The 72089-nt window shown below is 40.9% G+C and overlaps 3 protein-coding genes across 6 annotated transcripts in view; 2 read left to right on the top strand and 1 right to left on the bottom strand.

Moving 5' to 3' along the window:
• LOC129834573 (transmembrane protein 266-like) overlaps window positions 1-23112 on the top strand; it is a 91166-nt gene extending 68054 nt beyond the window's left edge. The window contains exons 7-11 of the mRNA XM_055899683.1: window positions 657-795; window positions 6241-6356; window positions 15514-15700; window positions 20205-20270; window positions 20389-23112. Of these exons, the coding sequence (XP_055755658.1) occupies window positions 657-795; window positions 6241-6356; window positions 15514-15700; window positions 20205-20270; window positions 20389-21173 (1293 nt within the window). The 3' untranslated portion in view covers window positions 21174-23112. The remainder of the gene's footprint in view (window positions 1-656; window positions 796-6240; window positions 6357-15513; window positions 15701-20204; window positions 20271-20388) is intronic.
• Window positions 23113-34235: 11123 nt separating this feature from the next.
• LOC129834134 (electron transfer flavoprotein subunit alpha, mitochondrial-like) lies at window positions 34236-50739 on the bottom strand. The gene is made up of 12 exons (XM_055898876.1): window positions 50593-50739; window positions 48853-49002; window positions 48318-48399; window positions 48021-48103; window positions 47057-47156; window positions 46168-46278; window positions 45861-45962; window positions 45697-45760; window positions 45427-45514; window positions 39071-39136; window positions 37258-37338; window positions 34236-34490 (listed from the first exon to the last, which is right to left on the bottom strand). Exons 1-12 carry the CDS (start codon window positions 50737-50739, stop codon window positions 34455-34457), a joined length of 1110 nt encoding a protein of 369 aa, XP_055754851.1. The 3' UTR covers window positions 34236-34454.
• LOC129834571 (insulin gene enhancer protein ISL-3) lies at window positions 50625-55578 on the top strand. 4 transcript variants are annotated; one of them, XM_055899682.1, is made up of 6 exons: window positions 50625-50825; window positions 51260-51449; window positions 51943-52205; window positions 53355-53635; window positions 54300-54467; window positions 54821-55578. In XM_055899682.1, the coding sequence occupies exons 1-6, from the start codon at window positions 50768-50770 to the stop codon at window positions 54935-54937; spliced, it is 1077 nt and encodes a 358-aa protein (XP_055755657.1). In that variant the 5' UTR covers window positions 50625-50767; the 3' UTR covers window positions 54938-55578. The 4 variants fall into 4 exon arrangements, with proteins under 4 accessions (XP_055755657.1, XP_055755655.1, XP_055755656.1 ...); XM_055899680.1 differs by having other exon boundaries at window positions 50627-50825; window positions 53355-53647; XM_055899681.1 differs by having other exon boundaries at window positions 50628-50825; window positions 53352-53635.
• Window positions 55579-72089: the final 16511 nt, after the last annotated feature.

The raw sequence follows: 72089 nt of genomic DNA, 5'->3' as shown, positions 1-72089 counted from the left end.
TCGCAACGAGCCAGGCGGCACAAACTGTTGCATATACCCTGACTCTGTTGCACAGAACGCAAGAGAAGTGACACAATTTCCCTAGTTAAAAGAAATTCATGTTAGCAGGCAATATTAACTAAATATGCAGGTTTAAAAATATATACTTGTGTATTGATTTTAAGTAAGGCGTTGATGTTTATGGTTAGGAACACATTGGTGCAACGACAGTGCTTTTTTCATGAATGCTCTTGTTAAATCACCTGTTTGGCGAAGTAGGCTGTGATTCAATGATAAATTAACAGGCACCGCATCGATTATATGCAACGCAGGACAAGCTAGTTAAACTAGTAATATCATCAACCTCACCGTGGCTCCTTGCTGCACTCGCCTAACAGGTAGTCAGCCTGCCATGCAGTCTCCTCGTGGAGTGCAGTGTAATCGGCCATGATCGGTGTCCAAAAATGCTGATTACTGATTGCTATGAAAACTTGAAATCGGCCATAATTAATCGGCCATTCCGATTAATCGGTCGACCTCTTGTGTGTAATATCTCCTAATGACAGTGTGTAATATCTCCTAAGTCTGTAACAGTGTGGCATGTGATGTGTGTGTGTTTGTGTGTACACATTGTGTGTGTGCTTGCGTGTGTGTGTCTGTGTGTCTGCTCCCTGCAGGTGTTTGACGGGGCAGTCATCGTGTTGTCCCTGGCTCCTATGGTAGCCTCCACGGTAGCCAACGGCCCCAGCAGTCCCTGGGACGCCATCAGCCTCATCATCACCCTGCGCATCTGGAGGGTCAAGAGAATCATCGACGGTGAGACTGAGGGTGGAGCAGACCAGAAGCTCCCTTGTGTCCCTGCTTCCCCTGTCTGCCTGTCTGTCTGTCTGTCTGTCTGCCTGTCTGTCTGTCTGTCTGTCTGTCTGTCTGTCTGTCTGTCTGTCTGTCTGTCTGCCTGCCTGCCTGCCTGCCTGCCTGCCTGCCTGCCTGTCTGTCTGTCTGTCTGTCTGTCTGTCTGTCTGTCTGTCTGTCTGTCTGTCTGTCTGTCTGTCTGTCTGTCTGTCTGTCTGTCTGAGCCCTGCTGGTGGATGTCTTACTAGAGTGATCCTGACCTAGCTATAGTCATCGTCCCTCTCAGTCAACAGCTTTCCTTAGTGTTCTTGGTATTACTCTTAGATGGATGGTTAGTTAGTTTGGTAGGATTGGTTCTAGTGAGATATTATTGAAAAATTCAACAACCTTACGTTGTACCAACAGATGACTTTGAACTTTAACTATCAGTCCTTAATTATTACACCTGACTGATCTTCTACGAGAGGGACTACGACTGGGATACGTGGTTGTCTCACCTAGCCATCTTCAGATGAATAAACTTTGTAAGTTGCTCTGGATAAAAGTGTCTGCTAAATGACAAAAATGTAAAAAATGTATTATATTTTTGATTTACAATTTTAGCGCTAAATTCGAAAATATCATACTTCACCTAAGGATGATAAAGTCTATTGCTTATTCAATACATGATTGGCAGCACGACCCCATTCTCCCCATGATTATACACATTATTTACTATTCACAGCAATATAATTATTGATCGTCCCTCGGAGTAAATTGCCACCCGTTCTCCACTTAAACTGGTATTGATCCTAAGCCCTGTTTAAACAGATTTAGAAAAGCCATGATAATGACTATACTGACTGTTCTATGTTATGCTAATGTAATGCAGATGGATTTCTAACAGGAGGTCACCCTCAGTCTCAGTGAGAGCTGTGCATGATCAACCTACAGACCTCAGTCTCTCTAACTATAGACAGTATACTTACATCACCATCAGCTCTGCGTGTCTGTTCGACCAATCTCCAGACCAGAAACAGTGTACATACAGTACATCACCCATGTAGTCTACATAAGACCTACATAGACCTACATACAATGAGTGTACAAAACATTAAGGACACCTGCTATTTTTGTGACACAGGCGGACCAGGTGAAATCAGGTGAAAGCTATGATCCCTTATTGATGTCACTTGTTAAATCCACTTTAAGGGGAGGAGACAGGTTAAATAATGATTTTTAAGCCTTGAGACATCGAGACATGGATTGTGTATGCACCATTCAGAGGGTGAATGGGTGAGACAAAAGATTTAAGTGCCTTTGAATGGGGTATGGTAGTAGGTGCCAGGCGCACCAGTTTGTGTCAAGAACTGCAATGCTGCTGGGTTTTTCATGCTCAACAGTTTCCCATGTGTATCAAGAATGGTCCCCCACCCAAGGGACATCCAGCCAACTTGACACAACTGTGGGAAACATGGGCCAGTATCCCTGTGGAATTGCCCTGACCAATTGAGGCTGTTTTGAGGGCAAAGGGGGGGGCAAACTCAATTTTAGGAAGGTGTCCTTAATGTTTCCGCCTCAGTGTAAGAGCTACATAGAATCTGAAATACTGTACATATAGTTTGTACTAGTATTTTTGCCAATACAGGTGAAGTGAATTAATTTGTCAGCTCTGCATGCTAAATATGATAGTAGCATTTTGAGAAAGTAAGTTAAAATCCAACACTAGTCATATCAGAAAATGGTGCAGTGATCATGATGTGGTACATCTAAATCATGTTAACTTGTTTTTCTACTTCAACAGAAGAAACGCCCAACGGCACTGATTCATTCTGCAGCAATTCAATCACTATAGAGAACAACTTAGTCCTTCACATTCCTTCACAGTATCTGTCTCCAGGCGTGTTCGTTTACATGTGTTTGAGTGATTGAGTTGGGCAGTTAGGCAGCCAGCCACACTCAGCAAGAACATCAAACTCACACCTATACAGTAAGTGCAGGAGTGGAGAGCAACATCGATTACACACCAAGAAATATGTAATAAGATAGAATATATTCTTTCCTCTTTCACTGAAAAAGTATCAGATAGATGAATGGTGGGAGAGAGAAGACCCGAGAGAAAGAGATTGGGGAGGGAGAGAGAGAGAGACAGAGAGAGAGAAGGGCAGAGAGAGGGAGGGAGGGGGAGAGAGTGAGATGGTGAGAGAGAGAGAGGTGTGGAGGGGCAGAGAGTGAGATGGTGAGAGAAAGAGAGGGGGGGGGGAGAGAGAGAGCCAGAGAGAGAGAGGTGTGGAGGCCAGGGGCTTTGCACTTGGCCTGAGCTGAGAGGAGAGGTAAAAGTGGAAAAGGCTCTTGTGACAGAGGTGCTGTGGAATCAACCATGGTGCGAATTACACTGCTGCTTGGCATGTCCTGCCACGCCAGCAGCTGTCAGCAGTCACGCACGCACGCACGCACACACGCACATGCTTATTATAGCCATGCACAAATTGGGCAGCTAATAATCCCCACTTCAGATTCCCCTTGGTGAATGTGAATTTGGCTGTGCCTGCCTGCCCCCTCTGCTCTGCTCCCTTCCCCTTGTTAAGTGTGAGTTCGGCTGTGCCTGTCTCCCCCCTTTGCTCTCCCCGGCCCTGAGTTCCGCTGTTTCATCCTCTCCCCTCTGCTGTCTCCCTCCCTCTTCCTGCGTGTTCACATCAACAGCTCTATTAATAGGCTATGGGAGAGCAGAACAGAGCAGAGCTGCTGTAGAGAGATGGTTGCAGGCACTGCCTGCTGTCAGTAGTTCACTAGTAGGTCTCCTCTGCTGTAGAGGGCTTGGTTATTCACTCTGCTGCTTCCCAGTCTGTATGGCCTAGTAATGTGGCCCTACTCAGGAGAGTCAGCAGTAGCAGGAGAGCAGCTGTGCACTGAGGTCACTGTGTAGAACAGAAGAGGGGATATGACTCAGCTGAAGTCAATACCAGAGCATGTGGACTTCTATGTCTTGTGTGTTTAAATATCACATGTATTGGAGGTGCTCATGAATACGTATAATATGTTTTGTATGGCTCTGAGGCCAGGCTGTGTGTGCATGTGTTTGGTTTTGAGTGAAGATATGGTCTAATCCTGTCTCTCTCGCTCCCCTGTCTCTTCCCTCTCTCCCTGTCTCCTCTCTCTCTATCTCTTCCCTCTCTTCTCTCTCTCTCTCTCTATCTATCTCTTCCCTCTCTGCCTCTGCCTCTTCCCTCTCTCTCTGCCTCTTCCCTATCTCTGTCTCTCTCCATATCTGTCTTTTCTCTATCTCTATCTCTTCCCTCTCTGTCTCTTCCCTCTCTCTGTCTTTTCTCTATCTCTATCTCTTCCCTCTCTCTCTGCCTCTTCCCTCTCTCTGTCTCTTCCCTCTGTCTCTTCCCTATCTCTGTCTCTTCCCTCTCTCTGTCTCTTCCCTCTCTCTGTCTCTTCCCTATCTCTGTCTCTCTCTCTATCTGTCTTTTCTCTCTCTCTGTCTCTTCCCTCTCTCTGTCTCTCTCTCTATCTGTCTTTTCTCTATCTCTATCTCTTCCCTCTCTGTCTCTTCCCTCTCTCTGTCTTTTCTCTATCTCTATCTCTTCCCTCTCTCTCTGTCTCTTCCCTCTCTCTGTCTTTTCTCTATCTCTATCTCTTCCCTCTCTCTCTGCCTCTTCCCTCTCTCTGTCTCTTCCCTCTGTCTCTTCCCTATCTCTGTCTCTTCCCTCTCTCTGTCTCTTCCCTCTGTCTCTTCCCTATCTCTGTCTCTCTCTCTATCTGTCTTTTCTCTCTCTCTGTCTCTCCCCTCTCTCTCTGCCTCTTCCCTCTCTCTATCTACACTGATTATTGCACTTTTACATTTAATTTGAAAACATGGCTCAAATTTATACAAACCTGTACACATGAGTTATCTGTGGTTCCTCATATGTAAGATGACAGTTGATGATAGTGTTTTTATTACAAATAAGTTATTGTTGTTGGAATGATGATATCTCTACTTTTATCCAATGTAAAAAAAAACACTTTCAAATGTTGCTACATAAGACCGATTTGAGCTGGTCACATATATTATTGGATGTAATCTATTGGTATCTGGTATTGTTTTAGTGGGTATGTGTATTGTGACTGTGTAAAGGTCCTTACCTGTCCTGGGACTACTGGGTAAAAATGATATTTTGGCTAACCCCGGCACATTTACATGGATGTTGCATTATTGTAATATTGATGTTGATTAATGTGCATTGTCCCCTATAAATAAATACATATCAAATGTCTCTTCCCTCTCTCTCTGTTTCTTCCCTCTATCTGTCTCTTCCCTCTCTCTATATGTCTCTTCCCTCTCTCTATCTGTCTCTTCCCTCTCTCTATCTGTCTCTTCCCTCTCTCTGTTTCTTCCCTCTCTCTCTGTTTCTTCCCTCTCTCTATCTGTCTCTTCCCTCTCTCTATCTGTCTCTTCCCTCTCTCTATCTGTCTCTTCCCTCTCTCTATCTGTCTCTTCCCTCTCTCTATCTGTCTCTTCCCTCTCTCTATCTGTCTCTTCCCTCTCTCTATCTGTCTCTTCCCTCTCTCTATCTGTCTCTTCCCTCTCTCTATATGTCTCTTCCCTCTCTCTATATGTCTCTTCCCTCTCTCTATCTGTCTCTTCCCTCTCTCTATATGTCTCTTCCCTCTCTCTATATGTCTCTTCCCTCTCTCTATATGTCTCTTCCCTCTCTCTATCTGTCTCTTCCCTCTCTCTATATGTCTCTTCCCTCTCTCTATCTGTCTCTTCCCTCTCTCTATCTGTCTCTTCCCTCTCTCTATCTGTCTCTTCCCTCTCTCTATCTGTCTCTTCCCTCTCTCTACATGTCTCTTCCCTCTCTCTATCTGTCTCTTCCCTCTCTCTATCTGTCTCTTCCCTCTCTCTATCTGTCTCTTCCCTCTCTCTATATGTCTCTTCCCTCTCTCTATCTGTCTCTTCCCTCTATCTGTCTCTTCCCTCTCTCTATCTGTCTCTTCCCTCTCTCTATCTGTCTCTTCCCTCTCTCTATCTGTCTCTTCCCTCTCTCTACCTGTCTCTTCCCTCTATCTGTCTCTTCCCTCTCTCTACCTGTCTCTTCCCTCTCTCTATCTGTCTCTTCCCTCTCTCTACCTGTCTCTTCCCTCTCTCTATATGTCTCTTCCCTCTCTCTACCTGTCTCTTCCCTCTCTCTATATGTCTCTTCCCTCTCTCTATCTGTCTCTTCCCTCTCTCTATATGTCTCTTCCCTCTCTCTATATGTCTCTTCACTCTCTCTATATGTCTCTTAACTCTATCTCTGTCTCTTCCCTCTCTCTATCTGTTTTTTCTCTGTCTCTTCCCTCTCTATCTCTTTTCTCTCTGTCTGTCTCTTCACTCTCTATCGCTCTCTTCCCTCTCTCTATTTGTCTCTTCTCTCTCTAACGATCTCTTCCCTCTCTCAGCCTATGTGTTGCAGGTGAAGGTGGAGATGGAGTTGGAGATCCTGCAGTGTGAGAAGATCAAGGCTGTCAGGGAGGAGCAGCTGGAACGACTCACACAGATCTGCCAGGAACAGGCAGTAAGTCCCCGCACCATCACCTCGCAGATAGCGTTGAGACTAGGGATATGGTTTTGGTTGAAGCTAGGTTATGGTTGAGGCTAGGGCTAAGGTTGAACCAGTATTAAAAAATATATATAATAATTACATTTATTTCACCTTTATTTAACCAGGCAAGCTAGTTGAGAACACGTTCTCATTTATAACTGCGACCTGGCCAAGATAAAGCAAAGCAGTGCGACAGAAACAACAACACAGTTACACATGGAATAAACAAGCGTACCGTCAATAACACAATAGAAAAAAAGAAAGTCTATATACAGTGTGTGCAAATGAAGTAAGGAGGAAAGGCAATAAATAGGCCATAGTGGCGAAGTAATTACAATTTAGCAATTTACACTGGAGTGATATACAGTTGAAGTCAGAAGTTAACATACACCTTAGCCAAATACATTTAAACTCAGTTTTTCACAATTCCTGACATTTAATTATAGTAAAAATTCCCTGTCTTAGGTCAGTTAGGATCACCACTTTATTTTAAGAATGTGAAATGTCAGACTAATAGTAGAGAGAATGATTTATAATTTTTTACATTTCTTTCATCACATTCCCAGTGGGTCAGAAGTTTACATACACTCAATTAGTATTTGGTAGAATTTCCTTTAAATTGTTTAACTTGGGTCAAATGTTTCGGGTAGCCTTCCACAAACTTCCCACAATAAATTAGGTGAATTTTGGCCCATTCCTCCTGACAGAGCTGGTGTAACTGAGTCAGGATTGTAGCCCTCCTTGCTCACACACGCCTTTTCAGCTCTGCCCACAAATGATCTATAGGATTGAGGTCAGGGCTTTGTGATGGCCTCTCCAATACCTTGACTTTGTTGTCCTTTAGCCATTTTGCCACAACTTTGGAAGTATGCTTGGGGTCATTGTCCATTTGGAAGACCCATTTACGACCAAGCTTTAACTTCCTGACTGATGTCTTGAGATGTTGCTTCAATATATCCACATAATTTTCCTACCTCATGATGCCATCTATTTTGTGAAGTGCACCAGTCCCTCCTGCAGCAAAGCACCCCCGCAACATGATGCTGCCACCCCCGTGCTTCACGGTTGGGATGGTGTTCTTCAGCTTGCAAGCTTCCTCCTTTTTACTCCAAACATAGTGATGGTCATTATGGCCAAACAGTTCTAATTTTGTTTCATCAGACCAGAGGACATTTCTCCAAAAAGTAGGATCTTTGTCCCCATGTGCAGTTGCAAACCGTAGTCTGGGTTTTTTATGGCGGTTTTGGAGCAGTGGCTTCTTCCCTGCTGAGAGGTCTTTCGGGTTATGTCGATATAGGACTCATTTTACTGTGGATATAGATACTTTTGTACCTGTTTCCTCCAGCATCTTCACAAGGTCCTTTGCTGTTGTTCTGGGATTGATTTGCACTTTTCGCACCAAAGTATGTTCATCTCTAGACAGAACGCGTCTCCTTCCTGAGCGGTATGACTGCTGCATGGTCCCATGGTGTTTAACTTATCATTTTATCATCTTATCATTTTCCTTCCTCATGACGCCATCTATTTTGTGAAGTGCACCAGTCCCTCCTGCAGCAAAGCACCCCCACAACATGATGCTTCACGGTTGGGATGGTGTTCTTCTGCTTGCAAGCTTCCCCCTTTTTCCTCCAAACATAACGATGGTCATTATGGCCAAACGGTTATATTTTTGTTTAGACCAGAGGACATTTCTCCAAAAAGTACGATCTTTGTCCCCATGTGCAGTTGCAAACCGTTGTCTGGCTTTTTTATGGCGGACATTCAGGTTATGTCGATATAGGACTCGTTTTCCGGTCGATATAGATACTTTTGTACCTGTTTTCTCCAGCATCTTCACAAGGTCCTTTCGCACCAAAGTACGTTCATCTATAGGAGACAGAATGCGTCTCCTTCTTGAGCGGTATGACGGCTGCGTGGTCCCATGGTGTTTATACTTGCGTACTATTGTTTGTACAGATGAACGTGGTACCTTCAGGTGTTTGGAAATTGCTCCCAAGGATGAACCAGACTTGTGGAGGTCTACAGTGTTTTCTGAGGTCTTGGCTGATTTCTTTTGATTTTCCCATGATGTCAAGCAAAGAGGCACTGAGTTTGAAGGTAGGCCTTGAAATACATCCACAGGTACACCTCCAATTGACTCAAATGATGTAAATTAGCCTATCAGAAGCTTCTAAAGCCATGACATCTGTTTAAAGGCACAGTCAACTGAGTGTATGTAAACTTCTGACCCACTGGAATTGTGATACAGTGAATTATAAGTGAAATAATCTGTCTGTGAACAATTGTTGGGAAAATTACTTGTGTCATGCACAAAGTAGATGTCCTAACCGACTTGCCAAAATTACAGTTTGTTAACAAGAAATTTGTGGAGTGTATGTAAAGTGTATGTAATATGGGGATGAAGTAGGAAGTTGGTTGGTTGGGCTATTTGCAGATGGGCTGTGTACAGCTGCAGCGATCGGTAAGCTGCTCTGACAGCTGACGCTTGAAGTTAGTGAGGGTGATATAAGTCTCCAACTTCAGTGATTTTTGCAATTCGTTCCAGTCATTGGCAGCAGAGAACTGGAAGGAAAGGCGGCCAAAGGAGGTGTTGGCTTTGGGAATGACCTGTGAAATGTTGCTATGGTGACCAGTGAGCTGAGATAATGCGGAGCTTTACCCAGAAAATACTTATAGATGACCTGGAGCCAGTGGGTTTGGCGACGAATATGTAGCGAGGACCAGCTAACGAGAGCATACAGGTCGCAATGGTGGGTAGTATAAGGGTATTTGGTGACAAAACGGATGGCACTGTGATAGACTGCATCCAATTTGCTGAGTAGAGTTTTGGAGGCTATTTTGTAAATGACATCGCCAAAGTCAAGGATCGGTAGAATAGTCAGTTTTACGAGGGTATGTTTGGCAGCATGAGTGAAGGAGGCTTTGTTGTGAAATAGGAAGCCAATTCTAGATTTAACTTTGGATTGGAGATGCTTAAGATAGGTTTTGTTAGAAAAATTTGCATATTTCAGGTATAAATCATAGTTTACAATTGCACCCACCATCACAACTCGACTAGAATAAATACACAGAGCAACGTGTATTACCAATTTACTCATCATAAAACATTTCTTAAAAATACACAGCACATAGCAATGGAAAGACACAGATCTTGTGAATTCAGACAATATTTCAGATGTTCTAAGTGTTTTACAGCGAAAACACAATAAATCGTTATATTAGCATACCACATATGCAAACGTTACCCGACCATTGATTCAAGCCAAAGAGAGCGATATCGTTATCATCGCCAAAATATATTAATTTTTTCACTAACCTTCTCAGAATTCTTCCGATGACACTCCTGTAACATCATATTACAACATACATATAGAGTTTGTTCGAAAATGTGCATATTTAGCCACAACATCCGTGGTTATACAATGACAATACTAGCAAAACTAGCCTGAAAATGTCGGTCGCCATCTTTCAGAGTGATCTTGTCTCATGGATATCTATTCATAAACTTGACTAAAAAAATATAAGTTGGACAGCTATCGAAAGACAAATTAGTTCTTAATGCAATCGCTGAATTACATTTCTAAAATTAGCCTTACTGTGCAATACAGGGTTCGCCAAGCGAAGCTATACCAAACAAAATGGAGGAATATGCGTATAAAATTTTATGACAGAACAACGATTTATCATCTATAATATTTCTTACTATGAGGTTATCTTCCATCAGAATCTTGGGCAATGTATCCTTTCTTGGGTCTAATCTTCTTTTGGTCGAAAGATGCCCTCTGTCCGTCGAAATGCCCACTAACGTTCGACCGGGACCCCGAAACGTGCCCAGCGCTTCAAAGAGTATCACATAGAAATGCCTCAAAATCGCACTAAACGGATATAAATTGCTATAAAACGGTTTAAATTAACTACCTTATGATGTTTTTAACACCTATTACGAGTAAAAACATGACCGGCGCTATATTACTGGCTAAACCAAGGCTTGGAAAAAGGTCAGTCCGATGTCCTTCTTGTGTTGAGCGCAGAGTCCAAAAGAACGCTACTTCCGGTATTTGGTGATTTATAGAGGCCATGATTGCGCAATCGACTCCATTCAAATTGTCACCACTTACTGACATCTAGAGGAAGGCGTGGGCAGTGTTTGTATCCTCATAGGATTTACAGGGGCTTTAAAACTGATCTGGAACCAGAGGTCAAGATTTCTGAAAACTCACTCACTGGGAGGAAAAGTGCTGTAGAATGAGTTCTGTTTTACTCAGAGACATAATTCAAACGGCTATAGAAACTAGAGAGTGTTTTCTATCCAATAATAACAATAATATGCATATTGTACGAATAAGAATTGAGTACGAGGCCGTTTGAAATGGGCACGATTTAACTGGCTACTCAATACGCCCCCTGCAGCCCAAACAGGTTAATGTGAGTCTGGAAGGAGAGTTTACAGTCTAGCCAGATACCTAGGTATTTATAGTTGTCCACATATCAGAACTGTCCAAAGTAGTGATTCTATTCGGGCGGACGGGTGCGGGCAGCGATCGGTTGAAGAGCATGCATTTCATTTGACTAATATTTAAGAGCATTTGAAGGCCACGGAAGGAGTGTTGTATGGTGTTGAAGCTCATTTGGAGGTTTGTTAACACAGTGTCCAAAGAAGGGCCAGATGTATACAGAATGGTGTCATCTGCGTAGAGGTGGATCAAAGAATCACCCGCAACAAGAGAGACATCAATGATATATACAGAGAAAAAAGTCAGCCCAAGAATTGAACCCTGTGGCACCCCCATAGAGACTGCCAGAGGTCCGGACAACAGGCCCTCCGATTTGACACACAGAACTCTATCTGCAAAGTAGTTAGTGAACCAGGCGAGGCAGTCATTAGAGAAACCAAGGCTGTTGAGTCTGCCGATAAGAATACGGTGATTGACAGAGTCGAAAGCCTTGGCCAGGTCGATGAAGACGGCTGCACAGTACTGTCTTTTATCGATGGCGGATATATCGTTTAGGACCTTGAGCATGGCTGAGGTGAACCCGTGACCAGCTCGGAAACCAGATTGCATAGCGGAGAAGGTACGGTGGGATTCGATATGGTCGGTGATCTGTTTGTTCACTTGGCTTTCGAAGACTTTAGAAAGGCAGGGCAGGATGGATACAGGTCTGTAACAGTTTGGGTCTAGAGTGTCTCCCCCTTTGAAGAGGGGGATGACCGCGGCCGCTTTCCAATCCTTAAGAATCTCAGACGATACGAAAGAGAGGTTGAACAGACTAGTAATAGGGGTGCAACAATGGCGGTGGATAATTTTAGGAAGAGAGGGTCCAGATTGTCTAGCCCAGCTGATTTGTAGGGATCCAGATTTTGTAGCTCTTTCAGAACATCAGCTGTCTGGATTTGTGTGAAGGAGAAGCGGGGGGGGGGCTTGGACCAGTTGCTGCAGGGGGTGCAGAGCTGTTGGCCGGGGCTGGGGTAGCCAGGTGTAAAGCATGGCTAGCCGTGGAGGCTAGCCGCATTGAAATTCTCGATTATCATGGATTTATCAGTGGTGACAGTATTTCCTAGTCTCAGTGCAGTGGGCAGCTTGGAGGAGGTACTCTTATTCTCCATGGACTTTACAGTGTCCCAAAACTTTTGGGAATTAGTGCTGCAGGAAGCAAATTTCTGTTTGAAAAAGCTAGCCTTTGCTTTCCTAACTGACTGTGTGTATTGGTTCCTGACTTCCTTGAAAAGTTGCATATCGCGGGGACTATTCGAGGCTAGTGCAGTTCGCCACAGGGTGTTTTTGTGCTGGTCAAGGGCAGTGAAGTCTGTAGTGAACCAAGGGCTATATCTGTTCTTAGTACAATTTTTTTGAAAGGGGCATGCTTATTTAAGATGGTGAGGGAAGTACTTTTAAAGAACAACCAGGCATCCTCTACTGACGGGATGAGGTCAATATCCTTCCAGGATACCCGGGGGTGGTAGTTTGACCGCGGACCCATAACGGACGCAGGCAATGAGGCAGTGATCGCTGAGATCACTGAGATCCTGGTTGAAGACAGCAGAGGTGTATTTAGAGGGCAAGTTGGTCAGGATGATATCTAAGAGGGTGCCCATGTTTATGGATTTAGGGTTGTACCTGGTGGGTTCCTTGATAATTTGTGTGAGATTGAGGGCATCTAGCTTAGATTGTAGGACGGCCGGGGTGTTATGCATATCCCAATTTAGGTCACCTAGCAGTACGAACTCTGACGATAGATGGGGGGGCAATCAATCCTCATATGGTGTCCAGGGCACAGCTGGGAGCTGAGGGGGTCTATAACAAGCTGCAACAGTGAAAGACTTATTTTTGGAGAGATGGATCTTTAAAAGTAGAAGCTCGAACTGTTTGGGCATAGACCTGGATAGTATGACAGAACTCTGCAGGCTATCTCTAATTTCAGAATTTTTGGTGGCCAACCTAAGCCAGGATTCAGACACGGCTAGGACATCAGGGTTGGCGGAGTGTGCTAAAGCAGTGAATAAAGCAAACTTAGGGAGGAGGCTTCTGATGTTAACGTGCATGAACCCAAGGCTTTTACGGTTGCAGAAGTCAACAAATGAGAGCGCCTGGGGAATGGGAGTGATGCTGGGGGCTGCAGGGCCTGGGTTAACCTCTACATCACCAGAGGAACAGAGGAGGAGTAGGATGAGGGTACGGCTAAAGGCTATAAGAACTGGTCGTCTAGTGCTTTGGGAACAGAGAATAAAAGGAGCAGATTTCTGGGCGTTGTAGGATAGATTCAGGGCATAGAGTACAGACAAGGTTATGGTAGGGTGCGAGTACAGTGGGGGTAAACCTAGGCATTGAGTGACGATGAGAGAGGTTGCATCTCTGGAGGCGCCAGTTAAGCTAGCTGTGGTCTCCGCGTGTGTGGGGGGTGGGACAAGGGGGCTATCTGAGGCATGTTGAGCAGGACTAGGGGCTCCGCAGTAGAGTAAAACAATGAGAGCTGCCCTAAACAACAGTATACAAGGCATATTGACATTAGAGAAAGGCATAAAGCAGTCACAGGTGTTGATTGGGAGAGCTAAGACAACAGGTGAGACAACAACGGGTAAACAGCTAAGACAACAACAACAGGTATATGGCGATGGACGGGCAGAGAGGGTCAGTTAGCTACACACAGGGCCTGAGTTCGAGGCTGGGGCCGACAGATAAGCAAAATGAAGTACCGTGTTAATGAACAGTCCAGCAGGCATCAGCTGTGTAGCTGAGTGATCATAGGGTCCAATGAGCAGAAATAGATATTTGGACATGAAGGTAGGATTAGGGTTAGGGCTGTGGTTAACGGTTGAGCTGGCATGTGGACATGATGCTATGGTAATGGTTAGGGTTAAGGTTGAGGTTAGGGTTAGGTTTGAACTGGGATGTGGACCTGAAGGTAGGGTTATGGTTATTGTTGAGCCTAGGGTTAGGGTTGAACCAGGATGTGGACATGAAGGTAGTGTTAGGGTTATTGTTGAGCCTAGGGTTAGTGTTGAACCAGGATGTGGACCTGAAGGTAGTGTTAGGGTTATTGTTGAGCCTAGGGTTAGTGTTGAACCAGGATGTGGACCTGAAGGTAGTGTTAGGGTTATTGTTGAGCCTAGGGTTAGTGTTGAACCAGGATGTGGACCTGAAGGTAGTGTTAGGGTTGTTGTTGAGCCTAGGGTTAGTGTTGAACCAGGATGTGGACCTGAAGGTAGTGTTAGGGTTATTGTTGAGCCTAGGGTTAGTGTTGAACCAGGATGTGGACCTGAAGGTAGTGTTAGGGTTGTTGTTGAGCCTAGGGTTAGTGTTGAACCAGGATGTGGACCTGAAGGTAGTGTTAGGGTTATTGTTGAGCCTAGGGTTAGTGTTGAACCAGGATGTGGACCTGAAGGTAGTGTTAGGGTTATTGTTGAGCCTAGGGTTAATGTTGAACCAGGATGTGGACCTGAAGGTAGTGTTAGGGTTGAGGGTTAGGGTTAAGGTTGAACCGGGAGGTAAACATGAAGCTAGAGTTAAGGTTGTGGTTGAGGCTTGGGTTAGGGTTAAAGTTGAAGCAGGATGTGGACATGACACTTGGGTTAGGGTTGTGTTTGAGGCTGTTTCAGATTTCCAGAGGCTGCAATTTCAATTGCTACCACAGGGGGGCAGTAAGACGTCACAGAAGAGTTCAATGTGTAGCCAACGCATTTTCAACAGACATCAGAGACGGTGTTTCTTCAAATTGTTTTACAATATTCAATGATTTGCAAATCCATAATAAACAGGCACAAGAAAAGTTGATTTTGTGATATTATGAACCCACAATACTCATAAGCACGCAACATAATACAGTAAAATATATTTGGAAAGATGTTTCCCATATAGATGTAAACAACACATATTTTCCATGTTGTTCTTTTTATCACTGTCACTGGTCACCTACGAACACTTGAACATCTTGAAGAACGATCTGGCCTTAATGGCCATGTACTCTTATAATCTCAACTCGGCACAGCCAGAAGAGGACTGCCCCCCCTCAGAGTCGGGTTCCTCTAGGTTTCTTCCTTGGTTCCTGCCTTTCTAGGGAGTTTTCCCTAGCCACTGTGCTTTTACATCTGCATTGCTTGCTGTTAGGTTTTAAGCTGGGTTTCTGTATAAGCACTTTGTGACATCTGCTGATTTAAAAAGGGCTTTATAAATACATTTGATTGATTGATTAATGACTGCACTCCTCTAGTCAGTTGAACTAAAGGACTACATTTCTTTCAAAGACTCAAGGTCCCAAGATCAATAGAGGGAGAAGCCATAACTGTAGATCAATGGAAACATGTTGTTGTACAAACAGTGCAGTAATGATGGGATCCTCAGTGTAATGCTAGAAACAACCAGTTCATGTGTAATCTGACTGTCTGTTTGTCAATATGAGCCATCAGGCCAGAGGAAACCCCAGTGAAAGCATTGATCCTATAGCTAGTAATAGAACCACTTAGCTGCAGAATGCCTGGGATCATGCTAAAAGGGCCTGTCTGGGACTAAAAGGTTAGTTAACACTGACATGTTGTTACATCAATACACCAAGATTTCAGCTAGAAGAATACATGTGTGTTCGCCTTTTCCAGACCAACTCTCTCTCTCGCTCTCTGTCTCCCCCCCTCCCTCAGTTTGAGATCAGACAGCTCCGGGCCCACCTGGCCCAGCAGGACTTGGACCTGGCTGCGGAGCAGGAGGCTGCTATGCAGATCCACCATGTGTGGGGCAAACAGAGGAGCAGCTACCAGGTGGTGGAGGGCCAGGGCCCTGGGGAGTCTGACGATGAGGGACATGGAGTCCTCAGGGAGACCCCAGCAGGTACACTCGCCTATACTGTACCTATAAGCTACACTATATATACAAAAGTATGTGGACACCCCTTTTGGTCATGTAGTGAACAGTGGGGCAAAAAAGTATTTAGTCAGCCACCAATTGTGCAAGTTATCCCACTTAAAAAGATGAGAGAGGCCTGTAATTTTCATCATAGGTACACTTCAACTATGACAGACAAAATGAGAAAACAAAATCCAGAAAATCACATTGTAGGATTTTGAATGAATTTATTTGCAAATTATGATGGAAAATAAGTATTTGGTCACCTACAAACAAGCAAGATTTCTGGCTCTCACAGACCTGTAACTTCTTCTTTAAGAGGCTCCTCTGTCCTCCACTCGTTACCTGTATTAATGGCACCTGTTTGAACTTGTTATCAGTATAAAAGACATCTGTCCACAACCTCAAACAGTCACACTACAAACTCCACTATGGCCAAGACCAAAGAGCTGTCAAAGGACACCAGAAACAAAATTGTAGACCTGCACCAGGCTGGGAAGACTGAATCTGCAATAGGTAAGCAGCTTGGTTTGAAGAAATCAACTGTGGGAGCAATTATTAGGAATTGGAAGACATACAAGACCACTGATAATCTCCCTCGGTCTGGGGCTTCACGCAAGATCTCACCCTGTGGGGTCAAAATGATCACAAGAACGGTGAGCAAAAATCCCAGAACCACACAGGGGGACCTAGTGAATGACCTGCAGAGAGCTGGGACCAAAGTAACAAAGCCTACCATCAGTAACACACTACGCCGCCAGGGACTCAAATCCTGCAGTGCCAGACGTGTCCCCCTGCTTAAGCCAGTACATGTCCAGGCCCATCTGAAGTTTGCTAGAGAGCATTTGGATGATCCAGAATATGATTGGGAGAATGTCATATGGTCAGATGAAACCAAAATATAACTTTTTGGTAAAAACTCAACTCGTCGTGTTTGGAGGACAAAGAATGGTGAGTTGCATCCAAAGAACACCATACCTACTGTGAAGCATGGGGGTGGAAACATCATGCTTTGGGGCTGATTTTCTGCAAAGGGACCAGGATGACTGATCCGTGTAAAGGAAAGAATGAATGGGGCCATGTATCGTGAGATTTTGATTGAAAACCTCCTTCCATCAGCAAGGGCATTGAAGATGAAACGTGGCTGGGTCTTTCAGCATGACAATGATCCCAAACACACCGCCCGGGCAACGAAGGAGTGGCTTCGTAAGAAGCATTTCAAGGTCCTGGAGTGGCCTAGCCAGTCTCCAGATCTCAACCCCATAGAAAGTCTTTGGAGGGAGTTGAAACTCTGTGTTGCCCAGCAACAGCCCCAAAACATCACTGCTCTAGAGGAGATCTGCATGGAGGAATGGGCCAAAATACCAGCAACAGTGTGTGAAAACCTTGTGAAGACTTACAGAAAATGTTTGACCTCTGTCATTGCCAACAAAGGGTATATAACAAAGTATTGAGATAAACTTTTGTTATTGACCAAATACTTATTTTCCACCATAATTTGCAAATAAATTCATTAAAAATCCTACAATGTGATTTTCTGGATTTTTTTTCTCATTTTGTCTGTCATAGTTGAAGTGTACCTATGATAAATTACAGGCCTCTCTCATCTTTTTAAGTGGGAGAACTTGCACAATTGGTGGCTGACTAAATACTTTTTTGCCCCACTGTATATCACATCCAGGGAAACTAGGGCCCAGAGTTTATCCCAAATTCTGTCCCTAACTATAACGGTATATGTAATACTCCATACCATAATCCTCAGACCATGAGATAAAATAGATACTAGCTCTTTGATATTCTTCATGGATATTGCTATATTCTGGGACATGTAAGTATATTGAGTCTGATGAATACTGCTGTTCCAAGAGGCAGACAAACCTGTAAATCCTAATTATGAATTACTTCACCACAGACCAAAAAGAATTAACTTGACTCATTTTATTATTTTAACCCCTTTTTCTCCCCAATTTCGTGGTATTCAATTGGTTGTTACCGTCTTGTCTCATCGCTGCAACTCCTGTATGGACTTGGGAGAGGCGAAGGTCAAGAGCCGTGCGTCCTCCGATACACGACCCAGCCAAGCCGCACTGCTTCTTGACACAATGCCCGCTTAACCTGGAAGCAAGCTGCACCAATGTGTCAGAGGAAACACTGTATACCTGGCTCGCTAGTGCGCGATGGGACAAGCACATCACTGCCGGCCAAACCCTCCCCTAACCCGGACGATGCTGGGCCGATTGTGCGCTGCACCATGGGTCTCCCGGTTGCGGCCGGCTGCGACAGAGCCTGGACTCGAACCAGGAGCTAGCACTGCCTTAGACCACTGCGCCACACTGCGCCACTCGGGAGGCCTGTGACTCATCTAGTCTCCAGGCCCTAGCCTCTTAAAACACTGACGTTAACTCACAACACCCCTCTGACCGCAGGCAAGGCACGCACACACACACCACACCTCTGACCGCAGGCAGTGCAGTATCAATAAGAGGGCAGAAGAGCTTTTAGGATGTGCTGAAACCTGGGGACAACAAGCATGTTCTCCTAATGTCACGTCACACACACACACAGGCACACATGCAGTCATGCACACACACACACAGACATGCACACACACACACACACACACACACACACCCCACCTCAGCCAGGCTGTTTGAGGTAGAGTGCTCTGTGCATTGGGCCATGTTCTGAGGTCTGAGGTCTGTTTACATCTGTTCCTCTTCACCTGGAAACCACAATAGGGCACCAGGAGACGCCACACCACCACCCCCAGGGGATTGTGGGAAATCTGGCTCTTAGGAACAAGCGTGTTTTTTTTTCTCCAGAACATGGAAGGAGTATTGGGACAGGAGGAGCACTTAGGCTTCAGGCAGGCCTGCAAGGACAGGCCGTGGACTGGGTTAGGACTCCTCACGTCTCTCTCTCCCCCCTCTCCCTCTCCGCCGTCTGGCCCGAGGGATGCCATCAAAGTGTCATTCATTCTAATTGAGGCACTCTACTGCGAAGTCTATTTCCTTGTTGAAAACTAAGCTTGTTTCAAAAGGAGGTAGAAAAGGTTAGAAACATTTTGTCTACTGGTCACGAGGGATTTGTGGTTTTGTCACTTCTCAAGAGAGCAGCTGTAGATTTTGAGGAACATACAAAATTGACCACAAAGAGTTGTGGGTGAAAAGCACAGTAATTGCTTTCAGATCAACTTCTTGGAAGTTCACATAACTTCTCTATGTGTTGTACTGCTGGGGGAAGGGGACATAGTACCAAAATCCAATGTGAATACCTCACTTAAAGGAGAAGTTTTATTTTTACAACCAAATCTCTCTTTTTGATGTAAATGGAATGTTATAGACGTGTTTTTGATAAACTTACCCCAAACAGCAAATCCCTTCCTCATCCTTTTTGTGTAGTATGGGGACCCCAAAATACCCAAATACATCCTTTTAGAAACGGCAAAGCTCTCAGTATAGTGATGCAATGCTTTAGATGTTGTACATGTGAAATTGTGTCATTATGAACTTTATCCACAACGTTAAAATTCCTTTTGTTGCGTATTAGTGTTTTTTCGGGGCCCCCATACTACACAACGAGGATGAGGAAGTGATTTGCTGTTTGGGGTAAGTTGATCAAAAACGTGAATAAAAGGTGTTTGGACCCTTCTATAACATGCCATTTACATCAAAAATAGAGATTTGGTTGTAAAAAAGAAAACTTCTCCTTTAAGGTAGCAGAGCTGCGTGAATACGGCTCTGCTACAGTACCTACAGATCATCACAAAGTATTGCACATGCATATTGATTTAAACCAAACTAAATGATGTCAGCTCCACTTCATAGATGGATGGTAGCCTTACTGTTAGAGAGAGAGGGCCTTTCATGTTGTCCATCCTTTCTTTTTCTCTCATTCTTTCTTTCTCTCTGAGACCTCATCCTCATGTGTTATTAATCACTGAGTGATTGTCTTGGTCGTGTTTTAGTGAGTGCAATGCTTCCTCTCCGGGGTGCCCCCCCCCCCCCCTCCCCTGGATTAATATTTTACGGTGAAAAATAAATGAAATTACCCATCAGAGTCTGCTGTGGTCCTGGGGGATCGGCCCAGGCACTCAGGGTACTTTGGGCACCACTCAGCGGACAAACACTGAGCTCAGGCCCAATCAAGCGAACACTGAAGAGCAGATCAGGGCAGAACCATTCACCACTGAGGCCCTAGCTGTCTGGCTGAGGACACAAAGAGAACTCTATACCAAAGCCTGGTTGCTCTCACATTCACTACTGTACTTGAGCCTCACAACACCATCTGGTGTGATTTGGAAACCAGGGTTAAGTCGGTAAAGCACCTGTACACTTGGATTGATAGATAGGATGTCAGATGTCTCGCCACCTATAAGTGAAATGTACTGTTCCCACATCTAGGGATTGCTTTGCACTGTGTTTACAGTGCATTGAAATCATACAGATTGGGTCTTAACCTCATCATGCTTCTTTTATCTCTTATCCAGACCCTGTTGTCCATCATGACGACATGAACAACTATATCAGCCAGTACTACAGTGAACCAAGTAGTGGTGAGTGACTTAGTGGATCTTGGGTAAAGTGCATAGCTGGTAATGTATATGGGGCAACTCTGCTGTATACCTACTGTATCTTCCCCAGTCTGATGTACTGGATGATGTGTCATTTCAGACATAGGGGGTCCTCGTGTCATCACCACGGCAGCCATCGATGTCCACCTCCCTAAGACCCATTACCCCGCCCACAACAACCCTCTGCTGGGCGTGGAGCAAATGAGTAGTGCTGTGAGTGACACCTCCACCAGCGTATCACTGTCCAGCGGCAGTCTGACGGCCCGCCCCCATAGTCTGAGCAGCCACACCCTGCGCTCGTCTACTACGGACTGCAGCAGCAGCACCACGGCCAGGGACTACCACACCCAGGCTAGGAACTACAATGCCCATACCAAGGCCCGGGGGCCTTATCTGGACTACAAGTCCCAGAAGCAGACCCAGGACAGGGACTTTAACACCGAGCACCACAACACCCAGGGCCAGCGCTGCTTCCCCCTGCCCTACTGCAGCCCTCTGGGCCTGGGTCTGACCTCAGCCCAGCCTCCCCTTCCACGGGACCCCAGCGTGGTAGTCCAGGAGCTGCTCTCGTCCCTGTCTGAGGACTCCTGTCTGGCCCAGAAAGGCCTGGTTGACCCAGTTAACCTGAAGCTTCCCAGCCCTGCCGGCTCAGCCAAGGCCAGCCCAGAGCTGGAGCACAGAATCAACATCTACAACTGGAAGAATCAGGAGGAGAACCAGTACCAGGGCCGGGGCCAGAAACAGGGCCGAGCCGCAGCCACTGTGCTCCTACAGACTAAGCCTCTCATCCACCTGCATGGCGGCGCTCCTGAGTCCTCTTTGGAGGAGAAGTATAGGCTACTGGGCCCTGCTGATGGTCCACTGGGCCGTCTGCCTGATACATAGGGTTGATTCACACTACTGAGCTGAGCCAAGCCGAACCGAGCTGCATTGTGCTGGCCTGGTTATGCATCCACCATAGTTGTTTGAACCGTGCTGGAAAGGACATGTGAAAAGAATATGTCAGAGCCAGCACTGGTTGGCTCGGGTCGGCACAGCAGTGTGAAAAGGGCAATAGTCCATCCCAGAGGACAGAGCATACAGCTCAAGACAGAACTGACTGACCTGGCTTCTCCAAATCCTCATGCTTCAAACAAAGTCAGAGCCTGGTCCAAGATCAAACCTGGCGTTACAAAGACCATCTGTTAGCAAGACAGCACAAACAGATCTGGGACTAGGCTACCGCTCTCATGTTAGTCTTCCCTTCTCTGTGGGGCTCCAGACAGAGACAGACAGACAGACACAGCCCTCCTCGACCTCAATCTTGGGGTGAGTTTGAATAATGCCCCATTTGCACAACAATGACCCAATGAGGACAGAGGAGACACGTGTGGGCCTAGAAAGAAGCATCATCAGGAAATCCCACTTTAAATGGGGCCCCAAATGGGAAACAAAACAGGTTGAAATAAAACCAGCAATGGGCCCTATTCAAGCCTTTACAGAACACGCCTATTCAAGTGTTCCTATGTTAACTACAAGACAGATTTGACATGAGATTTCTCTAAGTTGGGTGGGAGTGGGAGGCTTTCTTTTTATTTGTCTTAGCTACTGTAACTGTGCAGTTCTCTCTGCTCTAACAACCAAGCCACAGGGTGCTTTCTCTGTACAAACTGTCTGTGCCAAATAAACAGACAATTTCTTACTATACTTTTGTCTTTCTATAACAGAGATAAAGAGGTTTGTATTGAAGTAGAGGAACAGTAACCATATCAAGCCTGACATTTTCTAGCCAGATACAAGAACAGGCAATTGAAGAAATGGAGGAATTAAAAGTATGAGGATAGGTAGTGAATGGCCCTAAAGGATCCCAAGAGGTACAGTATAGGAAAAGTATGTGAATCTGATTATGAGCAGTGATAGAGGATGGATGTTTTAGATTGGAGTGCTGGTAGCATTAACCTTTCTTTAAAAGATCTACAGCCTGAACAAGCCAATCCTGTGCACTTTAATCTTTACAGATGTTTTGTAAACTTAATGAGGGGAACTCATTGCCAAATTGCAGGTGGTGCCATTCAAATAATAAATAAACCTTTGTAACATTAACAATATTGTGGTCCCATTTTATTGCTTTCAGTTGTACATGAGCCATGCCATTTTCAATTATAATATGTTGTACATTGGTAGCAGAGATTTTCGTATTCACTCTAATATTGATTAGTTGCATTTACCAAGGGATATGATGTTTATATGGCTGCCCTTTACAAAGCAATACATGAAATGACACAGTAGAATACATTCCAGACCAAAAAGTACTACGATGTATTCTAATTTGCATAATTCGAGATAGAATCCTCTACATTAATATGAATGAGTTTGTTTTACATGTGGGCTCTTTATCAGATATGACTGAGCCTTCCTATTGGCTCCAGACTCTACAACATCACCCTACACCACTTTTGCATTAGCAACTGTCAACTTATTTGCATATCGCTCTGAAATTAAATAAATGATTCATATCTATTAACATTGGAGAGAACTGTCACAACAAAAATGTAATTGGTTAATGAGGTTTGTCATTATAAATGTCTGGTAATGATTAAACCCCCTAATTAACTTTGGATCAAATAATTAATTTAGGACAAAATACCCATTTTGTTGCTTGTCAAGTGTTTACAAGTAAATGATATGTTTAATTGTTAATTAATAACAATCAAGGCTTCAATCAAGCAGGCCTAAGTGTTTCAGAAGTATTCATTAAGACATGGGGATAGTAAAGTGGGGGTTGGGTGTAATGTTATTTGAGGACCTGGATCATATGAAGTAAAGTCATTATGGGTTTCAATAAGAGCTGATGTAGCGTTTTATTTACAGCTGAACGAATACACCACCCTCCTTTGGCGACAATGCTTTTCCTCCACTTAGGGTTAGCGGAAGAAACATTTGGTGTGTATGTCTTAACAAATGTATTTGCATTCTTAATTACATATCCTTTGTTATAGTGTAATTGAGCACTTCAATGTTCATTCAGAAACTATACAACATTTTGAAACACACTGATTTTCTTTTGTCCTTCATAAATGTGCCATTATCCACCGTGATATAACACTATTATCCTGATACTGTAGCTTTCCATTATCCACCGTGATATATAACACTATTATCCTGATACTGTAGCTTTCCATTATCCACCGTGATATATAACACTATTATCCACCGTGATATAACACTATTATCCTGATACTGTAGCTTTCCATTATCCACCGTGATATATAACACTATTATCCTGATACTGTAGCTTTCCATTATCCACCGTGATATATAACACTATTATCCACCGTGATATAACACTATTATCCTGATACTGTAGCTTTCCATTATCCACCGTGATATAACACTATTATCCTGATACTGTAGCTTTCCATTATCCACCGTGATATAACACTATTATCCTGATACTGTAGCTTTCCATTATCCACCGTGATATATAACTCTGTATTATCCTGATACTGTAGATTTCCATTATCCACCGTGATATATCACTATTATTTACATTTACATTTAAGTCATTTAGCAGACGCTCTTATACAGAGCGACTTACAAGTACATTAATACTTTAATATTCATACTTTTTTTTTTTTACTAGTGATAGTACTAGTGATTATCCACCGTGATATATAACACTGTATTATCCTGATACTGTAGCTTTCCATTATCCACCGTGATATAACACTATTATCCACCGTGATATAACACTATTATCCTGATACTGTAGCTTTCCATTATCCACCGTGATATATAACACTATTATCCTGATACTGTAGCTTTCCATTATCCACCGTGATATAACACTATTATCCACCGTGATATACCACTATTATCCTGATACTGTAGCTTTCCATTATCCACCGTGATATAACACTATTATCCACCGTGATATACCACTATTATCCTGATACTGTAGCTTTCCATTATCCACCGTGATATACCACTATTATCCTGATACTGTAGCTTTCCATTATCCACCGTGATATAACACTATTATCCTGATACTGTAGCTTTCCATTATCCACCGTGATATAACACTATTATCCTGATACTGTAGCTTTCCATTATCCACCGTGATATATAACACTATTATCCTGATACTGTAGCTTTCCATTATCCACCGTGATATGACACTATTATCCTGATACTGTAGCTTTCCATTATCCACCGTGATATACCACTATTATCCTGATACTGTAGCTTTCCATTATCCACCGTGATATAACACTATTATCCTGATACTGTAGCTTTCCATTATCCACCGTGATATAACACTATTATCCTGATACTGTAGCTTTCCATTATCCACCGTGATATAACACTATTATCCACCGTGATATAACACTATTATCCTGATACTGTAGCTTTCCATTATCCACCGTGATATAACACTATTATCCACCGTGATATATAACACTATTATCCACCGTGATATATAACACTATTATCCACCGTGATATATAACACTATTATCCACCGTGATATATAACACTATTATCCACCGTGATATATAACACTATTATCCACCGTGATATATAACACTATTATCCTGATACTGTAGCTTTCCATTATCCACCGTGATATAACACTATTATCCTGATACTGTAGCTTTCCATTATCCACCGTGATATATAACACTATTATCCTGATACTGTAGCTTTCCATTATCCACCGTGATATAACACTATTATCCACCGTGATATACCACTATTATCCTGATACTGTAGCTTTCAATTATCCACCGTGATATAACACTATTATCCACCGTGATATACCACTATTATCCTGATACTGTAGCTTTCCATTATCCACCGTGATATAACACTATTATCCTGATAATGTAGCTTTCCATTATCCACCGTGATATAACACTATTATCCTGATACTGTAGCTTTCCATTATCCACCGTGATATAACACTATTATCCTGACACTGTAGCTTTCCATTATCCACCGTGATATATAACACTATTATCCTGATACTGTAGCTTTCCATTATCCACCGTGATATAACACTATTATCCTGATACTGTAGCTTTCCATTATCCACCGTGATATACCACTATTATCCTGATACTGTAGCTTTCCATTATCCACCGTGATATAACACTATTATCCTGATACTGTAGCTTTCCATTATCCACCGTGATATAACACTATTATCCTGATACTGTAGCTTTCCATTATCCACCGTGATATAACACTATTATCCTGATACTGTAGCTTTCCATTATCCACCGTGATATGACACTATTATCCTGATACTGTAGCTTTCCATTATCCACCGTGATATAACACTATTATCCTGATACTGTAGCTTTCCATTATCCACCGTGATATAACACTATTATCCACCGTGATTTAACACTATTATCCTGATACTGTAGCTTTCCATTATCCACCGTGATATAACACTATTATCCACCGTGATATAACACTATTATCCTGATACTGTAGCTTTCCATTATCCACCGTGATATAACACTATTATCCACCGTGATATATAACACTATTATCCACCCTGATATGTAACACTATTATCCACCGTGATATATAACACTATTATCCTGATACTGTAGCTTTCCATTATCCACCGTGATATAACACTATTATCCTGATACTGTAGCTTTCCATTATCCACCGTGATATTTAACACTATTATCCTGATACTGTAGCTTTCCATTATCCACCGTGATATAACACTATTATCCACCGTGATATACCACTATTATCCTGATACTGTAGCTTTCCATTATCCACCGTGATATAACACTATTATCCTGATACTGTAGCTTTCCATTATCCACCGTGATATATAACACTATTATCCTGATACTGTAGCTTTCCATTATCCACCGTGATATAACACTATTATCCACCGTGATATAACACTATTATCCTGATACTGTAGCTTTCCATTATCCACCGTGATATAACACTATTATCCACCGTGATATAATACTATTATCCTGATACTGTAGCTTTCCATTATCCACCGTGATATATAACACTGTATTATCCTGATACTGTAGCTTTCCATTATCCACCGTGATATATAACTCTGTATTATCCTGATACTGTAGATTTCCATTATCCACCGTGATATATCACTATTATTTACATTTACATTTAAGTCATTTAGCAGACGCTCTTATACAGAGCGACTTACAAGTACATTAATACTTTAATATTCATACTTTTTTTTTTTTTACTAGTGATAGTACTAGTGATTATCCACCGTGATATATAACATTGTATTATCCTGATACTGTAGCTTTCCATTATCCACCGTGATATAACACTATTATCCACCGTGATATAACACTATTATCCTGATACTGTAGCTTTCCATTATCCACCGTGATATAACACTATTATCCTGATACTGTAGCTTTCCATTATCCACCGTGATATAACACTATTATCCTGATACTGTAGCTTTCCATTATCCACCGTGATATATAACTCTGTATTATCCTGATACTGTAGATTTCCATTATCCACCGTGATATATCACTATTATTTACATTTACATTTAAGTCATTTAGCAGACGCTCTTATACAGAGCGACTTACAAGTACATTAATACTTTAATAGTCATACTTTTTTTTTTTTACTAGTGATAGTACTAGTGATTATCCACCGTGATATATAACACTGTATTATCCTGATACTGTAGCTTTCCATTATCCACCGTGATATAACACTATTATCCACCGTGATATAACACTATTATCCTGATACTGTAGCTTTCCATTATCCACCGTGATATATAACACTATTATCCTGATACTGTAGCTTTCCATTATCCACCGTGATATAACACTATTATCCACCGTGATATACCACTATTATCCTGATACTGTAGCTTTCCATTATCCACCGTGATATACCACTATTATCCTGATACTGTAGCTTTCCATTATCCACCGTGATACAACACTATTATCCTGATACTGTAGCTTTCCATTATCCACCGTGATATAACACTATTATCCTGATACTGTAGCTTTCCATTATCCACCGTGATATATAACACTATTATCCTGATACTTTAGCTTTCCATTATCCACCGTGATATGACACTATTATCCTGATACTGTAGCTTTCCATTATCCACCGTGATATACCACTATTATCCTGATACTGTATCTTTCCATTATCCACCGTGATATAACACTATTATCCTGATACTGTAGCTTTCCATTATCCACCGTGATATATAACACTATTATCCTGATACTGTAGCTTTCCATTATCCACCGTGATATAACACTATTATCCACCGTGATATAACACTATTATCCTGATACTGTAGCTTTCCATTATCCACCGTGATATAACACTATTATCCACCGTGATATAATACTATTATCCTGATACTGTAGCTTTCCATTATCCACCGTGATATATAACACTGTATTATCCTGATACTGTAGCTTTCCATTATCCACCGTGATATATAACTCTGTATTATCCTGATACTGTAGATTTCCATTATCCACCGTGATATATCACTATTATTTACATTTACATTTAAGTCATTTAGCAGACGCTCTTATACAGAGCGACTTACAAGTACATTAATACTTTAATATTCATACTTTTTTTTTTTTTACTAGTGATAGTACTAGTGATTATCCACCGTGATATATAACATTGTATTATCCTGATACTGTAGCTTTCCATTATCCACCGTGATATAACACTATTATCCACCGTGATATACCACTATTATCCTGATACTGTAGCTTTCCATTATCCACCGTGATATAACACTATTATCCTGATACTGTAGCTTTCCATTATCCACCGTGATATAACACTATTATCCTGATACTGTAGCTTTCCATTATCCACCGTGATATATAACTCTGTATTATCCTGATACTGTAGATTTCCATTATCCACCGTGATATATCACTATTATTTACATTTACATTTAAGTCATTTAGCAGACGCTCTTATACAGAGCGACTTACAAGTACATTAATACTTTAATATTCATACTTTTTTTTTTTTACTAGTGATAGTACTAGTGATTATCCACCGTGATATATAACACTGTATTATCCTGATACTGTAGCTTTCCATTATCCACCGTGATATAACACTATTATCCACCGTGATATAACACTATTATCCTGATACTGTAGCTTTCCATTATCCACCGTGATATATAACACTATTATCCTGATACTGTAGCTTTCCATTATCCACCGTGATATAACACTATTATCCACCGTGATATACCACTATTATCCTGATACTGTAGCTTTCCATTATCCACCGTGATATAACACTATTATCCACCGTGATATACCACTATTATCCTGATACTGTAGCTTTCCATTATCCACCGTGATATACCACTATTATCCTGATACTGTAGCTTTCCATTATCCACCGTGATATAACACTATTATCCTGATACTGTAGCTTTCCATTATCCACCGTGATATAACACTATTATCCTGATACTGTAGCTTTCCATTATCCACCGTGATATATAACACTATTATCCTGATACTGTAGCTTTCCATTATCCACCGTGATATGACACTATTATCCTGATACTGTAGCTTTCCATTATCCACCGTGATATACCACTATTATCCTGATACTGTAGCTTTCCATTATCCACCGTGATATAACACTATTATCCTGATACTGTAGCTTTCCATTATCCACCGTGATATAACACTATTATCCTGATACTGTAGCTTTCCATTATCCACCGTGATATAACACTATTATCCACCGTGATATAACACTATTATCCTGATACTGTAGCTTTCCATTATCCACCGTGATATAACACTATTATCCACCGTGATATATAACACTATTATCCACCGTGATATATAACACTATTATCCACCGTGATATATAACACTATTATCCACCGTGATATATAACACTATTATCCACCGTGATATATAACACTATTATCCTGATACTGTAGCTTTCCATTATCCACCGTGATATAACACTATTATCCTGATACTGTAGCTTTCCATTATCCACCGTGATATATAACACTATTATCCTGATACTGTAGCTTTCCATTATCCACCGTGATATAACACTATTATCCACCGTGATATACCACTATTATCCTGATACTGTAGCTTTCAATTATCCACCGTGATATAACACTATTATCCACCGTGATATACCACTATTATCCTGATACTGTAGCTTTCCATTATCCACCGTGATATAACACTATTATCCTGATAATGTAGCTTTCCATTATCCACCGTGATATAACACTATTATCCTGATACTGTAGCTTTCCATTATCCACCGTGATATAACACTATTATCCTGACACTGTAGCTTTCCATTATCCACCGTGATATATAACACTATTATCCTGATACTGTAGCTTTCCATTATCCACCGTGATATAACACTATTATCCTGATACTATAGCTTTCCATTATCCACCGTGATATACCACTATTATCCTGATACTGTAGCTTTCCATTATCCACCGTGATATAACACTATTATCCTGATACTGTAGCTTTCCATTATCCACCGTGATATAACACTATTATCCTGATACTGTAGCTTTCCATTATCCACCGTGATATAACACTATTATCCTGATACTGTAGCTTTCCATTATCCACCGTGATATGACACTATTATCCTGATACTGTAGCTTTCCATTATCCACCGTGATATAACACTATTATCCTGATACTGTAGCTTTCCATTATCCACCGTGATATAACACTATTATCCACCGTGATTTAACACTATTATCCTGATACTGTAGCTTTCCATTATCCACCGTGATATAACACTATTATCCACCGTGATATAACACTATTATCCTGATACTGTAGCTTTCCATTATCCACCGTGATATAACACTATTATCCACCGTGATATATAACACTATTATCCACCGTGATATGTAACACTATTATCCACCGTGATATATAACACTATTATCCTGATACTGTAGCTTTCCATTATCCACCGTGATATAACACTATTATCCTGATACTGTAGCTTTCCATTATCCACCGTGATATTTAACACTATTATCCTGATACTGTAGCTTTCCATTATCCACCGTGATATAACACTATTATCCACCGTGATATACCACTATTATCCTGATACTGTAGCTTTCCATTATCCACCGTGATATAACACTATTATCCTGATACTGTAGCTTTCCATTATCCACCGTGATATATAACACTATTATCCTGATACTGTAGCTTTCCATTATCCACCGTGATATAACACTATTATCCACCGTGATATAACACTATTATCCTGATACTGTAGCTTTCCATTATCCACCGTGATATAACACTATTATCCACCGTGATATAATACTATTATCCTGATACTGTAGCTTTCCATTATCCACCGTGATATATAACACTGTATTATCCTGATACTGTAGCTTTCCATTATCCACCGTGATATATAACTCTGTATTATCCTGATACTGTAGATTTCCATTATCCACCGTGATATATCACTATTATTTACATTTACATTTAAGTCATTTAGCAGACGCTCTTATACAGAGCGACTTACAAGTACATTAATACTTTAATATTCATACTTTTTTTTTTTTTACTAGTGATAGTACTAGTGATTATCCACCGTGATATATAACATTGTATTATCCTGATACTGTAGCTTTCCATTATCCACCGTGATATAACACTATTATCCACCGTGATATAACACTATTATCCTGATACTGTAGCTTTCCATTATCCACCGTGATATATAACACTATTATCCTGATACTGTAGCTTTCCATTATCCACCGTGATATAACACTATTATCCACCGTGATATACCACTATTATCCTGATACTGTAGCTTTCCATTATCCACCGTGATATAACACTATTATCCACCGTGATATACCACTATTATCCTGATACTGTAGCTTTCCATTATCCACCGTGATATACCACTATTATCCTGATACTGTAGCTTTCCATTATCCACCGTGATACAACACTATTATCCTGATACTGTAGCTTTCCATTATCCACCGTGATATAACACTATTATCCTGATACTGTAGCTTTCCATTATCCACCGTGATATATAACACTATTATCCTGATACTTTAGCTTTCCATTATCCACCGTGATATGACACTATTATCCTGATACTGTAGCTTTCCATTATCCACCGTGATATACCACTATTATCCTGATACTGTAGCTTTCCATTATCCACCGTGATATAACACTATTATCCTGATACTGTAGCTTTCCATTATCCACCGTGATATACCACTATTATCCTGATACTGTAGCTTTCCATTATCCACCGTGATATAACACTATTATCCTGATACTGTAGCTTTCCATTATCCACCGTGATATAACACTATTATCCTGATACTGTAGCTTTCCATTATCCACCGTGATATAACACTATTATCCACCGTGATATAACACTATTATCCTGATACTGTAGCTTTCCATTATCCACCGTGATATAACTCTATTATCCACCGTGATATAACACTATTATCCTGATACTGTAGCTTTCCATTATCCACCGTGATATAACACTATTATCCACCATGATATATAACACTATTATCCACCGTGATATATAACACTATTATCCACCGTGATATATAACACTATTATCCACCGTGATATATAACACTATTATGCACCGTGATATATAACACTATTATCCTGATACTGTAGCTTTCCATTATCCACCGTGATATAACACTATTATCCTGATACTGTAGCTTTCCATTATCCACCGTGATATATAACACTATTATCCTGATACTGTAGCTTTCCATTATCCACCGTGATATAACACTATTATCCACCGTGATATACCACTATTATCCTGATACTGTAGCTTTCAATTATCCACCGTGATATAACACTATTATCCACCGTGATATACCACTATTATCCTGATACTGTAGCTTTCCATTATCCACCGTGATATAACACTATTATCCTGATACTGTAGCTTTCCATTATCCACCGTGATATAACACTATTATCCTGATACTGTAGCTTTCCATTATCCACCGTGATATATAACACTATTATCCTGATACTGTAGCTTTCCATTATCCACCGTGATATAACACTATTATCCTGATACTGTAGCTTTCCATTATCCACCGTGATATACCACTATTATCCTGATACTGTAGCTTTCCATTATCCACCGTGATATAACACTATTATCCTGATACTGTAGCTTTCCATTATCCACCGTGATATGACACTATTATCCTGATACTGTAGCTTTCCATTATCCACCGTGATATAACACTATTATCCTGATACTGTAGCTTTCCATTATCCACCGTGATATAACACTTTTATCCACCGTGATTTAACACTATTATCCTGATACTGTAGCTTTCCATTATCCACCGTGATATAACACTATTATCCACCGTGATATAACACTATTATCCTGATACTGTAGCTTTCCATTATCCACCGTGATATAACACTATTATCCACCGTGATATATAACACTATTATCCACCGTGATATATAACACTATTATCCACCGTGATATATAACACTATTATCCTGATACTGTAGCTTTCCATTATCCACCGTGATATAACACTATTATCCTGATACTGTAGCTTTCCATTATCCACCGTGATATTTAACACTATTATCCTGATACTGTAGCTTTCCATTATCCACCGTGATATAACACTATTATCCTGATACTGTAGCTTTCCATTATCCACTGTGATATAACACTATTATCCTGATACTGTAGCTTTCCATTATCCACCGTGATATAACACTATTATCCACCGTGATATAACACTATTATCCTGATACTGTAGCTTTCCATTATCCACCGTGATATAACACTATTATCCACCGTGATATATAACACTATTATCCACCGTGATATATAACACTATTATCCACCGTGATATATAACACTATTATCCTGATACTGTAGCTTTCCATTATCCACCGTGATATAACACTATTATCCTGATACTGTAGCTTTCCATTATCCACCGTGATATTTAACACTATTATCCTGATACTGTAGCTTTCCATTATCCACCGTGATATAACACTATTATCCTGATACTGTAGCTTTCCATTATCCACTGTGATATAACACTATTATCCTGATACTGTAGCTTTCCATTATCCACCGTGATATATAACACTATTATCCTGATACTGTAGCTTTCCATTATCCACCGTGATATACCACTATTATCCTGATACTGTAGCTTTCCATTATCCACCGTGATATACCACTATTATCCTGATACTGTAGCTTTCCATTATCCACCGTGATATAACACTATTATCCTGATACTGTAGCTTTCCATTATCCACCGTGATATACAACTATTATCCTGATACTGTAGCTTTCCATTATCCACCGTGATATAACACTATTATCCTGATACTGTAGCTTTCCATTATCCACCGTGATATAACACTATTATCCACCGTGATATATAACATTATTATCCACCGTGATATATAACACTATTATCCACCGTGATATATAACGCTATTATCCACCGTGATATATAACACTATTATCCACCGTGATATATAACACTATTATCCTGATACTGTAGCTTTCCATTATCCACCGTGATATAACACTATTATCCTGATACTGTAGCTTTCCATTATCCACCGTGATATACCACTATTATCCTGATACTGTAGCTTTCCATTATCCACCGTGATATAACACTATTATCCTGATACTGTAGCTTTCCATTATCCACCGTGATATATAACACTATTATCCACCGTGATATATAACACTGTATTATTCTGATACTGTAGCTTTCCAAAAAGGAAAGGCCATACATCCATTTGATCAGATTTCAAATCCTCAACAAAAACAAATGGAACGGAACAAGTTGTGAGACATTGTAGCATATCCACGAGCTTTATTATTCATTAAAAATATACCACAATCAAAGATGTATTAGATCTAGACATTTTAAGCACCTATTTCAAAATGCACAGAAGCATGAAATGCAGTTTAAGGCAGGATTTTCTTTTGTTCTGGCAGCTTTAAGTGGTTAATGTTTCATCTTCAGATTTCGGAGTATTATAGGATCTTGGTTGGATCATGATGGCGATCATTTCTTCAATGCTGCAGTCATCTCAGGAACAGCCTACAGTACAAACAGTTCTCATACCCCTGACAGTTTCATTGGCAACAACAACAAAAGACACATCCATTCTCTGACTGTTATCAGAGTGTACGTAAACACAGGTAAGATGAGAACTGTTGTCACAGTTCTGGACCTGCCTGTTATTATTATCTCTACTTACCCATCACTTCAGCAGAATATTACTAACTTAAACACCTAGTCACCTACACCGGCCGATCACACGCAACGGCACTGGTTAATAAATGATGAGGCACAGCCAAACAAATGGAAAAAGCCACTAGGCTTTCACTTCTCACAAAGGGTCCCTCTTGAAGTGTGTGGCAAAGCTTGGCCACTGGATCTGGATCTGCCACCTCCGTCTTTATGCCTAAACTAGAGGGTAGTGCTGCCTGGAACCCTGTGGTGTTGATGTAACGGATGTGAAATGGCTAGCTAGTTAGCGGGTACGCGCTAGTAGCATTTCAATCAGTTACGTCACTTGCTCTGAGACTTAAGTAGTGTTGCCCCTTGCTCTGCAAGGGCCGTGGCCTTTGTGGAGCGATGGGTAGCGATGCTTCGTGGGTGACTGTTGTCGATGTGTGCAGAGGGTCCCTGGTTCGCGCCCGTGTCGGGGCGAGGGGACGGTTTAAAGCTATACTGTTACATTGATGCTGTTGACCCGGATCACTGGTTGCTGCGGAAAAGGAGGAGGTTGAAAGGGGGGTGAGTGTAACGGATGTAAAATGGCTAGCTAGTTAGCGGGTACGCGCTAGTAGCATTTCAATCAGTTACGTCACTTGCTCTGAGACTTAAGTAGTGTTGCCCCTTGCTCTGCAAGGGCCGCGGCCTTTGTGGAGCGATGGGTAACGACCGTGCTTCGTGGGCGACCGTTGTTGATGTGTGCAGAGGGTCCCAGGTTCGCGCCCGTGTCGGGGCGAGGGGACGACGTAAAGTTATACTGTTACATTGAGCCCTGCCAAAGTTACCTGAGCATGTCAATTAGGAGTGAATACGGGAAGAGGAACACAGAATCAATATGAAACACCAGGCAGTCCCCTTAGTTTAACTATCAGGTGGTATTAGTTCCTGTTATGGTTGAGGAACTATCCACTGATACATTCACCAGTTCAATAATTCAGTACATCTGCTTTTTCATTAGTTGGAATAATATACAGTTCCAAATGGTTCCTATTCTATCAATCCCAATAACTGATTTACCAGGTTTGGATTCAGGCACTCAACAGAGAAATGTTTACAGTCGGAGAGAGTAAGAACTCAACTGCATATTCATTTAAACATGATTTCACTCAGTGTTATTTTAGGCTTATCCCAGAAACCTAGTTAACGGATTGTAACTGAATAAAGGCACAACTCAGTAAGGCACAAGGTCTCTAGAAGTTTTGCTTTCTGAGATTAAACAACTGAATAATGTGCAAATGTGTGAGAGGGAAAACCAGACATTAACATGGCCTTTAAACAGGTCAAATAGATGGCTGCACCACCAAGCTAATGAATCCCCCTTGTTTAAGCCTGAACGGCAAATGGAAGGTGTCTTTTAATGATTTATAATGATAAACCTAACTATTCACTTCATTTTATCAAACTCATTTATAGAACCCCTTGTAGATAGGCAGTTATCACAAAATGCTTCTACAGTGACATTATTACACAGGAATACTTTTAATGAGCATCTAACTGACAGCCTGGGCCTCTGATCACAGGAAATGGCATGCGGCAGGTCTCTAGTGAACCAGGAAGTGCCTCAATGTCACAATCAGAGAAGAAGAAGAGTGAATTAACAGTGACCATTAGACATTTCCCTTAATAATTGAAATGTTTGAATAAAGGCTCAGAGGGAGTCAGTTTAAATGCATTAACATTAGTCGATGGGTCTTATTACAGAGTCATTAACAGAGGAGGAAATCTAAGATATCACCTCTTTCGCTTTTCAAATATGTTTTGCTATGGTATACTTAAGCAATAAGGCATGAGGGGGTGTGGTATATGGCCAATATACCACAGCTAAGGGATGTTCTTAAGCACGACGCAATGCGGAGTGCCTGGATACAGCCCTTAGCCGTGGTATATTGGCCATATACAACAAACCCCTAAGGTGCCTTATTGCTATTATAAAACGGGTTACCAACATAATTAGAGTAGTAAAAATACATGTTTTTTCATACCTGTGGTATACGGTCTGATATACCACAGCTGTCAGCTAATCAGCATTCAGGGCTTGAACCACCCAGTTTATAATAATGTATACCTAATTCAGTCAAAATCAATGTTATGTTTGCTTTTATCAGAAAACCACTTTTGGTAGAATAAGGTCCATATTATTAATATAACAAATACACATCGTTTTAATAAACCTATTTTAAATCCTCCTGAGGGCACTAGAAGAATGACTCTTAAAGGAGAGATGGACAGGGTGTGACAGGGATCTGTAACGATGGCATGAGGGTGTGATGGATATTTCCCTCAAGACTCCTCACCACAATTTACCCATCAGGACTAACCAGATCAAGGACATGAACACTGACACTTTAAATGCTGTCATGAATTAGAAATACTGGGCAACATACAGGTTAAATCCAGTGTATCAGTGTTGACTTGGATAACACTCATAGCACTTCACTAAACCTATATAGGGTGTGGTGTACAATACTTAATTTAGCCAATGCTGAATATCTAGGTTAAGATGAACTAAATATCTACCTCCATATAGGGATTCATTTCACACCTTTAATATCACAATATCTAATGGTGTCATCATTGACAGTCTTACCTTGAAGAGGTCCTTCACTAAACCGTAGTCAGCTACCTGGAAAATAGGTGCCTCTGGATCTTTGTTGATGGCAACGATTATCTAGAAATAAAACACAGAAACACATGTCACAGTTCGTCTCAGTACATGTACTAACCTGTCCTCTGAATGAAAATGCAAAGCGGTATGCATACTGTACATGGAGGCTAAACCAAACACTTAAATCGTAAATTACAAAGATACATTGCTATGTAAACTGTTGATCCACATCCTAAAGCAGTGAGTCAGCATCCGGCATTAGGACAATATCAGTGACTATGATGAGAATCAGAATTAAGTTTAAAATAAATAAATAATAAAGAACAAAATAAAATAAAGTTGTATTACCATCCCTTACTACTCTCTCATGTTATATATACACGATGCTTTCATGACATATTGCATAGCTTGTTAAAGCAGCAAACATACAAACCCAAATTATCTGCACTTAAGTGATGTCACTTATGAATGTGTTTTTTTTTAAGTGGATGAAAGTGATTGAAAACAGCTCCATGACATCAAGCGGCTGGATATACGTAGAAGCAGAGTACATCTCATATAAAACAAATAGATATGGGACTATGGCTGCATAATAGTACATAATACTGTGGTCTGACACATTCAGAACACATCCCACACAAGACACCCTACTTTCCTCTTAAGAAGCTCCGAAGCAAGAGAGAAAATACAAATAAATTATACATCATTCTTTAAAAAGCTTCTTCAGGTTCCCTTTTAAAACACACTTCTTAAGTGCACGGGATCCCGGAGCAGATAGCTCGCCTTGGTGGAAGAAATCCACTCAGGAGACTGTTGTCATGGCTACGAAAGAGTTTTTCCATTTTTCATTTACATAAAACAGTTCTCTTCCAGGGACAGACGTATTCTGCCTTCCACTTGTTGTAAAAGTGGGTCAACTACAGCGAAAAAAGAGGAATGCAAATAAGAAAAAGTACTTTGACCAAGTTAATTCAAATCCTCCTCATATATAGACATTCTCAAAGAGTGAATTGTTGTAATACTATTAATTAGGTAAATTTTGGCTTTTTCAAATCAGCCTATACAGTAACAGTGTTAACTGGACTGATTATTGGAATGGGTGATCTTTATACTTTCAGATAACTTGAAGATATCAAATGATTGACTGAAGATTTAAAAAAAAAAAAAGTTTCAAAGAGTCGTAAATGATTTTAAATTAATTAACAAGTTTTTCCATTAATACAATTTATTTAAAAATCAATATGACATTTAATCAGTATCCCCATTGTTTTACTGTATGTATATCTTGACTTGTTAATCCATCACTAGTGCAAATTCCATAAAAGGCGGTAGAATAAGCTGAGCTACATGAAATTATGATAAACATGAGGGTGAGAAGTATTTATCACTCTCTTGGTGACAAGGCTCTACATCACAAAGAGCTCAGAAGAATTGAATAAAATAAATCAACACCACAGTTAACTTAGCAATCAGATGCACAAGCCCCATAACTATACGTACTTATGTATGACTTGCGACAGCAATAATCACAACTTGCTTCAAAAATATCTTGCTGTATAAAACATATCCTGTATTTTTTTGGAGTACTAGAAAAATTCTTGCATCCTCAAAAAAATAATAATAATAATAATAAATAAATAAATAAAAAACAAAAAACAAAATCTGTAGAACAAATCTATTTACATTTGTTTAAATGAGAAGTATTATCCACAAATAATAACACAGCTATACCACAATAATACCACTAGCTTATTTAGACTGCTTAGTTTGATGTGTGTGATGTGGTGTGCTGTACCTTGCTGTCCTTCATCCCAGCCAGGTGCTGAATAGCTCCAGAGATGCCCACTGCGATGTAGAGTTCCTGGAAAAAAAACATAAAATGGCCAGTCAGTATATAATAATGTATTATCAAAAATGTAATTCATATAACGAAAAATGTATATTATTGCAATAATACTACAGAGACATAATACATAAATAAATAAATCAGCTTTCAAGTTTTAATAAACAGAATGTTTATTGTAGGGAGAACAAAAAAAAATATATTCTGAAAAAAAAAAAAAAAATCAGTCTCAACCAAATGAATGAAAAGGTTTGGCCACAATATGATATGTAAGACTATTGATTTAACCATTACTCTTCAACAACTTAAAATGCAAAGATGATGCGTGTTTTCACACAGACATACACAGCATGGCCATCAGAGAACCCCTATGACCACAGCCATACGAGATACGATCTCCTAACCAGTAATCTGGTGAACCAAGTTGCTGTGACCATAAGTGACCAACACCAGAACCACAAACTGAGCCCCAATCCCCCAGAACCCTTTACATCATACTCTGACCCGGTAGGCAGTCAATTCCTGACCATACATCTCAATGGCTCTGACCAGAGTGTGGTCCTTTAGGGTGTCTGCCAGCCAGAGTGTGGGGGCCTTGGCCCCTGGCTGCAACATTACCATCCATTCCCCAGGGAGCAGCACATCAATTGCTTTCAGCTAAATGCACTCACAAATGAATATTTCAGTAGGATTTAATGTTTCAGCTGCAGCCCCAGAGGAACAGAGCATCAATTTGTGAACACAGTTCTCCCGGAGTTAAAAGCCAGGCCGGATAATACAGTATGAAAGGCACTGTCAATCCAGAGGCCTTTTTTCCCCCCAGACTGGGAGAGAGAGAAAATAAAAAATAGAAAAGCTTCTCCCCGTTAGCCTCCAAGTAGGTCCCCAGCTGGGTATAAACAGCTTTTTGAAAGTTTCCCACTACAAACTGCTATACTTGGGGGGGTCATTTAGCCCTGGATGTTTTTAAAGTATATGTAGGGAGAGGAGGAAAATGGCCAGACGATGGGTAGTTTTTCCCTCCTCTTCTGCCTGTCTGTCTGCTTGCCTGTCTGGTGTTTGGTCTCTCCACAGCTGCTGTGAGCAGTGGCAGCAGGGCAGGGACTCGGTGCACCCGCTGGCCTGTTAATAAAATCCCCCAAAGTGATGCTGAAACCCAGTGGTTCACACAGCACAGCTCCCCTCAGGTGTGAGAACACAAGCTCCTGTACACATAGCCAGATTGTGACACAACTGAGTTAATCAACCAGGTGATCACGGGATGCTGCTGTGTGCAAACAGACAACAAACGACAACAGGTTGGCTAACGACACTAAATACTGTTAGACTGGCTCAGTGGTATCTCAGGACTGAGTCCTATAACTGGTTTGACAGAAGAATCTATGATATTCAATGCCTTGAAAAGCATATGAAAAAAGGGTAAAAGTGGTCCCATTAGAAGTCTTTATTTTGTTATATTTGTACTGTAGGCCTACATGTGACAAAGCTTGTGAAGATGAGAAAATTATAAAAGTTATCACTTGAAATGATTACTTCAGTCCTCTAAAATCATAAGTAAAAGACTATATCAACCTGCATAATTCAGAAACCACCAATGCCTATACAGTGCTCTCACTTAACAATAGCCTTATATTATAAATCTTTCATTATTTGTTCCTTATGACAAAACCTGAAACAATTGTATGTCATTATTTTAATCAATTGTTATCGTAACCCATTTCAAGTAAATACTTAGTCTTTGTAAGTAATTAACAAGAATACAGTAATTGAAAACATTATTAATTTTGCCAGTGTTGTTTTGACAGGTACATTGAGTCAAGCGGAGGTGTTGCTCTCCTCATTTAAGTGACACGGCGTCTTGTAAAAGCCACTAATAAGTTTTATCCTGATGAGTGCAGTTCATAATAAAATACACGACAACGCATGTGTAAACTAAAACAGGCCACTGACAGTTACACTAATAAGGTCATAATGGCCCAGGTTCCTGAAGCCAACAATGCAGAAATGCCCGCAGGCAACAATCAAAAATGTATCCTAATTATCATGTGAATACTGCATTACCTCTGAAGAATGATAAATTATAAATCCACAACATGGTTCCCCTCTCAGACTAGCATGAGGAAAGATGTGATTTATTCTTTTTTTTTGGGGGGGGGGGTCAGAGCGTTCCTGAAGGCTTGTCATGGGATTATGGAGAGACTTAGGAGGTAGAATTAGTAGACTTACCATCCACTGCTTACTGTGTAGGAAATATACCTACAACTTTAAATACATACAGTACCAGTCAAAAGTGCACACCTACTCATTCAAGGGTTTTTCTTAATTTTGACTATTTTTTTACATTGTAGAATAATACTGAAGACATCAAAACTATGAAATAACACACATGGAATCATGTAGTAACCATTAAAAAAAATATATATATTTTAATAATTTGATTCTTCAAAGTTGCCACCCTTTGCCTTGACAGCTTTGCACACTTGACATTCTCTCAACCAGCTTCACATGGAATACTTTTCCTACAGTCTTGAAGCAGTTCCCACATATGCTGAGAACTTGCTGGCTGCCTTTCCATCACTCTGCGGTCCAACTCATCCCAAACCATCTCAATTGGGCTGAGGTCAGGTGATTGTGGAGGCCAAGTCATCTGATGCAGCACTCCATCACTCTGCTTAATGGTCAAATATCCCTTACACAGCCTGGAGGTGTTGGGTCATTATCCTGTTGAAAAACAAATGACAGTGGGACTAAGTGCAAACCAGATGGGATGGCGTATCGCTGCAGAATGCTGTGGTTAAGTGTGCCTTGAATTCTAAATAAAATCACTGACAGTGTCACCAGCAAAGCACCCCCACACCACCTCCTCCATGCATCACGGTGGGAACCACACATGCAGAGATCATCCGTTCACCTACTCTGCATCTCATAAAGACATGGCGGTTGGAACCAAAAATCTCAAATTTGGACTCATCAGATCAAAGGACAGATTTCCACTGGTCTAATGTCCACTGCTTGGGTTTCTTAGCCCAAGCAAGTCTCTTCTTATTGGTGTCCTTCAGTAGTGGTTTCTTTGCAGCAATCCAACCATGAAGGCCTGATTCACGCAGTTTCCTCTGAACAGTTGATGTTGAGATGTGTCTGTTACTTGAACACTGTGAAGCATTTATTTGGGCTGCAGTCTGAAGTACAGTTAACTCTAACGAACTTATCCTTACTCTAACTCTTATCCTAACTCTAACGTAACTCTGGGTCTTCCTTCCCTCTGGCAGTCCTCATGAGAGCCAGTTTCATCATAGCGCTGGATGGTTTTTGTGACTGCACTGACTGACCTTCATGTCTTAAAGTAATGATGGAATGTTGTTTGCTCTTTGCTTATTTGAGCTGTTCATGCCATAATATGGACTTTTACCAAATAGGGCATCTTCTGTATACCACCCCTACATTGTCACAATGGATTGGCTCAAACGCATTAAGGAAAAAAATTCCACAAATTAACAAACACCTGTTAATTGAAATGCATTCCAGGTGTCTACCTCATGAAGCTGGTTGAGAGAATGCCAATAATGTGCAAAGCTGCCATCAAGGCAAAGGGCAGCTACTTTGAAGAATCTCAAATATATTTTGATTTGTTTAACACTTTTTTGGTTATTACATGATTCCATGTGTCATTTCATAGTTTTGATGTCTTCAGTATTATTCTACAATGTAGAAAATAGTAAAAATAAAGAAAAACCCTTGAATGAGTAGGTGAGTCCAAACTTTTGACTAGTACTGTATATATAATATTACTGTAAATAGTATATTATTACATTTGATTACATCAATTATATTTCCATTGACCTGATTTGTTTTGAATATTAATTCCAATACACATGCAATGAATGGTTACTGGTTTAGGATGTTGCATATCATACCCTTCTGTGATTGTACACAATGTAAACAGAAAACAATACTATTGGCAGAGTTGTCCATTTTGAGGGGCAGGGTGGACTCACAGCACTTAAGTCTCCTTCCTAATGGGTCTGGTAAATCATTTAGGACCTTAAATCAGCCATTAACTACATTACAGCCGCTTCAGACTGCCCTAATGTGGGTCTGATGACAGCTGGGATATCCCTGTCGCGAGCCAAATGACCCATTTAGCATTAAGCTTATTCTATTTAAAATAATGTCACAATACAGAGTATTGTCACACATTGTGATTTTGTTTGTATTGTTTTGGATAACAAGTGTGTGCTTGCCTGTATTAATTCCCTTTAACCTGACGTAGCAGGCATAAGAGAAACGCCTGAGCGGAGTTCCCACATTCGGTTTTCAGCGGAAAAGGAAGCTAGGTTGAAAATAGCTGTATCCCTGAAAACCGGAATATGCAACTCAACTAAGGATAATTCCCTTTGCTGTGAGGGGTCTGTCTTGTGGCTTGTTGGCTTTGCCAAAACATACACAGCCTCCCCAGACTCTTGGCACACATACACACCCCAATCCACACACATCTGCTAACTAACACACTGTACACACAATTGAATGTAGGAGACAGATAGGCCACCTTTGGAACATCAAGATCGAGAAAATACAGTGCATTCGGAAAGTATTCAGACCCCTTGACTTTTTTCAAATTTTGTTATGTTAGACTTATTCTAAAATTGAATTTAAAAAAAATACAAAAAAATGTCCTCATCTACGCACAATACCCCATAACGACAAAGGGAAAACAGGTTTTTAGAAATGTTTGCAAATTTCAAAAAAATAAAAAAACAGAAATATCTTATTTACAAAAGTATTCGGGCCCTTTGCTATGAGACTCGAAATTGAGCTCCTGTTTCCATTGATCATCCTTGACATGTTTCTACAATTGATTGGAGTCCAGCTATGGTACAGTCAATTGATTTGACATGATTTGGAAAGGCACACACCTGTCTATACAAGGTCCCACAGTTGAAAGTGCATGTCAGAGCAAAAACCAAGCCATGAGGTTGAAGGAATTGTCCGTAGAGCTCCGAGACAGGATTGTGTCGAGGCACAGATCTGGGGAAGGGTACCAAAAAATGTCTGCAGCATTGAAGGTCCCCAAGAACACAATGGCTTCCATCATTCTTAAATGGAAGAAGTTTGTAACCAACAAGACCCTTCCTAGAACTGTCCGCTCGGCCAAACTGAGCAATCGGGGGAGAAGAGCCTTGGTCAGGGAGGTGAACAAGAACCTGATGGTCACTCTCACAGAGCTGCAGAGTTCCTCTGTTGAGATGGGAGAACCTTCCAGAAGGACAACCATCTCTGCAGCACTCCAACAATCAGGACTATGGTAGTGGCCAGACTGAAGCCACTCCTCAGTAAAAGGCACATGACAGCTTCCTTGGAGTTTTCCAAAAGTCACCTAAAGACTCTCAGACCATGAAAAACAAGATTATCTGATCTGATGAAACCAAGATTGAACTCTTTGGCCTGAATGCCAAGTGTCACGTCTGGAGGAAATCTGGCACCATCCCTACGGTGAAGCACGGTGGTGGCAGCATCATGGTGTGGGGATGTTGTTCAGCAGCAGGGACTGGGAGACTAGTCAGGATCGAGGGAAAGACGACCGGAGCAAATTACAAAGAGATCCTTGATAAAGACCTGCCCCAGAGAAGAATGGGAGAAACTCCCAAAATACAGGTGTGCCAAGCTTGTAGCGTCATATCCAAGACGACTCAACGCTGCAATCGCTGCCAAAGGTGCTTCAAAGTAGTGAGTAAATGTGCTATATATAAAAAAAAAGTTTTATATACACTACCATTCAAAAGTTTGAGGTCACTTTCAAATTCTTGTTTTTGAAAGAAAAGCAAATTTGTCCATTACAATAACATAAAATTGATCAGAAATACAGTTGCAAAAATGTCTAAAAACCTGTTTTTGCTTTGTCATTATGGTGTATTGTGTGTAGATTGGGGGGGGGAAACAATTGAATCCATTTTAGAATAAGGCTGTAATGTAACAAAATGTGAAAAGAGTCAAGGGATCTGAATACTTTCCGAATGCACTGTAGGCTAATGAAGGTCAGCAAAAGTGCACATACAGTTCAATTAAAGTCATTCAACAAGACCAAACATAATTACATTTGTAATCCAAAATACCTCAATTAAAATATAATTTTACAGAACATTTAATGTGATAGTATGATGCTAAAAAACTGAAACAATCATATACAATTTATTTAAGTTCTGTTATTATTTTCTTGTCAGGTTGCTCACTAAGAAATACTGTACGTTGGTTTCTGCTGTGACACAGTGAAATAACAGAGACAAAAAAAGGGTGTGTGTTGTATCACTTACAGGTGCTACAATCTTGCCAGTCTGGCCAACCTGCATGTCATTGGGGACGTAGCCAGCATCCACAGCAGCTCTGGAAGCCCCCACAGCATTCACAACATACAGCAGGTTATTAATACACATGATCATACCACGCAGTTACACACAGACAACTGACCACATGAAGAGCACACTCACACACTTTCCACTGTCGCTCACGCATGCACGCACTCACTCAAAGATTCTCTCTCTCCTTCTCTCTGATGTACACACACATCGTTATTTATACCTGCAGCGCCCATTTTGTCAGCGAGGTCGTACAGCAGTTTGAAGTTCTCACCGCTCTTCAGCCCTCGTCCTAATGGGACAAAGAAATCAAGTGTTTGGTCACAATGACCTAACAGAATGAGAGGCCAGGGAATGTGAATGACACATTGGCTGAAGCAGTCAGCCCTTACCTCCGGACACCACCACTTTGGCACTAGTGAGCTCTGGTCGATCACTCTTGGTCAGGCTCTGCTCAAGCCATTCTGACATCCCCGCAGGAGAGGGTGAGGCAACTGCAACAGAACGGACAGACATAACAAAAACGAAATCTCAAAACGCAGTCAAATTAAATATGCAAAATATTCTTTAGACTAGCATCTGAATATGCTGCTCGCGAGCCATAATCAGGTATTGAAAACATGAATACCTGTTATGATGAGACAGAGAAAGGTTAATGAGTGGTGCTGCTGACAACAGTGTAATGGAAGAGTACTGTACCCTGTTCAGTAGCAGCACTGCCTCCCTCCACAGCAGCAGGTTCAAAGGAAGTTCCCCTCACTGTGAACACCTTGACTTTCTCATTGCACTTCACTGTGGCCAGGGAATTACCTGTAGCAAAGACAACACATACAGTAACACCACATACAATGTGTTTGCTTGGTTATATTGAGATATATTCTTTATTTAATTTTTATTTAATTATTTAATTAAAAACATGAAAGAACAGACTTGCATTGTAATTATTTGCATTGTAAGAACTTGCATTGTATGAAGCTAGGGCGGTTCCTGGCATATGCATTGTAAATTACTAATTGGACTGTCTGACAACACCAAAACATCCAAGTGTAAGACCTTTCTCAAAAATGCAGCAGCATAAAAAAAAAAACACTGAATTACCAACCAGGAAGAGTCAGGCTCTTGCCAAAGTTTAAGTGGATAATTTTAAATCAGACCCATCTATATTTTATGATTATAATGTGCCCAATCAAAATATGATCTGAGCTTATTCTTCTTCAGGGAGGCTTTTAGTCTTTCAGACTGACAGCTGGGATGACTAGGGTGGATCTCTGTAGTCATTAAGAGGTCAGAAACAACAACAACATGAACTACTATAGCCTCATCACTTTACTAATGAATATAGAACAATCATCTCCATTTAACCCCTGACCCCAGCCCATTAGCAGAGCACTACACCAATACTGAAATATATTCAATCATTTATTCTGCTGCTTACATATGCATTATAGGTTGTGCTAAGAACAGGCCTGCAGCGATAAGAAACTGTTGTAATGCATAATAATTAGTGTGCTTACAAAATATTTGGGGTAATTTTATACCTCAATGGAATAGTTGTTAATTATAAAAGATATTACAACAGGAATCTCACCAGCGTAAATGGTTCTAACGAAGGTGTCTTGAGATTTGACCTCCGTGATGTCAGAGAGAGTTGCAACATCCAGCTTGGCTGACACTCTGGGATGGAGATTCTGTTGAGCATAATAAAGTATTGAGATGATATTCTTTAATTCAACCATATCACCCTGTGGATCTCTCAGGACACAGAGAGGTGATGGGGAGGTTGATGTTTTAAAATGGGAATGTTTCTCAACATTTTAAGGACTTGGCAAAGTTTGGTACAATAAAGACAAAATTGAAACTATTACAAATAATTTGTCCCTGCAGAAACAGTTTATAGTAGATGATGTCAATAATGCTATAGTACCATGACTGATACAAACTGGCCTCTGTGAATTGGATAAAACTAGCTTGGGCTACGGAGACTCAAATACAAAACTATGTGAAGTTTAGCCCAAGGATGGACAATGGAATTCAAAGTCATCTTTGACAAATGATTGCTGATGATGTTTTTAGTAAAATAATGAAATCAAATACCAGACAGTATTAGGATGCATCATCTAAAACACATTCATCTACTCGGGGAAATCGAGACCAGACAACCCAGCCTCAGTCAATATGAGTTGGATTACAATACATAAGATATTGTTTAATGCATCCTAATTCAATATAAATACCATTAGATCAGCAAGTTGACAGTTCTATTGCAGAATGACAGATTACTGGGGTAGTAATTGAGGGGTAGTACTACACTTACTTGGTAAAATTGGAAGGAAAAAAACTTTCAGAAGCATTAAAGCATAATGTTTAAAAATGGTCAATCAGACCAACTAGATGTTGCTATGATGATAAAATGCGCTATTATTCATGCATGTCTGGATACATAATAAAATAAACTTCCCCTGATAAGGAAGGAGTTGATCATTATATAGCTATTAATAATATGGGAGAAATGCAGACATGTGAACACTGTTGTGTTACAGTCAGTAAATCACCTTCCCAAAAGCAGAAGCTCCTGCACAGATATGTGTGAAGTTGAACTGTTTCTGGGTAGCAAGAATCAAAGGAGTCAATTCCTCTGTATGGAGAAAAGAGGACCGGGGTTAAAGTACATATTTAGACCAAAAGGAAGTATCATGCCATTCCATCATTCCAACAGTAAATATCATCTAAACTGTAAATAAACATCTCCGGCATCTGTATTTGAACTAAGCATATCCACACAGACCTCAGAACATAACAAAAATATCCCATCCCAGAAGGAAGGGACTTTCATCATTTCCAAAAATCACCTGGTAACAGTCCTTTGTAGCAGTCATGTTGAGCCACTAGAATCTTCTTGACCCCCTGGACTTTACTGATCTGGTCTGCAACCTGTTAAAGAAGGACTCCAACACAGAAATAAACAGTTAACCATATCAGCCAGCTGTATATCATGAAAGAGCTACATTGTACTGCACAAGGGTGACATATGTACGAAATACCACATTAAAACATAACTTCCATTGATGTGTGACTGAACAGCTGTTAGGGCAGGAGTAGCCAACCCTCCTCCAGCAGAGCTGGGTGTATGCAGGATTTTGCTCCAGCCTTCCTGAAACACACCTGATTCTACCCACCAGAATCACGATTAGACTAGCTGAAATAGGTGCATTAGTGTAGGGTTGGAGCAAAATTTGGCCTCAGGTCTCTCCGTCAGAGATGTTTAATCTCAATGAGACCAACCTGGTAAAATAAAGGTTAAATTAAAAAAGTTGCGTGCACACTGGTAGCTCTCCAGATAAGAGGGGTTGCCACCTCTGTGGGGCACCGTAGTGACAGTCCTACCTTGGCACAGTTGGTTCCAGCCACCAGGCAGGTGACCTCTCCTCCCACCTTGCTGGCAGCAGTAATGGCGTTCAGCGTGATGGGTGTGAGCTGGTTGTTGTTGTGCTCTGCTATTACCAGAGTACTCTGAAACCTCTGGGCCAGACAGGGCTGCAGGAGAGAACACAACCAATCTCCATTATGAAACTGCTTTAAAAAGAAGACTTAGTTTAGGCCATTGAATTGACATTTCTGATTGTCTATAACTACTATTTTGGTTTTTGGCCTTGAATGATAAACTAGACAGCTGGTATAGGCTTAGGGCACATTATCAGACTGGCTCTATCAAATTAACAGTGTAAACAGTAGTGTGTACAAAGGTCAATATAAAAACACACTGTGCACGACAGGAAATAAAGGCAATATGAAATATGTTTGTCGAACACCAAAGGGAAGGCTATAGCCATGGCAGGTCAACTGTGTGTTTTGTCCTCCAAGATAACAAAATCACTTGCTAGTTTAGTTTAACCCAAGTCAGGTGACACACTGCAAGTTATGTTGCCAAAATGTGAATTAGTTTCATGCTCTATCTACTCTGACACGATAACCGTTAATACCTACTATGTATGTAGCTAACAGTGTAGTTGCAAATTAGAGTGAAAGTATGTTGTCGACATGCCATGTCCTCAACTGACCTCAAACAGACTTCAGTCAGACTAGCCAACTAGACGTTGGTGCATTTGTCAACACTGGAGTTTTACTTACCAATTGTCCCAAACTTCTTCTGTTTATTGCTGTAAATTTTTGCTAGCTATTTGTCTTGATATAAACAAACACACAAAGCCGAGAGGCATCAGTTAATTCTCCACTCTTGTATCTCGCGAGAACAATGTACTCTGATCTCTCCGCGTCTCTTTCACTTTAAACAGTGAACTCGGGGAATAGCCCTGTCTAATAATTTCATTATGAATTCAAATGCCCTTTAAAAGTGCAAAAGACCAGGGATTTGAGAATGCATGTACTGTAGGCTATAAAATACATGGTGTAAGCATTCCATTCCATCCATAGACATATATTTATTCCATGACATAAACATTTATATTTAATTGGAAAAATACAAGCTGATGTCAAATTAAATAATGAGATCCCTATACTCCAAAATTGCGAGACAATGAAAATAACCTACCTACATTTTATTAATTTGATATATGAAATAGAACAAATTCAATACAGAAACTTTGTGGATACATTTTATTTGATTTATAACTAAAAAGCAGGTACCAGTCTAGAGTGGCTCACTGCGCTGCTCTCCTGTCCTGGCATGAAGCAGTAAAATTGTACTTCTAATGTTCCTCCAGTAGGTGTCCTTGTTGTTCTCGAGTAGATGGATGGACTGATTCACATGGTGTCAGGTGTCATGACGGGTCGTCTGTGTGCATTCTCCTTGTCTCAGGAAAAACATGCAATTGACTTACTCCTGCTAATTCCAATTCCAATGTAGGCCTAATAAAAGTGTATAGATTTAAAATGATTAGCAGTAATTGTCAGGAAATAATGGATCAACCAAAAAAGCTCTCCATAAACGTAGGCAAATATCCAAGCCTCAAAATGACCTTAGAATTACCTATTGCATTCTAATAAATAACCAACTCTTTCAAAATAAATAAACATTTTGAACTACTTAATTCTTTAAAATCTCTAGCGAGACTTGATATGACAGTGGGAATATGTTATGTGGGGCGAATGGATGTCCAGTTTTACGCGTGACGTCAGAGAGCGTGTGGGACACTGCAGCGCCACTTCTCCGGGCCGTCCCACAGTCCGAATTGAAGTTATCAGACAGCCAGGCACAGGCCACTCACCTCCCTCCTTTCTCCTCTTCTTCTCCTTCTTACTTATTTTCTGCATCTTATCGCAATCCCGTCATCATTCCTGTATGGTGGATATTATTTTCAACTCTTCTTTCTTGGGTGATATGGGGGATCATTCCAAAAGTAAGTGGCATTTTTTTGCAAGTATGTTTATCCGCCTTTCACAGTGTTGTAGATTACCCTACAAATCGTAGCCTCTGAAATTAAAACATATTCTATTATCGCATTCAAATGCCATCGTATTTCATATATTTATTTGCATAAAGCAAATATAATATATTCGTATTGGTATTGTTTTGTTATCCATAATGCGGACTTTTTCTTGTTTATAGTTAATTTTATCTTAGATTTCTTTCAAAACGATTGTGCATAATTTCAGAACAGGTCTTAGTCATTTGAATGTAATACACTGAGAAACTGGGAGTATGTCGCCCTGTATAAGACAATTTAAGACGAAGAAGTGACATGTAGGCCAGTGGCTCTCAAAAAGTGTGATTTAAGGTGTCAAGAACTGTGTACATGAGAAAGAATGGTTGCAATGTCTGTGCTCTCTGCAGAGAAGTCCGGATACGCGATGTGTGTAGGCTGTGGAAGTCAGATACATGACCAGTACATACTGAGAGTTTCCCCGGACCTGGAGTGGCATGCAGCCTGCCTGAAGTGTGCAGAGTGCAGCCAGTACCTGGATGAGACATGCACTTGCTTCGTACGGGACGGAAAAACCTATTGCAAAAGAGATTATGTAAGGTAGGGACTGAAATTCTTTGGAGATATTTTGTTAGTGATTGAACGTATTTTAACGTTGGTGTGAATGAGGAGGTAGCCTACAAACTAATATATAGTATATCCCATATACATGCAAGACTTGTACCTAAATCACAGAGGCGTATTAGGCCTAAAAATACAAATGTCCTTGTTTTGAAAGGTTTATAAAAAAAAGTGTGCTCAGTCTGCGTAATTCCATGCAAAATGTATCTGTAGTTCAACGCATAAAAGGCCATTTGACCTACAATTAAGCAGCTTTTCTACAATTAGAAAAGTTCGTTCAAATTAACTTTTATACTCTGATCCTGGCTAAACAATGCACAGTAATATTTATCTTAGCCTTGTTTCTGACGTTCGACGTAGACCTAGTAATGTAAAACTTGGAACAAAAACTGCAGTAACAACAAATCAAATGGCTGTTAGAAGTTGTTGTTTAATTCAATTACATTTTTTTTTCTTCATTTATTCCTTGCAGGTTATTTGGAATAAAATGTGCAAAATGTAACCTGGGATTCAGCAGCAGTGATTTGGTGATGCGAGCCCGGGACAACGTGTACCACATCGAGTGTTTCAGATGTTCCGTGTGCAGCAGGCAGCTCTTACCGGGGGATGAGTTCTCTCTCCGGGACGAGGAGCTGCTGTGTCGGGCGGACCACAGTTTACTAATGGAGCGGAGCTCCGCCGGAAGCCCAATCAGCCCCGGACATATCCACTCCAACAGATCACTACACTTAGCAGGTCAGTTGCACATACAAAACAACCACTGACTTCTGTAATAATAATAATAAGAAGAAGAAGAACAACAATAATAATAATATGGAGGCGATCATCTTAATCATAATGATGATATTCTTGTTATATTAATGATCATAATAATAGCCTGATAATAATAGTCCCTAAATATATTACCTATAATTATCGATAAGCCTAATTTTATGATCATAACGATCGGTAGACTCCAGAAAAACAATCAGATGCAAGCTTTGAGTCATTAAGATGTCAATAACTAGGCTATATTAGGCAATTGGCGACCAATATCAGACTGACCTTTAAACTTTTCCATGGAAAATCACTGAAATATGATTTAATTTTAAACCAAGCTTTTAAAATTGATAGATTTCAACATAAGTGACGTTGGAGTTTTTAAGGATTTTGATAGCTTAATTTACATGACTATTTAATAGTGTTGACCCAATAATACAAATACAGTAGGCAATAATAACTTCAAAGATTATGCTAATCCCTACTCCTTGACGTTAGGCCTATCAGGATCATCTGGATAACAATAAATACGATTTTACAGATCATCTCTTAATGTGCAAATTAAAGAATTGTAGTAGATAGAAATGTTAACGAGTAGGCCCACACACAGTTGCTGTTGACTAATTGACTATTCCTTTTTAATTTAACAAAAACTTAATGCATGACATAAACAAGGAGTGCGTCATAGTGCGTGGATGGGAATCTGTAGCCTATTGAACTATAATGCAATAAAGCTTACATGCTTTTAGAATTACATTGTCATTGGGGCCTAGACATAATTGTTGCTCAATATGGGCGATGTATTTTTAGGGGGGAAAACCAAGATCAAATGGAGTACGTGTGGATGGAGAGACTGTTATCGTTTATATATATACGATAAAAGTCTCTCCATCCACACGTACTCCATATATTATAACGCATGGCAAGAGTTGAATAAGTTATATTTTAAATGAATAAGAGTAACTAATGGTCTATATAACCTATGGCAAGGAACATGCTCCAGGAAAAAAAACATTTGCATAGCCTAGAATAATAATGAAAATAACAATAACACTAATAACAATATAAGTCAAACTTTAGTTAATTTCCTTTTTTATTAAATATAATTCCGCCTCTCTTCAGCAGAGCCGGTGACAGTACGGGCACCACACCGAAACCACGTCCACAAGCAGTCAGAGAAGACAACACGAGTGCGAACCGTTTTGAACGAGAAACAGCTCCACACGTTACGGACCTGCTACAACGCCAATCCGCGGCCAGATGCGCTAATGAAGGAACAACTGGTGGAAATGACCGGCCTCAGCCCAAGGGTTATTCGAGTTTGGTTCCAGAATAAAAGATGCAAAGACAAAAAGAGATCTATTCTCATGAAGCAACTTCAGCAGCAGCAACACAGTGATAAGACTGTAAGCATCTTCGTAAGTTAATCTCGGAAACATTTTTTATACTTCTACTAGCCTACTACTTTTTCTTTATGTTTGGTTCATCGTTGAATCCTTACATTTTTGCGATAGTTGAGGTATGTCAGCACAGGCTGGTCTCATAGACTAGACATAACATAGTAAACGAGAATCCGGGATATAAGAATTACAATTAGTAACATATCATACGAATTGTAATTCGTAACATTTCATACGAAATGGATGATAGACATCCACAAATTAATACCATACCAAACGTACATATCATACTAATATAACTCTCCAAGATCTTCGTTTACTATGTTACGTCTACCATTGAGTCCAGGTTGGTCAGCAAAGAAGTACTTGTGGCCAAATGGTTACCTCTTAAAGGCAAAGATTTCGTTTTTCTGGAATGATTTGACCAGTGCCACACTTGAATAACCCTTGGTCCGAGGCCGGTCATTTCCACTAGCTGTTCTTTCATTATTGTTTTTCTGTATTCAACCTGCCAATAAATAATTAATCAAGAATTCAATTGTGCATGACCTGTATTGGAAAGCAAAGACTACAGAACAAAATCCTGACATTCTGATCTGGGAATTTGATTATTTTCTTCCTCTACCAAAGTGTAGATTTAATTTGGATTTCCTATCTAATCTCGTATTAGAGTCTACAGGGGCTCACAGGTACGCCTCTGGTTGCCAGAAGCCCTATGAGGCACGACAACACGGTGCAGGGTAACTCGGTGGAGGTGCAGACCTACCAGCCGCCCTGGAAGGCCCTCAGCGAGTTCGCCCTGCAGAGTGATCTGGACCAGCCGGCCTTTCAACAACTGGTAAGATAGAGGAGACATTCTATACTTGCATGCTAATGTTGGTGCACATGTGGGTACGCGTATTTACGCACGAAACACATTCAAACTCTCTCTCACACACGAACGCACGCACGCGCGCAAACATACACACACACACACACACACACACACACACACACACACACACACACACACACACATGAATTTAGATGACGACACTTTCTGAGTTTTTTTCATCACTTTAATGTCATCAATTTAAATTGTATAAGTAATAACGTTAAATGGCAATTTTCAACGTCAGAAGTGGCAACATTTGTAGCCTAAACAAAGCCAGAACAGATTTATTTTGACATCACTGTCTTTGCACATTACAGGTGTCTTTCTCGGAATCGGGTTCATTGGGAAACTCCTCCGGCAGCGACGTGACTTCTCTGTCATCGCACTTACCCGACACCCCGAACAGCATGGTACCCAGTCCCGTGGAGACGTGAGACCAGGCCACCAGCCTCGGTCCCAGGCCTAGCATGTTCCCGCCCCGGTCCCCGGTCCCCTGCATGTGACCAGCTCATCACAGCATCCTAAAGACAGAGGAGTCGTTTCGGACATGGAGGAGAAAGTGACATATTCTAAATGTTGAACAATTACCTAACGGCACTATAAAGCAACGCGTATGAAAGCCCTTCTTCTTAAGACTCAGTTCAGCATTTTTGAGGATATCAGTGACAAAACAAAAACCGAACTTCGTTGCATGAACCGAAAGAAGACAGAAGATTCTCGTGATGGATTTACAAAACAGCCTCCCTCCATATTACATTGGAGCCATTTGATGTCGAACCAGATGGACATTCTGCAATTCATTGTGAACATATCGTGTCTTGGTTTCTTTATGTGATTTTTGATACATTTATTTCGTTATCAAGTCCATGGACTCGTGTGTTAGTCTTAAAAAGGAGCATGATTTCCGAAGATTATATAAAACAGATTATTGTTGTTAAATATTTGATCTTAATAGGAAGAGGGAAGGTTGTTTGAGCCTCTCGAACAAAAGTAAGTTATTGTTATTTATTGTCAGGACAACGATTCATAAAGGAAGTAATAACTGATCAAAAATAAAACTGTTAAATCTTTATAATGTCTAAGGTACACAGTCTTTGCATAAACTCTTGTAGAATTTCCCAAGATAGGCTTACACCCCGTTCCCTCACTCAGCCTGTGACATGCAGTTAATCAAGTTGACCAGTGGTTATTTGAGCTCAAAACCTTCAACCAAAGGTATTCCCAAAACGAGTATGCTTCACGCAAACCTTATAGGCCCCCAGTTCCCCGAGTTTCTAAACCACAGAGGTGTAGGCCTATAAACAACAAATCAAACACCAATATATTTCTGAATTGATCAAAATAATAATTGTGCTAACAAGGTGAATAAGTTTTAGTTCCCTATTTATCTCTGCATTAGGTTTTAAACCACTGCGAAAATTAGGCCTATTTAATTGCAATCTAAAATTATGGATTAACACGTCAATGATCGAATAATTTTCATTGATGAAAGCATTTACGTATAAATGTGGAATGTTATGACTATTATCAGGCTAATCTGATAGGCCTATTGATTTGGGGGAAATCCTTATTATCATGTTATTATGTTGGTTTTATTACGCAGGCTATTTGATCATTTTAACTTTAAAAAACATTGGAGTTTAAAACTTGCATGTGGAATGAACAATAATATATTTTTTAAGTAAATAAGACAACCTCAATTTGAGGGTTAGCGCAGGCTACCTAATGCTTAACATAACAGTTTTTCTGAGGCTGGGAGATTGGAATTAAGGTGGATTGGCTTCTGGTCATTTACTTTCTAGGGGCGAATTTTTGTTGTGATCAATCCAGTTTCACTGGTTAAGTGACAAGTCTAGACAGCCAACAAGGATCAGCGGCTTCTTATCTGCGCCTGGCATCACCTGCAAACGATACATTGAATGAAGCCACAACAAACCCACTTCTCTCTTTGGAAAGAGCTAGTTTAGGGGAGAGACCAGCTCGTAAACCCACCCTAATCTGGCCGCAGTTTATTTTCATTCCACTCAGTCTATTGCGTTATTACGCACGGGTCAGACGTCTCAGTAATGACATCTCAGACCAAGTACCTTTGTGTGTTTTTAACCGGGCAACGTAAAGACTAGGCTACCTGGACACGATTAGTTAGCACTCATCAAATAATTTGAGATAATAGGAACAATTAACAAAAAATACAGTAGACTAAGACGAAATGTATAGCCTATTATTAATTAGCCCATTTGTAGTTGGCTATAAATTCCGTTTAAAAGTGGGTCTAACTTATTATTTTAATGTCTGACCATAATTTCACAGGATCAAAATAGACTCATGAATGGAACTCTATATCTTGTAGATTTAATTTAATTTGTATTAAACATCATTGTCCTAATTCAACTCAACTATTGGCTAGCCCTACGATGTATTGATTGGCTGATTTCATTATAGTGTCATGCATCTTCATGATTCCCAGCCCACATGGGCTTATACACTGTAATACAATTATCATACTTAAATATGGACCTACCTACCTACCTACCTACCTACCTACCTACCTACCTACCCACCTACCTACCTACCTACCTACCTACCTACATACATACATACATACATACATACATACATACATACATACATACATACATACATACATACATACAGAAGTTACATACAGAAGTTACTACGTGCATACATACATACCTACATACACACATACATACATACCTACATACATACATAAACATTTGCATTCCTAATGAAATCAAAACAACACAAAACACAAAACAAAAACCTATATCTAAATCGGAAGTTCGAATGACAATGGGTAGATAATAGATGTGTAATTGAGCTGTTTTAGAGACGTTGTAGGAAACAATGCTGCCTGTTAGAGATAACCGGAGATAACCAGAAGTTACTGACAGAGGAATAACAATATTGGTGCAACTAGCCTGGAGAGGAACGTTTCAAGAGACAAATGTCCTAGATACACATTTATTATACTGTAGATTCATAACATTTACAAAGTTGTATTCTTCACTTTAAGGTAAAACACATTTCAACCCTATATACTCAAAATGCCTGGAATATTTCATTTCGATTGTGAATTAAGAGTAGGCAAACTAGTGTGGGAAACGGATAGGCCTATGGTAATTTTGTTGGAATTGGTAGGCTATTTCAAACACAATCGGAAAATCTAAGCGAGATCATGGGTCAAATTAACATGTGAACTTTATCAAACCTTAGTCAATCTGACCTATTTCATTGCGGGAATATCAGAGTAGGCCGTAGCAAAAATAGTGCATGATATCCTGTCGAATTGGTTGAATTTCAGATGGATTTTAACCTATACTTCTCATATCTATTGATATCTTACAACATAAAAATATAAAAATACTTATTAATATGAAATCATTTTTTATTAGACTTTTTAAAAAATACCACACGACAGCCATTACATAATCCTACAACATCAACCTGAATTCGCTTTAATTGATGCTTTGCACAGGGCAGCCTGGTGAAGACCACTGCATATTTACATTTATTTTATTACGTTTCCAGTTGAGCTTGCTGATAACCGTGCCAGTTAAGGCCTGTATGATTTAATCACTGTTGGCAACACTAATTTCAAGAGAAAATATAAAATCATGACTTACGAAATTCCATGAAAACGACTGGCCAGTGTAAACAGAACATTCAAGGAAAGTCATGCACGCAAAGTTCATGACAAAAGTTTGGAACGTTCTAAAACTTAAGATAGTGCAACATCTATGTAGTATCTGTTGTTGATCTTTTATCAGCTTTTTAATGGGCGTGTCTAACCATTGCGTTAAACCAGAACCACAACAAACACTATTAACACCCGTTCCCGGGAGCGTTCTGAGCGCGCGCGCACACACACACACACACACACACACACACACACACACACACACACACACACACACACACACACACACACACACACACACACACACACACACACACACACACACACACACACACACACACACACACACACTGAGATAGCGCAGGAAATAAATGACATGTATTAATGCTAACCAGAGAGACACTCCAGAATTTCATTATTACAATAATATATAGTCTAACCGAATGACAACCCGTTTTCTGAGCTAGTCCTGTCAACCAATGAATTGATCCCATTCTGAAAAATGAATAGTTATGTTTTAGAAGAGTAAAGAATTACTTGAATGATTTCAAACCATTTATTCAGTCATATAGCCTACCTTTGCATTTGCATCTGTGATTGCGTCTTTAGTTCAGCGGACACTTGCATAATATATATAATTAACATTTATTGATTCCTCACATTAATGTGTTTGAGAAAATAAGGTCTGCTTGCCTGCCAACTGTCTCGGTCTAAAAATAACAGAGGGCATTTAGTTGCTACCTGGTCACTCAGTGCAACTGGACTCTTCTGAAGAGCATTGTACCACATCATGAATGATTGAATACACCAAACAATTTACACAAGTCAAGGTGTGATGCAACACTCTAATTGGTTGGACTTGTGGAATCGAATAGCAGGTCCTGTTTGGATAGATTCCAGCGTGTTGTCCCAGTCCCATCTGTGGCCGTGCGCAGTGAATGGAGCAGTACTGTATAGCGCGGCCGGTTACAGTGGCCCAGACCTGACTCACCAATGTTCCACACAGAGAAGGGGTGTGTGGTTGGCATCATTCTTCCGCTAATTAGTGTAATACCAAATTAGCTCCAAATATAATTATATTGGTTTAGCTTATCATAATAAAAGAGCCAAATACAAACTAATAATGCATATTTTGGGCTGTCATAAAACCATAATAACTGTTGTATAAAAAAGAATGACAGATACATTTAAGGTTTAAGGTTTAATTGAATAGTAGCCTATACACATTTGCAGTTAAAAGATGAATGCCAAGGCATGAGTGTGGAAGAGAGGCCGCCATACTGACCTGGAAGGAAAAGCTGCAAGTCCAACATCTCAAGGGAATCACTCTGACAGCTTGATTTAATATAGAGACTATGTTTTTTTTTAAAGAGACAAATAAGGGGGCTGGGAGGAGAGAGTAGCATGCAACATTGTATACTGAGGAATAACAATGAAAACTAAGGGTTCAAGTCAGGTTAAATGATGAGCAATGGCAGTTACCACTGATGTGATCCATGCAGAGAAATGAGAACGGCTTATTGACCATAATCAACTATGAGAAGGCTGGGAGGAGTTAACGCAAGTAATGTGTCCCCTTTACAGAGGAATTTTCACTATCACTAACTACACCACATACAGTAGATAGTATTATTGGTCCTGCTTACAATGGGTTTGTCAAAATACTGTATGGATTTTTGAAGGATCCTCCTTTTTGACTTTCGGTATTTTCCAATACACATGTCCACAGCTAAATGTTATTTTGACTCCATCTGTCAACAAATAAATTATGAACAGCACTGAGTATTTGCACTTTTTCCTCCCCCCATGCACTTCCTGTCAGGTCTCTTAAATAGGACATTTAAGGACCAATTCATCTTAGATGGGTAATGGCCGATTTAACTTCTAGTGACAAGAATTTAATCATCTTAGGTTACACAGATAATGAAAGAGCACTGTGTGTGTGTCAACATCCCAATGTAATACTGGGTACTTGTGTTCTATCGATCTGGCGGAATGGATGCTGCTTTTATGGGAAAGTGACACCATGAAGTAAATATTCAGATATTGTCAACCTTAAAAGCATGGAGAAGAAGGAGGAGGAGGACGAGGAGGACGAGGAGGAGGAGGAGGCGAAGAAGGAGGAGAAGGAGAAGGAGGAGGAGAAGAAGAAGGAGGAGAAGGAAGAGAAGGCCTGGGCCATACGGGGATAATTGTCAATGGCATAATAACACAGTAAGTATTCCGTAGCTCTTGTTTTAATATTTAGTTGGTGTGGTATGAGAAAAACATAAAAACACACTAGCCAACACATTCTCTTCTCACCCAGCAGTTATATAGGCTATATCATTAGAAATATTTATCTATTCTGAACTCTATATTCAATTGACAGTATGTATAGCTCCAGGAATGGTCAGATATCCAACTGTAGATGACCTCGTGTGTGTGTGTGTGTGTGTGTGTGTGTGTGTGTGTGTGTGTGTGTGTGTGTGTGTGTGTGTGTGTGTGTGTGTTATATCCTACTATAGATGACCTGGTTTGTGTGGGGGGCTGTTACAGAAAGCACAGATAAGAGAACTGAACAGGGTTGAACTCCTATATCAGCCAAAAATCAGGTCACCAGAGCACAGGGGAGGCAACAGAGATATTGTGTGTGTGCGTGTCTGTCGGTCTGTCTGTCTGTGTTTCTGTATGCATGTATTCATTTATATGTGTGTGTGTGTGTGTTTATGTGCATGTATGTGCATCCGTGCATATGTGTGTACAGCTCACCGGGCTGGTGGCCAGACTGCATGGGATCACCTGGAACACACACAGAGTACAGTCAGTCACTCTGGTCCCACTGCCGACAGTGTCAGAGCGTCGTAAATCACCCAGCCCCACCCACCATAAATCTAGCGCAAAAACAAAACACACAAACGCCCATTAAGAGGAGAAATAAAGGTCAAAGCCACCCACTCAACAATTATTCCCTATAAAACACAGGGAAGGGTTAGCTATACTACATCCCTTTCCACTGAACCAAACTGTTATTAGGCAGTTAGTTGTGAAATACATCATATATTTACCTGTCATTGCTGTGAGACAATGAGGTATTGAGGAAGAGTCACTTAGTGAAGGGAAAAAACAACTGCATCAAAGATAAGCATCAAAGAAAATGATAGGTTAGACGCTCTGGTACGCCTATCCATGTCAGGGTGGGGGTCAATTTCATGTCAGTTCAGGAGAGGTTTTTAAATGGTATCAAATGAATCCAACTCTGACTCATATCTCAAAACCACTGACTGAAATAGGATTCGTGGGATGGCCTGCCTCCATTGTTACAGTAATAGCCCAGTCCAGGACAAGACAGCTGGGCAGAGCAGAGTCTGCAGGGTCTGGCTCTACCAACCACGGTGACCCAGCTCCCACGGTGTTACCGTCACTTTAAGAAATTAAGCAATACCATTAATGGAACCAGCCCTGGGTGGGGTTGAGCAGCTGACATGTTGCTCCAATCCACCAGGGCCCTGCCGACCATCCCCTCCATCCGTCCATCACACCATTATGACTGGGCCCAGCAATATTAAAATCCAATCACTCCCCAGATTGTTTGATTAAGGAGGGGAGGAGAGGATGAGAGGAGGAGAAGAGGAGGAAAGGATCAACACACAAGGCAGAAGAAGCCAAGGGGTCTGGTGACTCTTCTGGGTTTGCGTCCCAATGGCACCCTACACCCTATATAGTGCACTACTTCTGAATAGAGCCCCATAGACTCTGGCCAAACTTAGTGCACTAAACAGGCAATAGGGCACAATTTGGGACGCAGTTAGTCTGCTGGTCTGAACCGTTATTGTCTCTCCCTAGAGGCTGGGGCCGGGGCCAGGGCAGCCGGTGGTCAGTATGGAAGGAAGGTAGATAGAGAAACTCTGTGGAGGTCAGATCAGTAAATTGTGTCTGGAAAAAAGGCACTACACTATTACTTTTTCCCTGCTACAATTTACTAACATGACCTCCGGTGTGTTTCTCTAGCTTCCAAAGTGTAGTGACTGCAGCATCCTAGTCCCAGGTACAGACTAACCCAGACCCAGACAGCAAGGCCTAAATTGGAACCAGAAGGCCAGGGTGAAGGTTCTTGACCATGACGACATAAATTACAGGGATTTACAAGATTTTTAAAATACTTTTAACAATACCCCTTTTAATGCGTTCTCTGTTTAATAATGCACTTTAGGGTTTAAGAGCGTGATAAACAAACCAATAATTCACTGTTTTATCATCTGAAAGGTGAAGCCCTTCTGGACTAGGTTCTACAGCAGCGTTCAAAGGCTCTCTCCAAACAGTGCAGTATCAAATGAAGAGCTATCTTAAGATGCTTTGGAAGAGGTTTAAAACAACACCACTGATCTCTATCTCTCTCTCATAAGGATGAAGGCACGCAACGGTGGAATTGAGACAAATGTTGAAGGCAAAGCTAGAACAAATAGATGGGAAGTTCACGTCATGTTACTTGAAGTTGAAGTTCACATCATCAAGTCAGAGAGCTATGAAGGTATCTGTATCACAGTTTTCACATAATGTATGTATTTTCACATGGTATGTATCTTACCCATTCATTTTGAATTTAATTATGAAATTATTTTGATCAAGTTATTATTTTTTCTGTCATACGAAAATTCCAAGTTCCGATAGCACTAACTACACAGAAGAAAAAGATCTGCTTCTAAAAATTATGAATGGAACTCTGGAAATGTCAACTCCACATTCTCTCTCTCTCTCTCTCTCTCTCTCTCTCTCTCTCTCTCTCTCTCTCTCTCTCTCTCTCTCTCTCTCTCTCTCTCTCTCTCTCTCTCTCTCTCTCTCTCTCTCTCTCTCTCTCTCTCTCTCTCTCTCTCTTTCTCACTCTCTCTCTGCATGTGTGATCTGGCTATCCTCACAGTAGCGTTTGGTTGTTTTTGAGAGAGCACCGCGAAGCTTCACAGTGAATCAATGATTATCTTCTCTGCCAAGATGCTTAAAGAGAACCTGGCAACAGAGGCGTTTCATAAATCCAAAATGAAATCTCGGCGAAATGAATCTTTCAGCAGGACATATACCTGTAACGTAATAATCCATAAAGCAATACCGAACAACCATCTTCCCTGAGGGACCATGGGACCGCATGCAGGCAGACAGCCTCATAATGTAAGCATTCAGAAGTTAGCGGGACTTTAGGACAACTGATGTCTGTGTTAAAGCAAGAGCCTGGAACCAAATGCACACTACTGTAGCCGTACCACCACTACCACTAATCACTGAGCCATCACATATAATCCTCTACCAGCTTGTGTCTAGAGGAGCATCAAACAGCCAAACAAATTGTCCTTCTTCAACTGTGTGTGTGTGTGTGTGTTTGTGTATGTAAGTGTGTGTTTGTGTATGTAAGTGTGTGTGTGTGTGTGTTTGTGTATGTAAGTGTGTGCGTGTGTGTGCCCTGCAGAGAAGACATAAAACAAGACTCGCCAGCCAGTGCCAGGGCCAGTGGGTTGTGTCAAAAACTGTGGCCCTTTCAAAGCTGCTTCCCCCCAGTCCAGTAACTATACAGCCGGGGGAGAAAAATGACTTTGCTCTCATTGTTCCTCTTCACCCACAGGCTTTTGGCACTGAACTAGTTAGATACCTCATTCACAGAGGTATCTAACTACCCAGACCCTCAAGATAATAAAAGTAATGACAAGTGTTCGAACCGATGAATCAGCCCTCAATTACAGGGAGACACCGTAAAAAGCGACCTAGCCCTGACAGATCTACCCTTTCTGAAGTACAACTGGTGGGTGTTTCTCTCAGACAGGGCTGCTGCACTTTTACGGCATCCCATTACATAAGTCTTAAAGAAGTTATTCTGGGAAAACAAAGGGTACGTAAACTTAACTTTGTGAAACACAAACACAGCCCAAGACTAGGTAGTTCAAGACAGTCAACAGTGGGCCTATAGTCGGGCAGTTGGTTTTAAATCTGTAACGTTACAATGACTGTGAACCGTGAGGTTAAGGACGTCACACTGAAGATGTACATTTGGATCAGCTTTACAAGTGAATGGAAAAGCAAAGAAAGTGAAAAAGAACAGACGGTACGGAGGAGCAGGACATAAACAATTAAAGGAGAGAAAAACGGATGACAAGCTAAATGTGAAATAGGCCTACCTAAACATGAACTCAGGAAACACAGAACTACCTAAATGTGACCCGATTCAGGAAACTAGGCATATGTCGCATGTCACGACTTCACAGGAGAGCTGTTTGAACATAAAACATATTTGTTAATCAAAATGCGTTTTTTGGTAGAAATGCCTTCTTGAACATGTGAACTTTCATGCACCTTAATAATAAAATTGTATGCCTTCCGTAAATACAAATAAAATTGTTAAATTAGGAGCCTTGTTGGTTAAGCCACAGAAAAAGTAACAACTTTCCCACTAGCCATGATTGGCTGAAATAATGAGTGGGCTGGACATGCCGAGAGAGGAGTTTGGATTGGTCTGCCATGTTGAAAGCCTCTGTCTATTTGAGGTCGAACACGGCTTTAAAAAAAATGTATTGTGTGGTGGAGCTGCATAAGTGTTGCTCTCCATTTTCTGGAATATTAAGTTTTGAAATCAGTGGAATTAGAGTATGATAGCTAACGAGATGGAGAAAACACCTGTCTCTGGATTACATCTTCAAATTAAGGGCAACCGTGGTATGGCATTCCTGACAGGGAGATGCGTCCATGATGCATGTTGATGTATACAGGTAAAATAGTCTAGCGTTAGCTAGCTACATTTTCAGATATTACACGTTTGTAATTTTGACAGAAAGTGGTTTCATTTCAAGCTAAAGTGTACTGTTAGTTAGCTAGCTAACGTTATCTGGCTGGCTCCCTAGCTGATGTTATTATTTGTTTCCCAGAGCTGTTTGCTTTTCTAGTTAGAGCCTAATGTTAGCTAGCTGGTTGGTTAGCTCCCAGCACTGTGGCATTGTTGTTCATTGTTGCTTAACTAGCTAACGTTAGCTGGCTGGCTCCCTAGCGGACATTATTATTTGTTTCCCAGAGCTGTTTGCTTTTATAGTTAGAGCCTAATGTTAGGCATTTTTGGCACTTTGTTCATTGTTGTTTAACTAGATAACGTTAGCTGGCTGGCTCGTTAGCTAACGTTACATGTGTGGTCTTAAAAACGTAGTTTACCTAGTGTGAACGCTGCGTGTAACACATCCGGTGTCAGGATAAATAAAAAGCAAGGTCTGCTAACTTTCTTTAATTATGTTTAATTACCGCAAACAATGAATGGCAAATGCAATTTTCGTATATACGGGTTCGCTGTATCACCGCGCAGGGTTAACAGGGAACTGGCAGGAAGTACGTAAACAGCTGTTCTTATACCGTGATGACGTAGTTCCAATGCGTCTGTTGGCCTATCACAGTAGAGGCTGGGCGCGGTTTAGACTTTGCCCCGCCTTTGCTGGCCCTCGGACTTGTCCAAGCCCCTTGGCGCTTTCCTTTGTCCACATCTGGTTGCTGGGTAGATTAGCTCCGTCTTCTGTCTCCCCTTGATTCTTCACTCAAACAATTCCTAATATGGTACTAAACAGTCTACCAACCTCCCTGGTTGGCCTAGAGTGATGCACCCCTCCCCTCTCCAGACTGACCACAGCTTTTATGGCCTGTGTTGGTCAGTCCTTACACACCTACACACACACCCATCTGTATTGTTTGTGTGTGTGTGTAACAAAACAATATTCATCTTCAAACAATATGCTAACAGGCTATAGTGCATAAACATAAATCCTAACACTAGCTAGCCAACTCTATGTCTTAAGCTAAAGTGTACTGTTAGCTAGCTAGCTAATGTTAGCTAGCTGGCTCCCTAGCGGACGTTATTATTCGTTTCCCAGAGCTGTTTGCTTTTCAATTTAGAGTCTAATGTTGTTCATTGTTGTTTAACTAGCTAACGTTAGCTGGCTGGCTCGTTAGCTAATGTTACGTGACGTGTGTACAACACCCGTTGAATACGGCCGGTGTCAGTAAACGTCTGCAAAAAATCGTAATTAAATTGTTGCCAGCAGAGCTAGTTAGGCTGTTTTCATGTTATACAGAGGTAAACAAATCATCGGCCAGAGCGTCAATAGTGCACTCCAAGAGCGAAACGAGATGGGTGGGGCTAAAGCTGTGAGAGGGTGTGAATGATGCTGAATGGTTGTAGACGAAGAGCTCTTCACTAGATACCAAAACATTCAAAGGCAGTTTTCTAAAAAGTGAGTTTACAAGTTTATCAACTTTCAAAGCAGAATTACTTTCCCATTGTTCCTCAAATGCAGTGTATGATATACAGTTTTGTAGCTCTGAGTCTCTACTCTTATCCAATGTAAAAAAACACAATTTCACATTTTGCTACATAAGGCTGAATCCAGGTGGTGAGTCACAAATGTTCTTGCTACAGAGATCAGGGTACCTAATGGAGAACGCAACACTAATTACTCAGGGGGCTTAGCTGGTATATACTATACTCTCTCCTTACATAAGCACTCAGTGAGTGAGAGAGGGAAAGAGATATCAGTACACACACATTGCTACAGTTCCTGTTACCTTGCTAGTCTATACACCTTGGCAATCCTTTACTTTGAGACTTGAGTGTGTGTGTGTGTGTGCATGCATGTGTGTGTGTGTGTTACCGCTCCACAAATCTCAGTCTCATCTCTACCCCCCCAAAACACACATCAACAGAACAGATCTCCATCTTCTCCGTAAACATTTGCGTTAGCTGGAAGTCTGGAAGTGGGCACGGTCAAGTTACTGATAAGAGCCGAGGCTGTATCAGAGAGATGAAGAAAGAAGAGAGAGAGAGACCAAGAGAGAGACCAAGAGAGAGAGACCAAGAGAGAGAGAGACCAAGAGAGAGAGAGAGACCAAGAGAGAGAGAGACCAAGAGAGAGAAAGACCAGGAGAAAGACAGAGAGAGAGAGAGACTGAGAGAGAGAGACCAAGAGTGAAAGACCAAGAGAGTGAAAGACCAGGAGAAAGAGAGAGAGCTAGAAAGAGAGAGAGATTGACCGAGAGAGAGATTGACCGAGAGAGAGAGAGAGACCAAGAGAGTGAAAGACCAGGAGAAAGAGAGAGAGCTAGAAAGAGAGAGACCAAGAGAGAGAGAGACCGAGAGAGAGAGCGAGAAAGAGAGAGGGGGGGAGAGAGAGCCCTCGTGAGGAAGTGACTGATGTAAGGACTTCACTTAACAGCTCCTACCACCTACTGACAGATAGTGAGATGAGAGCAAACTAAGGTTGTGTAAATTCCGCTGCCTCCTAAAACTGTCTCTGTTCAGACAATGAGACGACAGTCTGTGCATTGATGTATACTGGGGTAGGAAGAGAACAGATTTCGCAAGGCAATGAATAGGGAAACCAAGAACAACAAGATCTTATAAACGGATTTAAATATCCATATCTGGTTAACTGTGTTTGTCAGCAGTGGAACTTGAAAGAAACAAAGCACAAACTGACATAAAATGTTTTAGAATTTTTTTAACTAAAGATAAATATATTTAATCACCACCTTATACATCAATAAGTGTTTATTTTAAACATCTAGGCTATAGCAAACGTCTGATTTTTGAATTCTCCACCACTTTCATACTGCTGGAGAGATCATTACATTACAACCATCTTAAAAAATAATAACTAGCAGTTTGTCCAACAGAAACATAAAGACATAAAAGCTATGCCTGCTGGTGTAACTCCGCTTACCTATAATGATAATAAAATAATCAACTAGCAATAACTGAATTACAGTAGCCTGATGGAGTTAATAAAAATGGTAGCAAATTAAGCATTTTATTTTAAATATCGCAAAAAAACATCAAAATAAAAACAGTATTTCTTCACTACAAACTGTCGTCTTCAGAAGTTAGAAGTGTAGAACGCCAGGAGGATGATTCAACCCCTAGTCTGATAGGTTCCCAGTAGAGAGAGGAAACATGCCCCAATGTTATTGTACAAATGACGATGTATAAGTCACTCCTGAAATGACTTTTGTGCTATTGGATGGATTATTTATACCCTTAGAGCAGGCAACATTTATCATCCAGGCTAGTGGGTCCCCTTCAAAGTTCTCCTGTTTTATGCTCTGCATTATTTCTTGTGCACACACATAAACAAAGCTCCGGGCTGGGGGCGGTGAATCAGGGGGCTGTGTCACGGCGTGCCCCCCGGGTCAGGACAGCTTTCTTCTGCCGCCAGTGCTTACATTACCATGTGAAAGGCTAAAGCTGCTCCAAATATCCCCTCTAAACATTTATCCTGCCTGTATGGACGCCTTGGAACCTGGATCCAGCGTGGAAACATCCCAGGGAGCCTTGTTCTACATTGTCCAGGAGGACATGTCTTTAGGATTAATAACATAAGAGGGACGCTTACAAATGTTGTGTAGAAATAAAATATTTTTCTCAACATGGTTCTTAATAATTAAAATGCTAATTTGCAGAATTTGAACATTTGTATAATTGGAATGTGGAAATGTAATTGTCATGAATACAGACACTTAAAACCATGTTTTACTTAAAAAAAAATGATAACATCTTTGATAAAAAAATATTTTTATTTGTATTTGTGTTTTCTAGACCAGGCAGGCATCAATAACGCCATGGCAGCAGCAACAGTTCTAGATGTAACAGACTACAGCTAGGAGTAGTCTGTGTTTACAATAGAAGTGCTCAGAAATGAATTTCCCAACACTGCTCCAATCTGTCTTATCATTCATCCTGTAAAAGTGTTGCCTCAGTGATGAAGCTACACTTTCAAAACATGTTTCAATTCACCAAGTGTTTTCTTTCATCTGACATAGCCTTCACAGCTCTCTCTCTCTCTGTCCAAAATGGCACCCTGATTCCTTTATTGTGCACTACTTTTGACCAGAGTCCTATAGGTCCTGGTCAAAATACTGTACTATATTGGGAATAGGGTGCCATTTTAGACAGACGTATATCTGTGACAGGGTCTGAAGAGCATGCCAAGCAGGAAGGAACACAACACAGCATGATCTGCAGTAGCGAGTAAAGAGCAGACTCACAACTTCACAGCAGTGGAGAGCCACTAATTTCAAATTAGCAAGAGTGCAACCAGCCGGGGAACAAAATGAATATGCATGAAAATTAACTAGCTCTAATTCCCAGCTTGGTCATTCTGTTAATTTTTCCTTACGGACCGGGAGCTGAATCATCTGTCATTCCCTCTAATTTAATCACCAGCCTCTTCATTCAATTATCAAATATAATATGCAAATGAGCTGAACAATGGCCAGCTCATGCTAATGAGGTATATCAGTATAATTAGATTGGAGAGGTAGCAACATAAGGGGGGGGGACTGTCATAAAATCAGGAGCAGATCCTTTAATTAAGACTACAACATTTTTATTAGAATCTGTAATCTCCCCGTAAATTGTTGAATGGTCGCGGGTGGCGCGTGGGACGCGAGGGAAGACATTACTCTTATTGGAAACCTCCCTGAAGACCCACTCCTGATGGTGGTGTGATGGTATCAAGGGACATGGCTGACTTAAGTAGCCTGGGGAACAGAGATAGTGAACAGGCCAACTGTGGCACACTGTGTCCCCTGTGCCAAGGCGTTGGAGCATGCATGGCAGCCAGTTAGACACAGGACAGGGAACCAACCAGGGCTTTAATCCTCCAGTCTGTGTCACAAATGATATCCTATTCCCTATATAGTGCACTATTTTTGACCAGAGACCACTTGGGACGCAAACCTAGTCAGTCCGCTGCTGTACGCTATGCATGCAAGCACTGCTGCCTCCTTAAAGGGCGCGCACACACACACACACACACACACACACACACACACACACACACACACACACACACACACACACACACACACACACACACACACACACACACACACACACACACACACACACACACACACACACACACACACACACACACACACACACACACACACACACACACAGTGAGTTATCAGGGCAGCACACGGCACAAAGCAGGCCTCTCCTCACCACCCTCACTGTACACAATGGGTCTCTCTGAGAGGCAACAGACTGCCTGCTGTGGGACACGACCAAGGTGTCAAACTAGCTGAAATATTTACAGAGGCACCTTTTGTTGCTTTGGTTGGTGAATGAGGAGAAAGACCTCATCCTTCATTCACTCCCTCCTCTGAACATCTTGCAGTGCACTGGAGATCCATTGGGAAGAATTAAGATGTAAAGATGATAGTCTCATTTACATGTAGGATTAATTCTCACCTCTTTGTATTTCTTATCACATAATCATTAAATATGAACATAGATGTGAACTGGCTAGAACATTAAAGTAATTTGAAGTCAGTATGTGAATTCTGAAGACACTAACCTATTATGATTTAGGTTGTCACATCCTGAACATAATTTACTATATCATAGCTTCTTGAGATAGACAACAACTTGCTGCCCCCCACCCTGACACTTCCTGGACATGATTTACTATATCATAGCTTCTTGAGATAGACAACAACTTGCTGCCCACCACCCTGACACTTCCTGGACATGATTTACTATATCATAGCTTCTTGAGATAGACAACAACTTGCTGCCCACCACCCTGACACTTCCTGGACATGATTTACTATATCATAGCTTCTTGAGATAGACAACAACTTGCTGCCCACCACCCTGACACTTCCTGGACATGATTTACTATATCATAGCTTCTTCAGATAGACAACAACTTGCTGCCCACCACCCTGACACTTCCTGGACATGATTTACTATATCATAGCTTCTTGAGATAGACAACAACTTGCTGCCCCCCACCCTGACACTTCCTGGACATGATTTACTATATCATAGCTTCTTGAGATAGACAACAACTTGCTGCCCCCCACCCTGACACTTCCTGAACATGATTTACTATATCATAGCTTCTTCAGATAGACAACAACTTGCTGCCCCCCACCCTGACATAATAGTATGTCCTGCCCCCAGCCCAGACACTATTTGTTAAACATGTCAGTGTGACAGAGCAGCAGAGGGTCGGGAGCAACACAGATCAAATCAAGTGTGTGTGTGTGTGTGTGTGTGTGTGTGTGTGTGTGTGTGTGTGTGTGTGTGTGTGTGTGTGTGTGTGTGTGTGTGTGTGTGTGTGTGTGTGTGTGTGTGTGTGTGTGTGCGTGTGTGTGCGTGCGAAAGTGCAACTGTGAGTGTGTTGGGGCAGCTACAAACTGACACATTACTAAACAGAGCAACAACACTAAAACAATCCTGACCTATCTACTACCCCCCATCTTGACAAAGAAGATCTTTCAAAACATGTTTTCCTTGGCATAAATAAACCTGAATTGTAATTTTGTTTCATGGCTTTTGATCCAACTCTGCCTGTATCAGAGGCTTGTTACAGACCAAACCGCGCACACAGTCATTAAAAACAACAATAAAACATTGAAAAGAGAAAGAAAGCGCAGTCCGAACCAGAGCAGTATGTGACTGATATCTCCCTTCAGTGCATGTTAAGAACCCCACTTAGGTGGGTTACTGGGCTGGAACACACAGGCTGAGCCCACCTGAGGAACAGTCCTAAAACACCTGAAGGTTCCCCTGCTTAAACTCACTCTAATCCTTACCTTGTTTTATAGAGTACATGATCTGGGGAATGGCAGAGCCATAGGAGATTTTCATCAGATTGTCAGAGAAAAGGAGAGTGGGTTCAACCTCTGCAGCCTGTGGCGCTTATTTGCTGCTTGCTGCAGTATTGGATGTAGATAATATGAACCACAAGGTTATTATACCACTGACATGAAGAAAGTACATTATTTAAAATGTAAATAAAACAGTATTTTACCCCCAGCTGGTTCGAATAGGGTTAGGGTTAGCATGGTGTGTGTGTGTGTGTGTGTGTGTGTGTGTGTGTGTGTGTGTGTGTGTGTGTGTGTGTGTGTGTGTGTGTGTG

This window comes from Salvelinus fontinalis, chromosome 35 (assembly GCF_029448725.1).
Source record: "Salvelinus fontinalis isolate EN_2023a chromosome 35, ASM2944872v1, whole genome shotgun sequence".
Classification (NCBI taxonomy): domain Eukaryota; kingdom Metazoa; phylum Chordata; class Actinopteri; order Salmoniformes; family Salmonidae; genus Salvelinus; species Salvelinus fontinalis.
This window is presented reverse-complemented; position numbering and strand designations above follow the sequence as displayed.

Excerpts from the sequence above, each read along its gene's own strand:
- LOC129834571 (XM_055899679.1), top strand. The coding sequence starts at position 50,768 with ATGGTGGATATTATTTTCAACTCTTCTTTCTTGGGTGATATGGGGGAT. Across the intron at positions 51,450-51,942 it reads TGCAAAAGAGATTATGTAAG|GTTATTTGGAATAAAATGTG; the intron begins GTAGGGACTGAA and ends TATTCCTTGCAG. Across the intron at positions 53,648-54,299 it reads ATAAGACTGTAAGCATCTTC|AGTCTACAGGGGCTCACAGG; the intron begins GTAAGTTAATCT and ends ATCTCGTATTAG.
- LOC129834134 (XM_055898876.1), bottom strand. The coding sequence starts at position 50,739 with ATGCAGAAAATAAGTAAGAAGGAGAAGAAGAGGAGAAAGGAGGGAGGT. Across the intron at positions 47,157-48,020 it reads GAGCTTCTGCTTTTGGGAAG|AATCTCCATCCCAGAGTGTC; the intron begins GTGATTTACTGA and ends TATGCTCAACAG. Across the intron at positions 37,339-39,070 it reads CTGGGATGAAGGACAGCAAG|ATAATCGTTGCCATCAACAA; the intron begins GTACAGCACACC and ends TTTTATTTCTAG.